This window comes from Coloeus monedula (genome assembly GCF_965178545.1).
Source record: "Coloeus monedula genome assembly, chromosome: 12".
NCBI lineage: Eukaryota > Metazoa > Chordata > Aves > Passeriformes > Corvidae > Coloeus > Coloeus monedula.
In genome coordinates this window covers 12,768,351-12,829,298 of record NC_138792.1, presented here as the reverse complement: position 1 = coordinate 12,829,298, position 60,948 = coordinate 12,768,351, and the positions used below count along the sequence as shown (strand labels likewise).

The window sequence follows — 60,948 nt, the reverse complement described above, 5'->3', positions numbered from 1 at the left end:
ACCTTCCTCAATGCCAGACCAAGTAACTTTAAGGAAAGTTTAAAAAAAATAAACCTCACACGTTCAAAACAAACCAGCCAGAAAACAGAAACAGAGCCAGACAATTAATAGTATCTGGGAGTTGCCTCTTTACACAGCTGCATGACAGCTATTAAAGCCTCCTACATTTACACCTAGCAGGGCTTCACAGCATGTGTGTGTTTCTGGGACTCTGTGAGCAAAGTGGTGTTGCTGCATTTAACACCTGCCTGTTGGTGGTCCCTCTTCTTACATGGGATGGTGAGCACAACAAAACAGATCTTGTGGCATCTTGAAATGGACAATTCTAACCAGGCATCCCTGCTCCTCAGGCCTTTCTGAGTATTTTAACTTGGGAGAACTGTACTGGGGTTTTGGGTTGATGGCAAGCTGAATATGTCAACCATGTCCTGTGGTGCATCAACCCCAGCATCAGCAGCCATTTGAGGGAGGGGATTGTCCTGCTCTGCTCTGTGCTGGTGCAGCCCCACCTCGAGTCCTTTGTGAAGTTTTGATGCTTCTTTGTAAGAAGAACATCAAATTACAGAGCATGTCCAAAGGGGGGCAACAAAGATGGTGAAAAGACTCAAGGGCAAGACTTGGAGGAGCGTCTGAGGCCATTTGGTTTGTTCAGCTTGGAGAAGAGAAGGCTGAGGGGGACCTCACCACAGTCTACAGGTTCTTCAGGGAAGGCAGTGGAAGAGGAGCTGCTGCTCTCTCTCTGGTGACCAGCAAAATATGAGGAAATGGGATGAAGCTGTGTCAGGGGAAGTTCAGATTAGACATTAAGAGAAGGTTCTTCACTGGAAGAGTGGTTGGTCACTGGAAGAGGCTCCACAGTGGGATGTGATCATGGCACCAAGCCTGTCAGAGTTCAAGGAGTGTCTGGAGAACATTCTTGGTCATATGGGATAGCTTTAGATAGTCCTGTGAGGAGCAGGGAGTTGGACCGATCTTTATCGGTTCTTACATTCTATCATTCTATGATTCCTTTAGCTCAGCATGGGCTTGCAACACGGGAGACTTTTAAGTTTTTCTCTGTTCAGGACTTGCTGACAGAGTCAGAGTTTGAAAGAACAAGGAAAAGACATGGCAACCGAAAAGATTTGGCTTAACTTGGCAGGAGGTTACTACAATATTTAAAGCAATTAGCATGTCTTCACAGGGTCTATTGAATAGGTATTGTGAAAGTAGATATAATTAAATGGAACCTAAGCTAATCTGGCAACTTCTATGGGGACCTACTGTGTCCCATTTGGGAAATAAAGGAATTTTATGTAGCCTTTTGGAATCCAGTTTTCCACCTGCTCTACGATTATTCTCTTTGCTTATACAGAAGTCCTGTGATCTGAATGTACTGCAAATAAAAAAGAAAATGCCTGTTACATCTGTTAGGCATCCACCTGACAGATGATGGTGTAGTTTAACAAAGAATTAGAACAAGCCTGACATTTCCTTTGTGGTCTAAATAGTCTAATCCAGAGAAAATATAGTAGGCACAGAAACACTACATTATTTGAATTTTTCAAAACAGAATCTAAGGAATAGAATTGAGTGGAAGAAAATGAAATGCTAATAGAAGGAGATTGATGATAATTTCTCATTTTGAATATATACAAGAATAAAATAATCACATTCTTTTACAAAAGCTGTAAACACCCTTTGACTATTAGCTTAAGCAAACTATGAGTCCATTGTTACCCAACTTCTATCTTACCTTTGAAAACAAGAGGGAAAAGTTTATCTCAAAAGGAAGTTTTCTTCACTGAGACTCTACCTCTGATGGTATCCAAGTGTTTTGTCATAAAAAGAGCCGAAGGGGGACAGGAAGAATAAAATATATAGAAGGGTGTTTTGCCGTGGATTGCTCCACATGATTATTAGGTTGTACTGGCATTTTATCCAGATGCTGACTTTGTTCAATAGACACAGTTAAACTGGTGTACATAGGAGCTTGTTCTACTACTCAAATGTTGCTATTGAACAAACAGCTTTATTTTCAACTGGCTCTGAAATTGCCCCTCAGTAGAGCCAAGAGTCATCGTTCCCAGCACTGAAGGGCTGCCTGTGTGCAGGTGCTGCCTTGGCAGACAGCGCATTCATCAGGCTCCATTGCAAGGTGTTTCAAATTGCCTGTCCAAGAAGGCCCCAGATCATTTCTGGGGTTTGAAAACTTGGCCAAGGAGAAGGAGGAGGAGACTGGTCCTGTCATCAAGAAAACCAGTCCTGTGGGTTTCAGTCCTCTTACCACATCTTGGTTTCTTCAGCAACTGTAAACACGAGTGAGTTGTCATGGAGCTTCTGGAAGAGGAAGAAGTAGGTATTTTTACAAAGAGCTTGGAGGTCATCTGAATGTCTTTGACCAACGTGGCCAACACAGGCTTCAAGGCTCATCTCAACTTTGCTTGTACACAGGCTAAGCTTGGCATCTCATCAGAGGGGTGAGGAATGGAGATAGTGTTAGTAAACAAGTTGTGCTTGCTATCCTTCTTCCACAATCAAGCTTGAACTTTGTCTCTTTCTCACCATCCTGCTGTGAAATTGGAATTTCTGTTGTGATTGCATGTGGCTTAGGTTTTGTGTATGTTGGTTAAAGTGTGTCTGGGTTATATATCAGTTGGTCCAAACTGGAAAAAACAAGCGTAGATGCAAAGGCATTTCTTGAAGAGCAAAGGAAATAGCCAACACATACCTCCCCCACCTTTATCTACTTAATTTGCAAATTCTTCTTCATTCACAACACAAAATAAGTGTGTCCAAAAACCTTATAGCCCAGCAGATTTCAGTAACAGTGAGAAATCAGGTATTGTGACCTGATAAAACAGACTTTGAAATATATTTAAATCCAATGAGGATAGATACAGCCAACTGATGCAGAGAGAGAGAGTTGCAGAAAGACAACTGAAAGGTTTGGATGACATCACAGTGTTATTATTTCATTATTGTAAGGTTTCATTGCAATCACAACATTTGCGTATGTGACAAATCTACCATATTTTTAAAGCATGGGATACACAACAGTCACTCTGGAGCAATAAGAGCTGTGATTTCTTGTTCTAATGCCTGCTCTCAAGTCTTCAGTTTCCCATGTCATCTCAAATGTCATCTTAGCAGAAGAGCTGAGGCGGGGGAAACGCTTCAGGCCTTTACTGGGTTTGAGCTTTTTTCTCAGAAGAAAAGTATCTTCTCTTTTCCTGGCATTAGTCTGGCAATAATTTCTGATTCATGGGGCATGAGGAGATGATCTATGTACTGCTTTCTGCCTGCTGAGCCTGAGAAGTGCCGTAATATATCCAAACTGCATCTCTGGGCTTCAGAAAGATTAGCGACTTTTTTCTGCCTTTTCCTGTTGAATTGCTTCTCTATGACTGCCAAAGACCTGTTTTAATTTTTTTCCATAAATTTAAATGATTTTAGGGTGTTAGAAGCTTTTAGTTATTCTATTTCACTATTTTTTCTTTCCCTCATCTCCAGCAGGCTTTTGATTTGGTATTGACTTTTGGAAGTTTTTCTAAATTTCTCTCTTTCGGGAAATTTCATTTGCATTACTACAGGTTTATTAAAATAGATCTCAGGACTTTAAGCAGAAATGTTTGTTGTGACAATATTAAAACAGGTCACCTCTGATTGCCTCTGTTCACTCTGAGATAAGGATAAGCTACTTCTCCTGGCTATCTTCTGAAGGTAAAAATAGTTTCAGTATAAAGCAAAAACTAACTTCTTGCTTCAGCCTAGATTTCCATCCTTGGTACTTAATTTCATAAAAAAAGGCAGAAACCTGTTCACCTGATAGACAGGAGTCTGGACTAGAGGTACTTTCCTGCCTGAGTTGTTCTGTTTCTAAACCTGTTGTCATATAAATGCTCAGGTTAAGTTGAAAGAAAAAAAAAATAAAGGCAATTACAACAAAATTTAAAAGATATTTTGCAAATAAAATTTTTAAAATTATGTTACAGTATTTTTCCCTTTCAAATTTTTTTTCAATGTCTCAGCTTTTTGTTGAATTTGAGATGAATTAGTTCTTTGGAAATTCAGTTCTACTGAGTTTGCCATTTAAAAAAGACATCTCACCTCCAGTGACTTCCTCCTAGATACTTTTCTCTTTATAAAACAGACTAACGTGATCTAATCCTCTGCAAATATAGTTAAGTTTGTTTTGTTTCCAATGGGAAACTACCTTCAAACAGTAACCAAAGAAACACCTTAATAAATAAATGTATTAAGCTGATAAAGACTTTAGCCTTACTGGTTCTACTTTATCACCCTGCTAGGATCAACAGCTTTCCAAATGGTTTGAGAATGTGCCTCTTCTGTTAGGGTTCTCATGTAAACAGGATGCTTAGGTTGTCTTCAAAGTTTGCATCCTTACCCTCCCTGCTCTTTGTCCCTGCCTGTGGTTACCCATGTTCAAAGGAACTTAATCCAGACTTGAAGATGTGCAGAGAATGGATGTCAGAATGACCAGGGGAACTGAGATGTGACTAGAGGAATTTGGTTTATTTACCTTAGAAATACCAGAGTGAGAAAGATATGACAGGTCTCAATAAAAAAGGGCAAAAGGAAAGACAGGAGGATAGAGAAGGGGGGAAAAGCAAAGGAGGAAAAGAAAGTTAATTAAGCACAAGTTCAGTTGTTAAAGGTACATTTCAGCTTCAGAGGTGTCAGATTGTGGAAATGCTCTATTTGGAGTAGCAGGTGGAAAACTGTAACAGGTTAAATTGTGGTTTGATCCTTTTGAGAGGAATGGAACAATGCTACTGTCCACAGAATATTGGATTGTATAACCTAGATCTACCTGTCTTCTAACTCCTGCTTTGTGCCTTCTGACACCACTGTGACCCTTCCTACTAAAGAAGCCGACAAGGATAAACCCTTTGCAGATCACCAATTCTAAAAATTTTTTGTAGAAATACTTATTTCTTTTTTCCTGACCCTGTAATAGGAATGCTTGATACCTCCTTTTGGTAAAGAAGATCCAGGTGCCAAGTTGGAAAATATCCTTTCTATTTTGGAGCAAAGCTAGCAAGTTAGCCATTTGCAGTCTGTTTTATCATTTGTGACCTGAGTGTGCCTGTGAATCTCCTGACCTTGCTCAGAGTGCCATGTCGTGATCGTATTCTTGTGTTTGCAATAATTCTCTTTCTAAATGAAAGGCCTAAAACAAGTGTCCATGTCATTAAATATTGTGCTTGAAATATTCAAACTAGTGGAGATGTTATCTGGCCTTGATTTAGGCAAATAAGGAAGGACCTGACTTCAATATTCATATAAACAGCCAGCAGTGTAGCAGTAAATCTGTTTGCCAGCGTGGCAGATGGAACTCTTCTCTAGGGTTCAGTTTCCTCTCCACCATCCACATCCACTTCATCAGCCAATGCATGCCCATGGAGAAAGCATATTCATTGTCAAGTGAAAGCCTTAGGAAACAGTCAAGATAAATGTACCAGGATTTCTGATTGAATTCGTATCACCAGTAGTCTTCTAGTCTTTGATGGGAAAATGTTTCTTTTACAGCACCATCAACCTCCTTGTAATCTTGTTGAGGTTAACAAATGAAAACATCTATTTGTTCAGTGTTTCAGATATATACACCCAGAGTAAGTCCCAAGTGCATGTAATTTGAATACAATGGAAAAAAACCCGTGATTGTCTTCTTAGTTAAGCAGGTGAGTAAATGCAGCCCTCTTGTCTGGCTTTATTTTCTACTACAATGTTTCCTCCCCCCCCCCCCCCCCCCGCTTCAACATTCACTTAGCTAGGAAGGACACTAAAAGGAAGGACATAAAGCTGTGTAATTTAGCCTGTAAAACCACACTGTATATGGGCAAAAGCCAAGACGTGGGAAGCATTGAAACACTGGAAAAAGAAAGCAGCCAATATTAACCCCTTGCTGGAAGGACTCGTGTTCATGTGCTGCCCCTTTTACTAATGGTGCCTAATTTAGTATCAGTGTCATCTTAATGCTGCAGACATACCTGGGACCATCCCTCAGTGTCCCAGTAAAGAAGGCAACCATGACTTATACCCTAGAAAGATTCAGATTCAGATTCAGGCAACATTTTTTTCTATTTCCATGCACATGTATCAGAATAGAGGTGACCAAGTTATGTGCTGAACAATTCCTTCTAAATGGAACTATATTCCAACATTAAAATTCACTTTCTAGGGAGCAAATAAAAAAAATAACAACAGCAAAGGAACCTCTCACTCCAAAGTGAAAGCAAATTTTCATGTAACTAACAAAGCCCTGCCTCACACTCTTTTGTAACCACAGAATCTTCCAGAAGCAAGATTGGCATTTCTTCCAAAAACTGGACACTTGCTGGCACCACAAGCACCACTGGAAACAATGCCGTAAATTGACCTTTTGGTTAATATCTACCACCAGAATGTCCTAAATGAAATGCTACCTTGAAACGTCTGTAGAAGGAAGTGATATGTGCTCAGGTAATGAAGTTCTGCGGAGTGATGATCAATAAACATACAATCTTACAGTTTGGACATAAATTATCAATTTTTAAATGAAAATTAACGCTCAAAAATTATTGTTTCAAATTTTCTCCATACTGCAACAGCTCTGGAGTGATTGTACTAAGCCTTGAAATATCAGGACAGAAGTGCATGGGATTGGGTGGAATAATGGAGGGAAGTTTCCTTGGACTTTTTCCAGGTACTGCACCATGCAACTGGAAAATTATCATGTTACATGATGTCAGTAGGACAGGATCTGCTTTGATTAAATCATCTAATCACATTACTTGATTAAATTCTTTAATCAAGACGGGTCCTCTCTACTCAATAACCTGAAAATATAATGTTTTAACTGCATACTTCAGGCTGCTAAAACAGGGCCAATACTCCTATGTGTACTGGCATGGGAGGTATGGCTGCAAAGCATGTATCTGGATATGCAAACAAATACAGTCTCTGTGCACATTTCTTGGGTTTGAAGTAGCTGTTTTCTGTAAAATCTGGGCTTGCTACTATTTTTGAATTCCTACTGGCTAGCACGACTCAGCAATAAATCTGTAGGGCATCTTTATGTGGTCCTAAAAGAAGTTGCATATGCTCTGTGCTGTGTGGAACAGTCCTGGAGACTTCCCATCACAGACAGAAAACCTGGTTCTCTCATTTGACTTTTGCAACTGTTCATAAAAAAACAAAACCAAACCAACAGAGAGAAGGTGAGCTTTTGGGAATAAGAAACTGAGCATTGTACAGCCATCCCACCCAGATTGTCACTATAAACCAGAACATTTCTCAAAGCTAGTCCCCCACGGATCAGTATTTGCTGTCCATCACAGTTTATGTGGTAACTTTCCAGGGACTGCTCAATCCACTGGTTTTAGTAGTCTCTGGCTTGTCCTGGTGTTCCCTGCCAAGTGCATAAATACAGGTTCTTGTGTCTTGCTTCACCTCATGGGAAGGATATCAGCGCACTTCTTTACTTTGCCTTCCTTTACTCCTGTTCAAACTTTACTCCCTTGTTTGCCAGTCAAGGAGAAGTTTGTAATGAGGAGTGCAGGAGATTATAGGATTACCAGACCAAGATTATACAAAGAAACTCATGACTGTATAAAAGTTTGCAAAGCTTCACAATCCAGAGGTGTCTGGATGAGTGCCAAATGTTGATATACCAGATATCAGCCTTTATATAATTGCCTCAGCTTTAAGAAAAAAACATGTCTTCATAATACTTTTTTCACTTGAACATTAAAACCAGCCACAAAAAATGCAGGTCCTTCAAGAATAAAAAAATAACAGTGTAAAACTTCATACACTATTCTTCAGCTTTCAGGAAAGTGGAATGTATTTTTTTTTATCCTCTGGAGGAAAACATTTGTAGAAGTGGGCACCCTTTGCACTACAGAGCAGCTGTGACTTGGTGGAAGCAGGTTGTTGCCATTGGGTATACTAATAATTTTAGCAATTCACCTTCCAGAGGTACATCTGCACTGAGACCTCCCATCAGGACAGTACTCAGTCCTTTACCTTTCTGTACTGAGACTCCCCCAAATAAATTACCAGTCCCAAGTGGCAACTGGGTGGAACACTAATCCAAAACTGTAATCCTAGAAGCTTCATGCTGAGATGCTGCATAACATGTTTAAAATCTATGGGCCCTGAGTTTAGGGACAGGAAGTTAGGCAAAGTCTGGAAAATCTTCAGTGTAGGGAGTTCTGAGTGGCTTGGTTAAAATCAGTGCTTCATTAGAAAATGGCATCTCTTTGGCTGTTGGGCCAGGTGAGAATGTGCTGAGAGGATCCACCTCCGAGCAGGTGTTGCCATGTTGCCTTGCTGACGGCAGGGCCACGGGAAGCAGGGAGTTGCCTTCACATCCCCAGCTGATTCTCTGGGCTTTTGGGCTCAGGTATGGCTGTTCCTGATATTGCAAGAGGAAAGGATGGTCTGAGCTGTGAGAATGGGCTGCTCAGGAGAGCTTGAGCCAGAGGGAGAGAGAGCCTGAGGGCCTGGAAAGGAATGTCAGGGGAGTGACCAGGTTTATGGCAACCAGGGTGAGTGTTGTGGGTAGTAAAATAACTTATGGTGTTTCTTGTTAAAGTTTTTTTTTCAGTTATGGATTATCTTGGGGTGGTCAGCTTTCTTCCCTGCTTGAGGGGAATACAAATGCGCTCCCTGATTTTAGAGGGGAGGAGGTCCTGTGGTGAGCCTAAAGAAATTATGGGGTCTAGTGCTTGTGTCCACTGCAGTCCACATGCTCTCTGCTAAACTTGTGCTATATTAAATACTTGAGCCCTACCTCTGCTATCATCCTTGTGACAAGGTAAAAAGACCAGTTTCTTTTAGAAAGGATTTCTAAGTCTAATGATGAAAAGAGTTGTAGGAGATCTAGATAGTAGAAGGAAGAATGTTAATACCTCTAGTATTTAAATTCTTTTAAATGCCTTTTTTTTTTTTTCCAAATTGTGAAAATGTTCAGCTAAGTAATTGTTCTAGTGTCCCTGCAAATCTTGCTTTTTTGTTTTGGACTCAGAATCGTGTGATTGCAACAGGTGACTTTATGGCATTGTTACTTGATAGGAGGTTGATTTTCTTACGTGAGAAGCCCCACTGACTTGGATGAGCTCTTTCTGAGAGTAATTGCTAACCTACAGAAACAGGTATCACACAAAGGAAAGTGTTGATGGAGGTATTTCCATTACAAAGATATCAGGCAGGACTAACAGCCTGGCTTTTGTCCTTTTGTGAAGGAGGACAATCACAAAGATAATTCTCTTGGCTATCATGTAGCAAGATTGCATGTCAATATGTAAAATTACCTCAAGGAAAGGACTGAGCTGAAAGATCTTCTTTTTGCTGTGTGATAGCCAATGCCTGTATTTCAAAGCCTTACTGTTAGTCAAAAGCTTCTCAAGAATATGCATTTATGTTATCTGCTGTGAAAAGTTTGTTTTTTTTTTTAGCAACTAGCAAGAAAATATAGAACTGGGGATTGGGGAAGAAAAACTACCTAGCAGCATCTCTTGGCGGTGCTGAACTCCAGAAATATTGGTACTTGGTGCTGGGGAAGAATTTAAAAATGAAACTGTTAATGAGATTAATGAACTCAGTACAGCATATTTCAAAATTACTACTGTACTCACTCCTAGGCTTTACTTTACTCAATTTAAAGTGACTCCTTAGTTTCTACTGGCCCCACCTCTGAAATATTTCCTAATAGGAAAGCCATTATATTCTGACACCTATGTGCTCCCTCATCATTGTTTTGGTAACTGCACACTCCCAGTTTTTCATTTTCCCATACTTTATCTCTTCCCTTTTCTTTGTTGTATCTGTTGTTACATCTTCCATCATGTGATACCCAAGGTTTTGCGCTTATAGAGTGTTTCAGTTGCTCAAAGACAAGTTGAACGTGTTTGGAACCTGCCTCTAGGATGGTCAGGGAGGGGGCACGTGGAGTGACACCGGCTTGATGCATCCTGGAAAGGCTTGGATGTTTGTTTGGCACAAGGCTGCATGATTCATGGAAAACTGAGATACTCTGTACCAAAAGTGGAAGTAGAACTGGGGGAATTAGGAGCCCTGGGCCACAGATGCTGTTCGCTGTGCTTTGGTAACTCTAATGCAAGTCTGGATTTCAGCAGAGATTTTCAGATGGTTGTGTGATTTGAACATCTAAGACCTTTTTCAACATTTAGTCCTTTTTGGTTGCTTTTCTCCTTATTCTATATGGAGCTCTGTGTTTGAGAACAACGTTATTTTCCTGTATAGCAACTTCAGTAATATCTGACAAAATGACGAGCTCTCAGGGACTGGAGAGAGACAGTGCTACAAGAAAGACCATCCTGGAAAGAGTTTTGTTCAGAGAGTGAACTGTTTGAGGAGCACATTCCAACTCTTGAATAAAATCAACTAAAGTGGAGATTAATGTACCAAGATACAGAATCTTGCCAAGAGTCATGAAAACACCTTGATTAATTTTGTGGATGGAGACCTGTGGCTTCCTCTTGAGTGGCTGGCACAGCAAAATCTTCCAGGCTCAGTGTAGCAAAAGTGCAGTTCCGCAGAACCTTTCCGTTTTATTGGTATATTTAAATTTATTTCTGCCTTATAAGTTTTTCCTCCATGCATATGTAAACTTCCCATCACTAGCTTGATTAGTGCATATAATATTAAGAATTTGCAGGATGCAACCTGCTGAAAATGCCTGAAGGCAAATTTGCTTTCCATATAGTTTCAAGTCTCCACCCATCCTACGAGCATGACTTTGAAGGCTTAAGCATTTTGCATTTATAGCACTTTTGCAACTGTTCCATTGGGAGGAGATAAATGAATGAGGTTTCAGCTGCTTCTTTTGGATTATGATAGCAGACTGTCCATAGAGGCAAGTAGGAGTGACCTTGCTGCACTTCTCACCTTTGATATGGCCTTAGAGATGAATTCAAAAGTCCTGAAGTTGGGGGAAAATTGGATTAAGCACCAATCATTGAGATTTTGCCAATACAGGTCTTTAATATGATTACATAATTCATAATAGAGTGTATTATTTACTATTATATTAGTGAACCAAACCCATCTTTAAAACTTTCTGAAAAGTTTACTGAATTACTGAAAAGTTTCAATGTTCCTCTTTTTAAGAATCTGAATCAAAATTTTTCAGGATTTCCATTTAATGAAAACAAATTCGTGGGTAGAGATCCATATTGATTAGATATGTGTGTCCTGGTGGCCTGTTGAGCAGCAGCAATGAACATCCCAGTTACGCAGAAAAGCACAAAACTGATAAAGAAAAATAGATCCAGGAAGGCTATATAGTATGTCAACTCCTTTTCCCACGAGCAAAACCTCATCACCCTGAAGGCAGAGTTGAAAGCAAAATTTGCTTCATACCTCGGTTGCACAAACTGTTGGATGGGGGCCATTAGAACCAGGCAAGCCAGTATTGGCAAGAGGCCTTTTCAGTAAGTAATTCCCACACTGTGTTTTGCTATAAACCCTGTCTGCTTCCATAGGTACCTCTCTGAAGACACAGATGGCCATTTCAGAAACTATTGCCTTTGTAATTTGTCTGTGTCCTTGACATCATCGCCTCTCCATTCTGTCTTCTAAGCAGAAGGGCCACTTCTTGACATGCCCCCCTTGTAGATACACTTCCACCTTGCCTTACAGCAGGCTCACAGTGAAATAAGACAGCTCTCACCAGAAGAAGAATGCTGCCTTGCTTTCATGGGTTACTAGACCAATGTCTGATTTTTTTTTTTTTTTTAAGTTAGTGGCAAAGGTTTCATCTAAGTTGCCGGTAGATCAGCTCAACACCAAGGAAATTCTCACTTGTTATCACTTTGTCTTTAAATCAAGGTTGATGCTTTCTTAGGCAGAAAGCATTAACTTAAATGTGAACTGTAGGGCTTGATTCTGTTCACCTGTAGAGGAGAGGATAATTCCTGCAGCTGCAGGAGCCAACATTCTAAGTTTTCTGCTTTGCTTCACCTGTCAGTTTATAGCAGTCCTGTCTGTCTTTCTGATCCTCTCTTCTAAAGAGTGTAACGTTGCTTATGAGTTCTGGATGAGAGTAATTACATGCTGTTGATACGACGATTAAATGATTTAGATCATCTTCCTAAGATCCTGAAGGCCAGCATGGGGTTTTTTTGTGGTGGTTGGTTGGTTGGTTAGTTGGTCTGTGCGTGTTGGTCTGCCAGGATTTAGTGAATTCTAAAGTGATTTGGAAACTGGGTTTTCTGGTCTTTAGCTCATGCCAGTTGGGGAGAGGTAAGTGAGCCCCAGTTTTGTATACTGAATCAGTTTTGGATGTGTGTGCCAGGTGCCAATATTAGTAAGCATTGCTATCACAGAAGATACAGGTTAAGAACAAAATTTACTCATTGTATTCTTAAATAAGCACATCAAACACAATCTGCTGTATCACCAGAGCTGTTTGTGTTAGCTAAGGGCAATACCCAACATCTGATAATAGCACTGGTGCAACCAAATGGAAAACATGGGTATCTTGCTGCTCCTAGGAAATGTCAGAATTGTTTGCTGTATTCTCAGCACATTAATATTATCATTAATTTATTTTTAAATTATTTTTTCTCCTATTGGATTAACAGAAGATACATTAAGTGGAATTGAGAGTAATCCAGGGGTGCTTTCCAAATTAGAAAGATGATGTCAGTTAGGCTGCTGGCCAGGAGATGGGATATCTCATCTATGGTAGAGCTAAACTGGCTCTGGTTTGCTGGCTGATAATTCTGTATTCCTAGCTGAGACATTCCAGGTGTAACTGGCTGGCATGGTGCTTGGTTGGTGGGTAGCTATCCCAGCTGTGAAGAACCAGCCTTCAGGGATCAGCCTGGTGGACTCAGCCCCTAGTGAATGCAAGTGGAGCTGCTGTGCTGTTCAGCTGCATAACTAACAGGAGAAATACAGCCCTGCTTCAGGCACAATCCCCTCTGGAGACACTCATCTCTCCACTGCTCAACCCTGGGTTTATCCCTGTCCTGTGATTTTTCACTTTTCTCCTTTAGATACAGAAAATGCATTTCAAACAAAACTTTCATGTGGTCAGAAACAAAACACATCTGAGAAATGCTACCTCCAGTATAGTTTTACTTTTAGTTATCTTCAGTTACACAGAGAGAATGACACTGGCAGTGACTCTGCAGCATTACCACATTTGCTTAATCCTGGAAGTATGGAAGGAGAGGCTGTGGCTAACAGGTTGTTTTTAATGTAATTTTATTTCTAAACAAGTTGCTAATCAGTTCTGAATCATGAGTTTGGAAGAGAACTTAGAGCTTTTGTTAGGCCCAAAATTGTTTATTGTAAAGTTTCTGTTTCCCCCTGAGCAGATAGTGACCCGCACATATTGAAGTTACCCAGAACTGAAAGTAAAATCAAATTCTCTCATTTTATTTCAAATTCTTAACTCAGATCAGGATTGTCAAAAAGGCTCCTTTAGTTTATGTATAGTTCAGACAGATGGAAGAATAAGGACTAATTTCTCAGTGTGTCCTTGGTCTGAGTTTTGTATTCTTCTATAATCAACCTGAAAGTGTTTGGTGTCGTAGCGTGGCCCCTTTAATGCTGAATTTGCAGGCAGCCTGTAAAGGAGTGTCTTCTTTCATTTTTATTTATTATTTTCTCCCAAAGCCTGTGTCCTGTCAGAACACTGCACCTGTACTTGCTTTTTGCTCCAAAGATAAGAGTATTCTGGCATCTTTCAAGTCTCTAAAATAGAAGTCTCCTAGAGAACCTGCTGCGCAGGGTGATAAAATACAATCTGATTTTACCTTTCCACATTTCACATGCTGTCCCACACAATTCTCACTCCCAGAGTACCTCTTAGTTGTGGCTAGATTGAGACGTGCTGGGTAGCACTTTGCTAAATGAAAAGTCCCACTAATTGAGGATAGAAAGGGTACTTGTCAAGGTGTGGAAAGAGCCATGAAAAAGACCATTTATAAAGGGAGGAGAGCAATTAAGCGACCAGTCAGTCTGTGTCTCCTTATGTCTGTACACGGAGTGTGCTTTGACCGGTATCCTCCTGTGTGACCTTACGGAATGCCTGCGGAAGGTCACTGTGACATCCCTTCCCCTAAAGGGTGGGATGTCACAGCCACGTTGGTGGTTGAAGCAGGGGAGTGCTTTAGAAAAGTCCATAAGTCCTTCTGCTCAAATTCCTCCTCTGGAGATGACTTTGCTTTTATGACCTGCCATTTCTGTGTACCTGAAAGATGTGTTCAGAAGCTGAAATTTCCATGGTGTTTAACCCCCTTGTGCCCTTTGCTTTCCTGCGTCTCTTGAGCCTGGACTCCAGCATGGAGCAGGTTAAGAAAGAATGAGAGTGGAGCAGGTAGGGGTGGAGCAGGGTCTCTGGCCGGTGAACATAGGTGAGGCAGACAGGCAGTGGCTCTGTGGGGAGGCACAGGGAGTAGTGAGGTCAGCTGCTCAGGTGAGGGTCAGTGTTTGATGGGGAGCTGTCAGCCTGGAGATAGAAGACAAGGAGGAGAGTGTGTGGGTAGGTACTGGAAGAGGAGGGAGAGGGGTAGGAGTGGGGCGACATGCTAGAAGGGAAGGCGAGTGACAGAGAGGCGGCCAGGCAGGGATACAACGAGGGCTGAAGAGCCCGGACTGGGGGAGCGAGCCCAGGCGGGTTCGTGGCAGGGGAAGTGGGTCGGGATAAGGCGAGTAGCGAAGGCGTGTGGAGGGCAGGGGGTGTTTAGGAGGGGAAGTGGGCAGGTGGCCGGGCAGGGCTAGGCAGGTAGGTGTTCCCGAGGAAGTGGGCGCGGGGCCGGAGGAGGGTCAGCGGGCGGGGTGCGGTAGGGAAGCGGCTTTGGGGCTGGCGTGGGGCGGGCTGCGAGGGGCTGCGCCGGGGGCGGGAGGCGGCCGCACCCGAGCCGTGGGGCAGCCCAGGGGCCGCGGTTCCCGGCAGGGCGGCGAGGGGCGGGCGGCAGCCGGTCCGATAAAGGACCGGGCGGCGTCCGGCGCGGGCAGAGCGGAGCGGCTGCGGCGGCAGAGATGGGAATGCTCAGCCTGCCCGGCTTTCTGTCCTGCGGGAAGAAGAAGGTGAGGAGGCGGGGGGGAGGCTGGCCAGAGGCACCCGGGCAGGTGTGCGAGAATGTAGGCAAGTGTGGATGCACCTAAGCAGGTGGGTTGTGGAGGTGCCCAGGTGGGCATAGAGGAACTCGGGCAAGCAGGGTGCAGGTACGTCGGCAGCTGTGGGCAGATATGAAGTTGTCTGGGCAGGTGAGATCCAGACAGGTAAAGTGGGATGAGCACCTGGGCATGTGTGAAAGACACTAGGACAGGTGCTTTTTAAAGTGGGCATACAAGTATGTGCTGATGTAAACATCTGAACAAGTATGGGGGCATCTGGGCATGTGCAGGGGCAGAATAGGGGAGTATCCTGGAGCTGCCCCCAGGAGCTGACAGCACAAAGGACTAAGGCAGGAGTAGGGCAAAACTGTCTGTGGAGGTGTTTGGGCTCGCTGGTGGTACCCTCTCTCACAAATCTGTGCTGTCCTGCCAGGGATCAGCTGGACTGGCAGCCCAGCTGGTTATGCCCACCCTGTCCAGCTGCCCAGCCATGTCAAGGTGCGTCTCTGGACAGAGAAATGAGGATAAGACTGCCTTGCTTGCCTGGTGGGTGATCACAAGCCTTCCCTCTTCTCTTCCAAGGACTTCAATTTGACAAATGAGAAAGATGCCCACTCCAGTGACAGCGATGAGAACTCAGAGCGTGGCAACTGGTCAAACAAAGGCGATTACCTGCTGTCCATGGTGGGCTATGCTGTGGGCCTGGGCAACGTCTGGCGCTTTCCCTACCTCACCTACCAGAATGGAGGAGGTACCTGTGCTTGAATGGCAGGGTTGGGTGGGCACACCTTGCTATCCTGAGGAGAGAGGAAGACAAGCTCCAAGGGCCAGCTCTGAGGTTGGGCATGTTCTGTCAAAGCTGGATGAGAGCCCACTCATGGGAAAGGGGAGTAAGAGGCATCTATGTGCTTTTTAGGTACCAACTGAGAGGGGAAATTGTATTTAGTTTTAATTGCAAATTTGTACCTGAGAATTCCAGAACTCTTCTTATTTACTCACAACCAACATGCCAATATCCTCTACTTGTCTAAATAGCTATTCTCCCTCCCCAGTGCTTACCTCCTGGTAAGTTTATATGTCAGGATATGTTTATAGAGAACAGTTGAATACCCTCTGCACTTCTGTTTTTCCATGTAAACAATCTAAGGTGGCATAATTATCCCAGCTTAATAATCACCCAGATCGGATACTTGGGAAGTGTGAGGGAGAGAGCCTCTACCTGCTCACACAATGAACTAGTGGCAAAGCCAAGTGGAGGCACTGGCTTCCCTGGCTTGTATTACAGAGCTTTATCTACTTGCCAGGTTACCACTGGTAATTAAAGAGAGTGTAAATAGTAACTGCAGAGAACATACTTATATGTACCTATTTTCTCTGCCTAGCAGTCTTTGAAGTCAAATTCGGGACTGTAAATGCAGCACAGCCCACACAGCTGCACATGGAACATAAGGAGGCATTCTCAGTACAGAAGTTTTATTGGCGCGAGCTTGACTGGTTTGCATTACTTACAGTTTTGTTGAAGAAAATTGTGAAAACAAATAAGTTGTGGCATCGGCCCTTGGACTAGATCTTTTTTCTTATCTGCTGCAGCAGAAACTTTGCATTTAAAGCACATTTGTGCTGCCCCTTGCCCATGATTGATAAAGACAATTGTTACATCCTTGTTTCGAAACACAGGAGTAATCCAGTTAATTCTCTGGGACAATTTGCTTCCTGAAATTGCATCAGGTATTTGCAGTTCCTTGCAGAACTGGGTCCTTGATTGCTTGAAATTCACTGAACACGATGAGAACAGATTCCTGCAGGGATATTGGGTTGTGTTTATGAAACGTGCTCTTGCTTTCCCTGTCTTCTGTGCACACACAAAAGTGTTAGTCCCTTTCACATAACAGGGCACTCATTGATATCAGGTTAACATGCACTTTTAAATGGACTTGAACAAGAGCCATCCTGAGATGTTGTTTGACACAGGACTTGGCCACCCATAGAAAATAGTTTTCATGCTTTGATGTCCACTAGCTGCTTAACACAGCTAAGTACACAAAGGAATGGTTCTGTTCCTCTTTAAATTAAAAGCTGGAAGATTTAATAGAAAGTGGACAAGGCTGGTGGTACCTACAGCTGAGCAGTGTTCCTGCTTGTATTAGAGCACATCTTCAATAGAATTTGTAAAAATAATTTACTTTCTATAAGAGAAGCCATTCTTTTTAAATCAGCAGTTCTGACAGTCTGTGTCTCTTCCTTACAGGTACTACTTAGTCTTACAGAAAACAGGATTTAGAAACAAATCTCTCTATTTTGAAAAAAAAGTCCCTACAGTGGGGTATTTGATCAGGGGGAAAGGGGGGGTATAAAATGTGATAAAACTGTGGTGAATGCTGAAAGATGCATTGTTTTCTCTGTGTGTGTGATTGTGTTTTTTCCCCCATTTTTTGCCTCCTTCTCTCAGGTGCTTTTCTAATCCCCTACACCCTGATGTTGGCATTAGCTGGCTTACCCTTATTTTTCATGGAATGTTCCCTTGGGCAGTTTGCCAGTCTAGGGCCAGTTTCCATCTGGAGAATACTACCATTGTTTCAAGGTTGGTTTTGTTATGTTTCCTTAGATCTTTTTTATTCCAGTAATAAACTGTTGTGAATTAATAATTTCTTCATGAAGTTACTAATTCTGAGACACTGATAACCATGTAGCAACTGTTCCCAATTTTACAGGGTCACTGTTATGCTCCCAGGTACATACTTCCTCATGATTCAGTTAATAAACAGATGTTGATTAAAGATTTCCCCAGAAAGGTTCTTGGTTATGAAAGGTTTTATCAATGATTCTCCCAGTATTAAGCAGCACATCACCCTCACTCTAGCTGTCCAGGCGGAAGGAAATAACCCTGTTTTGCTGTGTGAGGGGAAAACCTCAGTAAAACAACTGGTGTTCTGTGTGCAACAGATAGAAAATAAATTCTAGAAGTTGACTTTATCACTGTTCCTTTGCTTCACATCCAGTGTAGCTTGCAAGGCAGTTATGTGTTGGATGGACCAATTCTGTATTTGGCTGCCAGTGCTGGCACAGACACACGGGTCTGGGTGTTCAGTGCAATACTGTGCACAATCATCCAGCAGCTGTCTTGGGAGTCATCTGCTGGTGTGATAAAATAGCCTAGACTCTGGCTTTGTAAAGTGAGGTGCCTCTTGAGATAAGAGAAATCGTTGCACTCTGTAGTGGTCGTTTGTCTCTGTGAGGGTTTGCATTTCATAGGGAGATTTGTTTGGAAACAATTAACCATGTGCTTTACTCACTCCTGTACATCCTGGTGCTGTGCCATGGGTGTAAAGGACTATGCAATGGTTTTGTTTGTCTTAATCTACCAGAGGAGTTAGTGTAGGAACAAGGAAGTTTCTTTCTGATGTAACAAGAATTTTGCTTGTCACCTACAGAAACTGGTTGCCCCAACATTTACTCTTTTTGCCAGTCTCTGTTCCGCAGCACAAAAACCTTTCATGAAAGCAGTGTGTTTATTTTTAAAGCAAAAGTCTTTAAGCACAGCATATCTTTTATTTGTCTCTGAAGACAGAAACTTAAATATCATTTCTAAGATGATTGGTACAGTTTGTCAGGCTTTCCCAAACTCACAGAACAAAACTCATTTTAACAAGGGGGAGAACAGTAATACTGGCACAGATTTACTGTAGTTAAAAGCATTAATTACAGTGGAATCTTTAAAATGGCTTGGGCAGTCCTAGTACAGTTTGTTTTATTTTACTAAGTTTCCCTCTGAACTGGGAGATAACAAAATACTGAATTTCTCCTTTAGACTTTGCAAATAGTCCAATTTTTCTATGGGCCTGATTCAAATTCTGTTTCAAAACCATGTTTGAGAGGGTCAGTTTGGATCACATCCGTCATTTAATGGGTTTAAGATTTCACTGTTTGTTTGCTGTTAAAAATATTTTAAAACCAAACAAAAACCAACTTCTTCCCAAGTAGCCTTTTAAAACTCAAGTGAAGGCTATTTGATTTGCTGGGGTTTTTGTTGTTGTTGGGTGGGGTTTTTTTGAGTTTGGGATGGTTAAGACATTGTGTTTTTCTCTTTCCTAGGAGTGGGCATCACAATGGTCATCATCTCAACATTTGTGACTATCTACTACAACGTTATCATTGCTTATGCACTCTACTACTTATTTGCCTCATTTCAAAAAGTGCTGCCATGGTCAGACTGCTTTTCCTGGGCAGATGAATTCTGCAGCAAGACACGAATAGGTACCATATTTACCAGATAGAGTTTAATATAACTGGTTTTGGTAATTGTACTGTTTTCTGGGTGAAGGTTTAGGAGCAAGACAGCTACGTGTGTCTTCAAAAGTCCTTCCTTCAGTTTTGCATCTGAACACACAGGAGTGATGCTTATCCACTTCCCTGCCGGTTCTGGGTGCTTGGGAAATCTACAGAGAATTGGGCTGAAATCACCTTATTGGATCCTTTTTTTTCTCCTTTAAAACCTCAGCTTTTTTCTAGTACATACAGTCCCTGGAAATACTGCATTCCCATTTCATCAGGCTTCGTGGCAAAAAAAATACCTTCCTCCCATGAGACAAGCTACTGCAGTTTTTATCGAGGTTTTTTCATTACCCCTTGCCTTCCCTGTGGCTATGGTAATCCTGAGCACCACTGAGCACTGGTTTCACACTTCATTAACTTTATAACATACCTCCACATTATTGTTGCGTTTGGTGGCAGATGTAAGGCCAACACTTGTTATCTCACCAGTTGCCATATCAGACCAGTTTAAGGCAAAAGGTGAGGTTGGTGAGGTAATTGCCAGTTAGCAGCTGGAAATGTCTTGCCAGGTAACCGGTGATTATTAAAATAACAAGGACAAGATCAGAACGGATTACATTGTTTACAGTATTAATGTAAATGTATCTCAACCATATATCTGAAAATCTCTTCTAAGATGCTTTATGTAACAAAAAGTTGATGATTACTTATTGGCAAAACAAAAAATATTTCAGTCCATAATTTGTAAGTGCTGGAGGAATACAAAACTGGACTGAAGAAGCTGTCCTGAAATAGGCTTCAACAAGATTTTGCAGTAAATGCTGATATGTATGCTGATAAGGTGTTCCTTATTGTATGTTCTAGCCAAAAATTCCCAACCCCTGTTTCCATTCCTCCCACCCTGCTCAAAGGAAAATATTTAAAGCACTCTAATAACCCCTTTGCCACAATAAGATGAATACCAGATACTAGATGATCCATGTGTCACCTTGGTGTGGGACAAAGGTTTTCATAAAGTAACCAAGGCTACAATTTTAACTGTGCTTGGTTCTGATTTTTACAAGTATCCTTGAGGATAAGTAAAACGTGGTGAACACACCAGATTCTTGGTGTTTTGATTTACAGTCAAGTAGTGAAGTCACAGCTGCAAGTGACATTTCAGGTTTGTTTCTAAATATTGTTAGCAGGCAAACTGAAGCTGTAATTGCTTAGGAAACATTTGCTGTAATAGTCTGTGGTTTTTTGGGTTTTTTTTTAATAATAGTCATCCCAGTGTTATTGATTCCTTTTTCTTTATTTCAGTAAGTGACTGCAACGCAACCTTGCGTGGGGAAAGCATTCATGCAAACTACTCGTTCATCACAAGCAACAATCTCACGTGTATAAATGGCACCATAAGCTACAAACCGGTGCAATTTCCCAGTGAGCAATATTGGAAGTAAGTAAATACTTTAAAGGAATTACTAAAAATACCTTTTTATGTATTGTGGTTTTGGATGTACCTTTTATTTTTGTCTTATCTTGCAGTCCAGAAAAAATGTAGTCAAGGGACATGGGCATGCAAATCACTAGAGAGGGGACTTAAACTTTAATTGATAAGTTTGGCCTTTATAAAAGATTATTATGTATAGAAAGAGAAGCAAGTGAGTCAACCTTTAACCAACTGAAAAATACTCCAATTTAAAGAAGTCCTCTTCTCTGGAGTCCTGGCAGGCACTACTTAGCATCTTTACCTATAGCATATACTTTCGTTTTTCTCAGGAGTTACTGTATAAAATATATTCACCTTATTCTGAATCTGGGCCTGTTGTGAAATTGCTGTTTCTTTATAGCCTCATGGTCTCAATTTGCCTCATGCTCCCTGGGTTCCTGGAAACTGATTCTTATGGGCTCTTCTCTTGCTGTCAGAATTTCATGATTAACACATAATATCTGAGGTGGGCCTTATGGGAGATGTATGGAGAGATGAGAGCTGGTAGGCTTCAAAAAGAGGGGAAAAATACAGTTAAATATACAGCTTTTCAATGCCAATCATGCAATTCCAACTGCATACTCTTGGAAGAGGCTGCAGAGTCTTGTAATAGCACCACACACCAGCTCACTTTTTCCTGAGAAGTAGCTGAAGAGGAGGTGTGTGTATGCTGCTGTCACCTTTCCTCATGGGAGCATTGTGTGCTTTCAGCAAAGTGGCTCTTCAGCGCTCGAGTGGGCTGGACGAGACCGGCAGGATTGTGTGGTACCTGGCTCTCTGCCTCCTCTTGTCCTGGATGATTGTTGGAGCTGCACTGTTTAAAGGAATAAAATCCTCGGGAAAGGTATGTTAGGAAGAGCAAGGAGATGATTTTTGGCCTGATTCTGCCCTTCCAACGTTAGTTGGACGCAGAGAAGTTTAGCACAAGGTAGGATGCAGTCCTAACACACCCGCCTCTGCTGGGCTCAGCATTTGGCTTCACTTCTGCTCCTCAGCTTCATAACTGTTACATAAAATAAGAGTAAGGTGCTGATTACAGTCATTATGTAACACCTAGGCCTCAACTCTACCAGGCTGCCCTGTATTTTGGGATTTTGCTGTTGTGCCGGTGATTCCAGCTGAGTTTTGGCAGTTAACCTGGGCTGTGTGATGGAACTGTGCATGTGATGGCACACATGGGCACACGCCCTGGGAACACCTAGTGAGATTATTTTGCACTTCCAGTCTGGTTGAGATGTTTGGACAATACAGGTCAGGTCCTGTGAACAGATGTGTGTGTGCAGGTTCCTGCCAGATTGTGAAATGTTGTTTGTTCCCAAGAGTTGAAACAATTTTTAGGGACAAGGTACTTAGATGCTTGTTTTCAGAATCTGTCTCTGCTGAGCTTCCATTTCCACATGCTGCAGCATGGTTTTCTGGAGTTTTTCTTGGGCTAGGCTGACTTCAGGCAGGCTGAATTTCATCCTTCCTCACCTGAGACCCTTTTCTTGATTTTATTCCTTCCTCCTCATACTCTTTTCTCGCCTTCATGTTGCATCGCCATCATTTAGTTCTTCAGCCTCAGTTGCCTTTGTTCTTTCACCTTTTCTGCACAGATTTTTTCCCCCACCTTTCCTTCTGTCATTGTGCCTTTCTGTGGTTCCTTGCTGCCTGCCTTCCTCTGCTCAGTGTGACGTCTCCTCCTGTTTTGCTTTCTAGTTTGAGCTTTCTGCCCTTGTTTCAGTGCTTTGGGGTGGAGCATCTGTGCTTTCCCAGCCTCAGTTATTTGGCTGTATGGCTCCTCTTAATCTCATGTTCTTTGGGTTCCCGGCAGTTGGCTCTTCCTGTTGTCACTTCATTTCTCGCACAAAGGCAATCCTCTTTGGAGAATAAGGTAAGGCTTGGAAGAATCTAGCTGGGCAGGAACAAGACAGATGAAAAGCAGTGAGAATTGTCTATTCTAGGCATCCAAACATGAAGGAGATCTTCAGAAATGTCAGACTCATCACATGATGGTGCAGTGCTCTGGCTTGGTGGAACCAGCAGTACTGGGTCAATTACCTGTCTGCGTAACACTGAAGCTAAGACTCAAGAAACCAGAGTATTGCTGAACATAGCCAGTGCGACAATAACTCTACCGCTGGCTTCGGTCCTACTGTGCTAGATCAAACAACAACAGACTAGGTCTGTGGTGTTGAGAGAACCTAAAAGTACTTGTTCCCAGTAAAGAAAGCTTCTAGAACAGTGACTTAAAAATTTTTTTTGGTTTTGTTTTGGCTTTTTTTTGCCGGGGCGGGGGGGGGGGGGGGGAAGTAGCAGGAAGCTCACCAGGAAATAATTCCACCCTGGTTACCTAGTTTTTCCTGGCTTTCAGTTTGCAGTTGCTAGAAGCACTAGCTAGGAAGAGAGGAAGAGACATCTGGACCAGCTGAGTGCAGGCCTCGCTACAGCAGTAAATCATGTTAGAAAAATGCATTTCTGAAACTGGTCAAGTGCTATCTGAAATGTGGATATGTCGCTTGGGCTTTTTGCTTCTGCTGGAATGCAGCTCCAGAACTGGCTAAGCCAGATGGTTTGGTGGTTGGCATGTGTTCACTTCCCTGGCTGCCTGTTTTTCCTTTGTTCTGGCAGATCTTAGCCTAAAGCCTGTCCAGTCTTCCTGCATGGAGGTCTATGGATCCCCTCACGCCTAATGTGTGTCCCTGCCCATCTTTCTGCAGGTTGTCTACTTTACTGCACTCTTCCCATATGTCATCCTGCTCATCTTGCTGGTGCGAGGTGCCACCCTGGAAGGTGCTTTGGATGGCATTGAATACTACATTGGGAGACAGTCCAACATCACGAAGCTGATGGAGGCAGAGGTGAGAAGTAGCATCAGCCCAAGAAGTGTGACACACTTCTGTGGTTCTGTGGGCTTGCTTCTTTTTTATTCAGTCAGGTGCTTCATGTCCTGCCCTGTATTTTGCATTAGCAGCTGGTTGTGTAAAAAGTCCAAGCCCCTATTCCAGCTACTCTCAAACTGAAAGATAGTCACCTTCTTCCCTCTCCCTGCCATACCAATGATGACAACTGTGCTATTGCCTCTAAACAGTTCTTGGGGGTCATGCTGGAATTTCATCTTAGCAAGACCTGCTGAGAAAGTTCTTGCTGATAATTTTAAGGGACTTTATCAGAAGGCTGAAGGGATCCCTGAGTTTGAAATTCAGGCTGTGCCTTGCCTGGGAAATTAGCTTGGGTAATTAGGTGGACCAGGAAGGGTACCTTGTGCAAAGAAAGCTGGGACTTATTTTGTTCTGGCTTATGCCAATATTATTTCAGTTTTATCAAAAGCAAGAGTTAGTTGTGATATTTATTTGTGGTACTTATGTGAGTGCTTAGCACTAATTGAGGGGCTGCATCAGAGGCAGAAGTGGTTTGTCTGGGTCACACAAGTGGGAGGGTACGTGGAAATTCTCACTCCTGCAGCCAGCCCTGGTTGTCCTTATTTGTTGTCTCTGTGCCAAGATTCATATCTCAACAACCCACCTATGTGAACAAACTGAATCTCTTCTTCAGGGCTAGCCCAGTAAGATTTAAGTATTCGGCAACATGCTTGGGATGTGACCTTTGCAGATCATGGAGATATTATTTGTGATTGAGACTGCAAGGTCACCAGGATGCTATATTCTATTTTCCCTAAAATTTATATGAAATAAATTAGATATTCAGGCTGAATGAAAAAAAAAATACCCTTGGGCTTTAGTGGAGGGAAGACTTAAATGTTTATGATAAGTACTGCAAGTAATACAGTAATTCTCATGTTCTTATTTTTGGTAGGTTTGGAAAGATGCAGCTACCCAGATATTTTACTCCCTGTCTGTGGCATGGGGCGGGCTTGTTGCTTTGTCTTCATACAACAAGTTCCACAACAACTGCTACTCAGATGCCATTCTAGTTTGTGTAACCAACTGTGTCACCAGCATATTTGCTGGGTTTGCAATATTCTCCATCCTGGGACATATGGCATTTGTGTCTGAGAGACCTGTCTCAGAGGTCGTGGATTCAGGTAGGCTGATGGTCACGCTGTTGGTATTGGGACTTGCATTGACCAAGGCATGACAATAACATCATTCTTTTCACTGCATTTCAGGGTTTGATCTGGCCTTTGTAGCCTACCCAGAGGCTCTCTCCAAGTTACCAGTTTCTCCTCTGTGGTCCTTCTTATTTTTCTTCATGCTTCTGCTCCTGGGCCTTGACTCCCAGTTTGCCACCATAGGTCAGTGGGGTTTTAAGTGACTCATGGCTTTTCAAATGACTATTGCCTTTCTTAACTGTGCTGCTCAAACTCCCTACTTCTTCCTTTGCAGAAACACTTACAACCACCATTCAAGATATATATCCCAAAGTGATGAAAAAATTAAGAATCCCTGTAACCCTGGGTCTGTGTACACTGCTCTTTTTTCTCGGGCTTATCTGTGTTACTCAGGTAAGAAATTAAGATTTTTTGGTAGTGAGTTTAGTTATGCTGCAAGTGATGAACTCAAATCAAAATACCCTTTCCAACTGTTCCTGTCTGTGTGGATCAGTCTTAGAGACTCTTGAATTTTGACAGTGTGCCTGGACACACGAGTAAAAAATTCCCAGGGGGAAGCTTGAAGAACCTAAGATTTTCTGTGATTATTGAACTGAGACATGCTTTTAAATAGAAGGCCTGTACAAAGCCTGTGAACTATCAGACTGATTTATCATTCCTCAGTTCAGCAATTTATTTGTGTAATCACAAGTACATGCATACAACATGTCCGCGGCACAGTGGGTACTGCTAATAAATGCTGATGGGATCTTTTTGTTCAGAACTCGCTACCAAACAGGACAGGAATTGAGAAATGGCCTACTCATGTAATAAAAACAAATAGAAACATTAGCTCATGAGCATCTGTAGATTGCATGGTTACTTCTCCTGTGTGTGTATATATATAAAAATAGTCATACAGAAAAGGAACTTTAAGTATACTGTATAAAATTTCTTGAGGCAATTGCTTTTAAGGCTATAAAGGTTTACTGCAATTACTCCATCTAGAAATGCAGATTTATGTGTGTAATTAGACTGCGAATGTGAAGGAGGTAATTGTGGTGAGTAGTCAGTTGTATGGTCAAGCAAAGTACGTAAGTCATGAAACAGGATGGGGGGGAAGCTTGCAAGGGACTTAGTACACAAGACTGTGAAATGGCTCAGAGATTGTTTCCTGCTCTGTGATCTTGCTATTGCATGCTTGTGTTTAAAGCTGAGCTTAACCCCATGGAGAAGTTGTGCTTGTAGGAGGATAGAAGCATCCCAGAACTGATAACTGGTATAGCTACTGCTGTAGCTCAGTGTAAGGACTTCAGCACCAACTTTATTCCTGTAAGCTCCAAATTTAAATCTTGCTCTCAGCTGTTTATATATGCTCTGCATATACATAGATCTTGGTTTTAGCATCTATAGTATTTTGCTAGATGTGCTTTTCAACTTTACATAGAGGGATTTAAAGAAAATAATATTCACAAATCTTTACTTGACCTGGAGAACTGTGAACTTAAAAACTCAGAGTTGTGATTAGTTAAATTGTCTTGAACAAAGGCATCTTATATTTTTGCATAAGTATGTTACTACTCAAATTTTAACCTTTAATGTTTGTTCTGCAGGCAGGAATTTACTGGGTTAACCTAATAGATCACTTCTGTGCTGGATGGGGAATCCTTATTGCAGCTGTCCTGGAGATAATAGGCATCATCTACATTTATGGTAAATTATTTCCATTGAAAATACATAAATAAACTAAGCAATCCCAGGAACAGTGTATATCACAGAGTTACAGCATGGTTTTGGGTGGAAGGGACTTTAAAGATCATCCCATTCCAACCCCCTGCCAGGGGCACGGACACCTTCCACTAGACCAGGTTTCTCAAAACCCCACCCAGCCTGGCCTTGAGCAGTGCCAGGGATATTAAATACTAATTAGTGCAATAAAGAATTTATAACTTAATTGTCTGAATAATAATATAATAATAAAAGCTTTAATAATTAATGCTGAACTGGAGAAACTTTCCTTGATCATTGCCTTTCTTTGATCACTTTTGAGTATGCCCACATGCAAGGGAGGCACCTGCTTTACAGTGAGCCGCATAATTGTCTTCCAACAGGAGGAAACAGGTTCATTGAAGACATTGAAATGATGATTGGAAAGAAGAGCTGTTTATTCTGGCTGTGGTGGAGAATGTGCTGGTTTTTCATCACTCCTGTGCTGTTAATGGTGAGTGCACATGACTGGATTGTGTTAGTGTGACAGAACTCAGTAATTTAATATTGAAGAGGTTTCCACGTGAAGATTCAGGGTTGACTGCCCAGGCTCTGTGTATAAAAATGGGGCATAGCTGTGCCAGTGAAGTGAACTATGGGCTGTCTCTGCTTTCTGATACATTCCCTCCTCCTTTGATCCTCTCCAGGACAGGCTGGAGCTTGAGATCAGTTACTAGTGAGCTGGGTCTACACTCCCAAGGACTAACATAGAGCAACTAGATCCTCTGTCTTGGCAGTTGGATTATCTTAATTTTAGACAGAGATTGGTTTGAAAACCTTTTGAGGGAAATCCCATTTTTGGGTCAGATGTTCTGCTGTTCTCCTGTCTGAGACCTTTTAATGTCCTGTTGCATGTCTGGTTTTTGTTACTCCTGTACTTACTAATTGTGAGTGTAGATGGTTGGATTATGTTACTGTGACAGAATTTATTAACATCCCCAGTCCAGGAACAGTGGCAAGTCACTCTGGCCAGCACATTACCTGTAATCTCTCCAGACTATAGTTTAGAAAATGCTGCTAAAACTATCAGATTTTCAAAGCAATATTTGCAATTTCTAATCTTAGATTTGTTCCTGTATTCCTGTAAGTAGTGGAACACAGGAACACATAAAACATATAGAGAAAGGTACTGGGCCCAGCCAGCAACATATGTATTATCCAACATAACTTGATCTCTGGGTTCTCTTAAAATCTTATGCTTATACTTAGTGTTAAGGTGCATCTCAGTGTCATTTTTCAGTCCTGCCCTTCAGTCTTGCTGTTCGGTGGTGACTGAACACCAAATCTGCATGACTGTTCTCAGAGTCAGAAAGCAAGATGGAACTGTACAGAACTTGTAGACAGCCCTTCTTTTTATTAAACCAGCTTGGAAACAGTGCAAATTTAACGTTGCTGGAAACCTGCTTTTCTCTCTTATTGTTTTTGCCATTTTTTCCAGACTATTTTGGTCTGGTCTTTGGTCACATTTTCACGTCCCAGTTATGGCTCAGTGTTATACCCAACCTGGGGAACTGCTGTTGGCTGGTGCATGATCATCTTCTGCGTCATCTGGATTCCCATTGTTGCTATTGTAAAAATAGTTAAAGCTGAAGGAAATCTTGTTCAGGTAAGGGCAAAAAACCCACTGTCATAGCCTCAAATATTAATTTCTTTGGTATTATCAGGACCACTTGTGCTTTCTTCTCCAACACATTTACTATTTTGACATGTTTTTCAACTGGATTTTTAGACCAAAACATTATCTTTGGTAGTTGCATCAAAGGTGCATCTACCCTACCATGTTATGATAAGAAGAAAAAGTCTAATCCTCTGGGAGTGCACACACACCATTCAAGAGTGATTTTTTCATCAGTTCTGTGGCTGTTCCAGCTCCTTTAAATTCTCTGAAGAATTTCTATTGCTTTCTATCCCGATATAATTTTCTGGAGTTTTGCCTCACATTGCTCACAGAAACAAGCAAGTGACAGATCTGAGATATTCTGCTCTTGGTGAGCTTCCCCAAACAGTTGTGTTGGTCACAGCTTTTCCTGTTCTTTGACTTCCATGTCCAGAACCCACTGACCCCAAATATATCTGGAATGATTTTAAACAACTTTGGTGATTTGCCATTTGTTGAGCTGCAGTGCATATCTAGAGCTATAATTTTACTGAATTTTAAAAGTAGCTTGGATTAAAGTAAGACATTAAATATGTTTTGGTTTTGCTTTCCAGCGCATTGTCAGCTGCTGCCGGCCTGCAGCAAACTGGGGCCCCTACCTGGAATGTCACCGAGGGGAACGATACAGCCACATTGTGGATCCCAAGAAGAAAAAGGAGCACGAGATTCCCACCGTGTCTGCTGTTGTATACAAGCAACAATGAGATGGCTCTTTGGATGACAGTTTTTTAGCATATTATGTAGGTTTTGTCTTTTAACATTGGAAAGGGACAAGGCAAAAAAAAAAAAAAAAAAAAAAAAAAATCAAATCAACCCTCCTGCCCTTTAAAATCCAGCCCCCAAATGAAAGCAAGTCATATTATTTATTTTTAGTGCTTTAGTCTTTGGGGAGGAACATGTCCATTAGGCACTGAGATCTCACCAGATATCTAGGTTGAGAGGGCAGGATAATACATTGCAGGATCCCCAGGCTGCTGGACTGGGTATGCTTAACCCCATCCAACTGGTATCCAGCTGGACTGCAGTTACTGGTGTGGAGGAGAGTAAAGACACATTCTGTTGCTCCCCGGCTGGAGCCCAAAGGTGCTGTGTGTGTGTGTGTGCCCTGAGGTGCAGTTGCTGCCTTCTGCTGTGCTCTGCCACCCCAGTGGCGTGCAGTCAGGAGGGAGCAATGAGTGTGCTGCTGCCTGGCACTGCGGCTCAGGGAACATGAATAGTTCTTCTCTGTCTAAGCCTTGCTCAGTGTGCTGTGAGGCTGCTCAGGATTTGATGTTGAGTATGCTCTGTGTGTGTGTGTGTTGTCTAAATAAACATAAATATTGAGTGGCAAAAAATTGCCATCACAGGAAATGAGGCTTAAACATGGTGAAAAGCAGTCTCCTTTCTATTTCTCATTATTCCCCTTGGGATCCCTAAAGATCTATCTTCTCTGTCATGCGCTCTGCTCAGTGCTCATCTGTCTTTAATTCAAAAAACCTCATGTTTCCATATTCTGTCATTAGGCTCTGCAGAATGAAAGCGTAACCATTGAATTCTGGTTTTTCTGCTCTCCTACTCTCATCAATGCTTTACCTAATCAGGTTGTTTTCTGCTTTTTTCACTCAGATTTGGGTTTTTCCTTCCAAAGGAGACCCAAAGTGCTTTTTTTTTTTTTAAAGATTCAAACAGTGTTATGGTAGGGCCAAAAGAAGCAGAAGTTTACTTAAAGTGAAGGTTACAACTACGTTGTAGTGCTGTTATTCCAAAATTTGCTGAAATCATGAGATTAATGAAAAGTTAGGAAGTTTGTAATGCAGTTGGGAACACAGACTTGAGCACCTACATAGGAGGGGGCTGGGTGAAAAGAACCTGACTTCACTTGTAATACAAATGAATCCTGATAAACAGGGGGAAAAAGGACTATGGAGAAAATGAATACATTTGGTGTGCAGAGGAATGTCTCTCACTGTGATAATGGTTCCTTGGGAACAATGTAGCAGGGTGTTCAGTTGTCACTTCTTCTCAGGGCTTTGTCACTTTTTCTGGACATGAAGGAGCGTGGATACTGGCTTTCGTGCCCAAGCTGCGTACCTTGGTCTATGTTTTTATACTGTTTTGTTTTGGGGTTTTTTTGGTGACAAATCAACACTTTGTGGCAAACAAAATGTGATTTTTTTTTTTTTCTGTTTTTAATGATTTTGGAACTGGCAAATAAAATGTGATTTTCTGTTTTCAATGGGTTTGGATCTGGAAACTTTTAATGTTGTGTGTGGAGTTGGTGACCACAAATGTTTCTATGATCCTAAGCCTTTGCGAGCTTGAATGGGAAAGATTCAACCTCCAGGAAGTCTTGTCTTATAAAGTGCTATAGTGCTGTTTTGGAGTGGGCTCAGAAAGTACAGAAAGTAATTAAATGGGAATTTATAAAAAGGACTGTGGGATTTGAGCCTGTACTAGAAGCTGGTAAAGAGGACCCTTTTCCTGCACTCCAGCTGCTCTAGAATCATGCTTTAGCCAGAAAAGAGTGCTGTCAGTAGCCTGGAGAGGCTGGGAGCAGGAGGGAGGCTGAATTGCAAAGCTGTGGTGCTCCATCCACTGGAGCTGACAGCAGTTCACACGTGGGAAGGGACAGACTTGGGGAAGGAGGGGGAAGTTAGTGAAGTAAGGAGTGAGAGTACTGAGATGGTAGGGAAGGAGATAGGACAAACCAGCTTCAGAAAGAATTCAGGAAACTTTTTGCAAAGGAGATGCTGAAGGCTCATATCAGCCATGTACTGCCCTGTACACAGGGCTCACTTGATGCTGCTTCTGCTCTGGACTTGTCTTATGGGCTTCTAGGAGTTGTTTTCATAATGCTGCCCTACCAAAGCCCCCCCGAATGACAAATGGAGTGGGAAATGGCAGCTTTAACTGGGCTGACTCTGCTTGGTCAAAGTTAGGCTGACTGATAGCAATCACAGCTACTATAAAAGGTTTTTTCTTCCTCAATGAAACAATCTCAAGAAGGCTTGAGATAAATTTCTTGAACTAATTTATCAGTGTGTGACAACTCAGCCCATTATGAAAGAGTAAAACTGCATCTCAGAGAAGCATGGAGTCAGTGTGGAGGTGAAGTGTATGTGTGCATCTTGAATGTGATGTGCAGCAGACAAAGCACCAAAAGATGGCCTGAGTGTTAGAATATGCTCTGCTCAACAAGCAAATAAAAGGAGCCAGACTTTTGCTTAGCAAAAATCAACGCTGAAGAGCAGAGACAATCCTTGGAAATAATAAGTCATGATGAAAGGGACCAAGGGATGGCTATTCACTATTTCTAGCAATTTTAGAACCAGATAAATGATGGGAACTTAACTAGGTGTTAGCTTTGAAGTCACAGGAAGAATATTTTGCCCAATGCTCAGTCCAACTGTAGAGCTACTTCTCAAAAGGTTTTGGTTGCATGGCTTCAAAACCATTCAGAAAAAACTAATTAAAAAGACCAGCTTTCAACAAGATACTACTCCTGCTTCAGGAGACTTTGAGAATGTTATGCAAATGGTTCTGTAATGCTTCTATGGGTCTTATGCTCTTCCCTGGTGTCTAATCCAGGTTGGTGTCAGGGACAGGATACTGGCCTGCCCTGGACCTGTGGTTTAATCTCATATAACTGTCCTGGACAGTAAACTTCAAGCTATAAGATTCATATTTGCAAACTTTAACTTGTTTACAAGAAAATGAGGATTGTTGCCAAGAGAAATGCACTGAAATTTCTCTCGTGTGTCCTCTGCCAGACACAAACAGATTCACATTCAGTAGAGTTTGGATACAGTTTCATCTGGACATCTCCCTGTATTGCACAATCTCCTGAATTCCAGACTTGCATTATTTTCCTTCAAGCAATCAGTAAAGCAGAACTTCTGTGCAGACTTTCTTACTATAATTTTAAAAAGTATGGAAACCCATGACTGGCTTTGCTATGGCAGCCTGAGTTCCACTGGGTGAAACCAGCAGCAAGCGCCAATGATGCCAGCTTCCTTCTGCAGGAGGGATAATTGTTCTCTAACAGTGTAAATAAAAGTAAGGTAAAGAAAGACAATTGCCTTTAAAAGATGAATTGTGGAGTTTTCAAGAAAGCAGAGAGCTCATGTTCACCACTACCACCTAAGCTGGATGCCTGCAAGGCAGCTTGTAGCCACATATATGTTAGTAAAATACTACCAGCATGAAGACATATAGAATTTCCCCAGCTGTTATGTGGCCAGAATGATTAAACTCGAAAAAATGACCACCAGGAATTTTGGTCCTTAGTTTTACTTTGCTGAGTATTGTTCAAGTACTTCAAAAGCAGAACAGGAAACTCCAGGTAAGAGCCCAAAGAAGAAAACACACGTTATGTGCCCAGGACAAACTGGGAAGACAGACGGCAATGTGGGAAGGAATAACAGAGTGGTGCAAGATGCAGCTGTTGATCAGAGAAAGGAGAATGCTTCAGGGAAAATCTAGAAATACGTAGATTACTGTGAATTAATGGTGGTTGTTTGACAAATACTAAAATAATGAGAGGAATCTGCCATATTCCATCTGCTCAGATAGAGCTACAGGGCTATGAGATCAAATTAAGGTGTCAGGCAAAAAGGCTGTAATGAGTGACTTTGATTGCTGAGACATTAACCAGACTCTGGAGATGGTGACCTGGGAAAAACTAGTGTGAGGGTGAGTCACTGGAGGGATCCTGGGTTCAGCTGGAGGGTCTGAGGTTAGGCAGCCCTGAGTGCACTGCTTCTTGATCTTGGAAAGGATCATTTGGGATGTTTCCATGAAAATCAGTTTGGAAGGACTATTTTGAAAATATTCATCTAGGAAACTAGGTAGCAGTTAGATACAAAATTAATTTTGGCTTGCTTTTTCAACAAAACCATTAAAAATGTTCCCATGAGCATTTTTGTATAGCTCAAAAGGTTTCTGGCAAGCTTTGGCTAGCTTGTCTTCCTTAGGTGGGGATACAAGAGCCTGGATGTCAGTGTGGAGCTATGGGGCAGAAAACATCCAGCCTTGTTTTCATCACCTGCCTTCTAGGCTGGACAAAGCTTGTGGCTGTGCTATGCCTGTAGCCAACTCCAGGCTTTGTCTAGGTGAGAGCTGACCATGCTGCTGTGGGAGACCTGAAATCCAGACTCTGTGGTTGCTAGTAGACCCTTGCCCTGAGTTGCCAGAGAGTCTGTTTGTTGTCATCAAGCTGTCTGCTTGTGCTGGGATGATCTGGGATGGTGCTCCAGCCATTAGGATGTTGTGAAACTGTACACTCAATTTTGGAGATGCAGACTTTGATTAAATCTGGGATTTACAAAATAAAATCAAAAGGAATGGGAGTTAAGGGGGAAAGGGCACAAGCAAGAAGAGATGTCAGTAAACTGGGAACTAGCAGAGTTGGACTTTCCAGCCCCTGTCTTGGAGTTTCAGCAGGGCTAACTTCAATAAAAGAACAAAAAGGCACAGGCATTGGTGTAGAAGCACCTCCACCTGCTTTAAAAGCTGTGCTATTCTGAAGCTCTGAAATGCTACCAGATATATGCTGGGATCTGCACTTTCACCAGTCACAGCACTTTCTGAGAATGTGGGCTGGCCAATGGCATTGTCTCACTGAGGGAGGTTTAATAGAGGCTCCTTCTGCACCCCAAACCCTTACAGAACTGGCTAGTGCTATACTTTGTCTACTAGATGTATTTTTCCAGCTTTAAAGCTTATACTTTTATGAAATATGAATGTACATATGTTCATTTGCTCCTTCATTTCACCTTCCTGAGGGCCACTGATGGTGCTTCAACCATGCCTCCCCTGTATGTGTGCGTATGATGGATTTTTGCCAATGTGGCTGAAAGAGGCAAACCAGCCTGTTCTCTGTGCTTTCTGTAACAGTCTGGACTGCAGACATCCAGCGCCCCAAATCCCTGCCTGGTGCATGAGTGTGCAAATGGCTGCAGGAGCACGGGTTGCTCTGCTCTTGCTGAATCCCTCTGCTGACTCTCACAGTATTCCTGTTCTCCTGGCATTAGGAATTTTTTTCTTTGATTGGTTTTAATTTTATAAAGAATATACAAACTATTTTCTTCTTTTGGGTCTAGACACTGTCTCCAGTGTAGAGAATCAAGAAATTTCTACATTTAAACTCTGTTGCAGCAACATGGTCATACTGATTCCAGTTAACAACAGCAGCATGGCTTAATGGCTTGAGTCCAGGCACGGACTTTGGAGCTGGTTGCAACAACAGAGTCACCTTTTCATCCTGGAAGTGATGAATGGCTTAGGCATACTGGACAGGAAAATAAAACCTGTCACTGGAAGACAGATGAGGGCAGTATTTCCCTGTAATGTCAGGACATGTGTGTTCCTCTCTGAATAGGTTTTCATCTTATGTTGGGTGTTAGTGTCTAAGCTCCTTCCAGAGGAGCCTTGCCAAATGTTCTGGTTCTTCATACAAAATTTGGGATCCACGTTGCTGGTGACACATGCAGAAAGTATAGGAAAAGCAGAGATTGTCTTCACAACTCTGAGAACTCGTTTATGTTAAGGAGGTTTGCTCTCCTTATCTGGTATTTTCTTTAGCACTGTTTTTGTTTGTGTTTTGGGATTTTTTGGGGTGGGTTTTTTTAATAATTATCTACAGTGAATGGTGTATTTCCTGTTTCCCTGATTTTTAGGAGGAATAGCTACAGTAGGCAACAGGGAACTCTGTTAAAGAAATGACAGCGCCACCGAAGTGGACAAAGGTCCTACCTTTGTGTGTTGATGCTGTTGCCTCTATCTCTGTAGTTACCTTGTATCATGACCAGGCTGAGGATGGTATTTAACAGCTGGGGCAGGGAAGGGACTGTCAGGACTGATACTATTGGTCCTGAAAGGCTTTTCCCAAAGATCTGGCTCTGGTCTTTGCACATATCACCAGTGTATACAGACCCTCTATTATTCTTGGGATGTTCAGAGTTTGTTCCTCTGAGCCAGATAATAGCATTCCCACAGCCAAGGTGACTGTAAGACCAAGCCAGGCATGGTTAAAATCTCTCCCTCCTCTCACTGCAGTGCTGCAATGGATGAGTTCATATTTTATCTCTTGGGCTTTCAGCTGACAGTTGGATCCCCCGGTCCTGTTCTGCATGTGGCAGATGCTTGTCCAAGCACAAAGATTCATTAGCCTGTATTTATCAGCTCTTGCCAGGGAAATGGTGAATAATGAGGCCTGGTTCAGGTAATGAAATGATCTTCTCACATCTGATTACATTGCTGCTTATTATTTCCTCGATGTGTAATTTTGCTTCTCTGGAAACTTGTTTTGTAAACACTAATGACTGTGCAGTTGTGGCCCGAAGTTGAACCAGCATTGTAGGAGCCTGGAGAGCTTTGTGGCCTGGCTATTGGCTTTACTGGCTGTGCTTCATCAGCTAATGGGAGGGTGGAGACAGCTCCTGCCCCAGTGCTGGAAGGTACAAGGAGCCCCACCAGAAAAGGTGCAGCCCTTGGTGTCCATCAGGAGCAGCTTATTCCCTTTGTTCAGGTACCAGTGCTGTGATTCAGCCTGACTGCCCTTCTTCTCTGGCACTGAGTTTCTCAGAGAGACATCTACCATGATGCCTCTCCATCAATAGAAAAAGACATATTTCTCTAATTTCTTCCTTTATTTCTTTTCTTCTTGAGTAACTCTCTTAAACAAGCGGAGCACTACAGGCTATTCCAGATGTTTTATATGAGAATACTGAAACTGTTTTCTCTCTATTGGAATGATTTTTCTTGTACATCTTAGAATTGCATCTGCTTTTTCCACGGCAGCATCCATTTGGCAGCTTGGCATCGCCCTGAGTTCATCAAATGCAAGTTACAAATCCTCATCCTTAGACCCGAAGACTTGACTTTGTCCTGTTTATACAACATAAAGGGGTCTTCCAGTTTTCCTAGGCAGTCTTCTCACTGACCTCTGTGTGAGCTTGGTGACACCACCCCCACTTTAGCTACTTCTCCAAATTGTCTTTGTTTGTGGAACCCCCAGTTCCCCAAGGATGGTATTTGTACCAGTGAGAGATGTTTTTTTGAAGGTTAAGCAAATGAGACATGCCAATCTAATGTGGGTAGCACACTGGAAACATCTCATATATCAATGATCATATATCATACATCTCATAATCAACTCTATTCTTGAGTAAATCCCTCCTTCAGTAAAACAGCTCTTTGCCATGGGTTGTGTATGTGTTTCCATGATGTGCATAGTCCAAAAAATGCAGGACAGTTTTGAGTTACTGTTGAAGAAGTGAAGTCCTGTTTATGTAGGATGTAATTTATTTTTAAGCAGGTCCTGGCCCCCTGTAGTCATTATTCCTCTCCTCAAGATGAGTCTCTCATTTCCCTCCTCCTCATTTTTGCTTTGCCAGACTACATGGGAGCAGCAGGAGCTGCCTGGGATTCCCTTGTGCCAGGTGCTGCACGAGCAAGGAGCAAAGGAGTCACCAGCAAGAGTGAAGTCATCCCTGAGCATGCAGGCAGACACAGCCAGTGGTTTAACAAGGCAACAAGACAACACTCCTTCATCAAAGTCCCCAGGCCACAATGCAGAGACTTGTGTGAGAGACTTTCACTCTCCTGCCCTCCATGCTCACTTGGGTGGCCATACATCTCTTAGGAGATCTGTTTCCCCGATGTCACTTTGGACACATAAAAGTTGCTGGACGCAAACCTACATGTAGGTTGTGTTTCACCCAGGAGCATTTTATGGTCTCTTTAGGAGGATTGTCAAGAAACAGTTCATATGTTTGTTACGGTTGCTGTGTTGTTCATTGCTGGTGCAAATTACGCCCACAGCAGTGCCTCCCACTGTGTTACCAGATACATTTGCTCCTGTATTGATTACATACCTGTTGAGCCAGTCACTGAAAGAGAAATTTAACCCCACAATGGAGGGGGTCCTTGTGATATCAGCCAATTTATTTGCCTCACTGACAGTATATGACTTCTCTGCAGGAGCAGAAAAAAAATTAAGTCATCCTTGTATTAATACAAGTGCAGGGAAAAGAAATTTCCACACAGAATGGTTCAATCCTTTTAAATTAGAAGGTTTTTTCCCCTCAATTATTGACTAATGGACCGAAAAATTCCTAAATGCATCTGTTTTTGAAGACAATGCCATTTTTCTTAGGAAAGAAAATCATTAAGTGACAAGGGAACAGCAAGTCTGTCCTTGTCAACGTGTTTCTCTGGATCAGCTGGGGAAACAGGTGTGGAAAATGTTTAAATTAAACAGTTCTCCAAACTCTGAGTCAAAATGTGAACTGTTAAGACTCTGATGGTTTTGTTTTCTTCACGGTTTCACACATTTTTGCTCCACAGTCCAATTGTGCATCATTCCAGAAATCAGTGACCTGGTACAAAGCTCATTAGTGCATTATTTTCCCTAGTAATAAAAGCTGTGATTGCATCACAATACCCCAGATATTTTGGATGATTTTCCATGGGTCCTGCGATCTTTGCTGGTCACATTTAGCTGCTCCCTCATGATGAAGCTGCGCTTGGGGCTACCCCATGTTTCAGCACATCCATAGGCAGATGCTGTACATGTCAAGTTGCCCTGTGCTGGACCAGCACGTTTGTATGAGGTACTGGTTTGGCCAAATTTAGAAATATATCCTCTGAGAGAAAGCAGGTTACCACCCCTCCCCCACCAGGTTTGGGGAAAATAAATTTTCCTCAAAGGGAAGTGAAAGAGATAAAAACTATTTATTTAACAAACACACGGGAAAAGGAAAATAATGCTAAATAATAAAATCTTTCCCTGTGGAGAAAAACCCTGGGAAAGTGTTAGAGTTCTCCCCTTGGTCTCCTTGGAGCTGGGGCTTGGCCCAGGGCCAGGCCCTCTGTGCCCGGTGGAAAGTCCTCCCGATGTGTTCTGATATGGAAGCAGTCCAGTGGAAAAGGGGAAAATCTGGAATTCCAGGGAAAGGAAAAAAATTCAACTCTCAGTTTCTCTCCGGAGAAAAAGAAGCTAAACCACTGGCCAAAAAACTGACGCGGGAAACAGAAAGCCGGGTGCTTCCTCCCTCCCCTGCCGCAGCTATCTCTGTGTGACCTTGAACAAGCTGCTAACTGCTTTGAAAATGTTTTGCTCAGTTTTTCCTTCCCCCTCTCAGGGTCAGTTTAGAGGCATAGAAAGGCACAAAGTCAATTTCTGGGCACAGGGCAGCAACATGGGATACACATCACAAAGTCACCCAGGACATATGATCATCCCAAACCCTAGGAAAGGTCAGACTGGGGCTTTGCCAGAGTAATGACTAATTTTTCTTTTGCTGCCATGAGCTTTGTCCTTCTGACATGAGCTGTTATAAACCCTGCACTTTGTACCCAGGACACTTCAGACCCATCCCAGGTTCCTTTACAGTGTTTGCTTGCAGAGATTAGTGACTCCAGCTGCAACTCACAAGCTCTGCTGAATTTGTCTCCTGTTAAGACAATTCTCCACTGCATTCCTGTGTCCAACAAATATTCTATTGAACCTTATCTAAAAACACAGAACAGATGGAAGGAAACAAAGCAAGTGCGGCTTACGGGTCCTCTTGTCTTACCTTTCCCTCTTAAGAGACTCATGTCAAAAGGCTCATATGGTGTGAATTAGGCAAGATTTACCAGAGACAGTGGAGTTTGGGCTTGGTTTTGTTTGTTTATTTATTTAAATATTATGGTTTAGTATCTTATTTATGGTTTCTAGGCAAGATTTTTCAAATGGTAGTGGTATTATAAAATTAGGAGGAATAGGGACAACACTGGCAGAAAATGCAGGATCTCTCAGTAACTGGACAGAGGATTTTTTTTTTTTTTTTTTTTTTAAAGCAAAGCTGAAGTTTAACACACAAAAAGGGTAAGAACTCCTTCATTGTTTTGTTTCATTGACAACACTCAAGATTATAAAAAATATGAATCCAAATATCCAGAGTTGATTAAAGCCTCATGCTGGCGCTTGTGTAAAGAACTCTTTACAAATCCTCAAATTTTGGTTTAGTTGTAAGATGATGTAACTATTCCTTTGATTCGACTTGGCCATGGTGAAGAACAGTTAAGGCATTTTTAGTTCTTGGGACTTGCATTTGAGTTTCCTTAGGGTAGATTATTCCCTGATATGGGGAGGAGATGACTCATCTGGAGAGAACTGAAGCCCAGAGAGTGCTGCTCCCTGGGGACCCTGGAGAGGAGGGACAGCCCTTGGGCTGAGAGTCTGCAGGTGAATGAGACATTTCAAAGCAATTAGTTTCTCTGGTTGTGTTAAACTGCTGCTGGAGAACATCCAGTTGCATGGAAAAACATTTCCTGACTCACTTAGAATTTCATGAGCCACAAGCCCATCCACGATTGCTGTTTATCTTGTCTATGAACCAAGACAGAGCTCTGCTTCGTATTTAATTAGATGGAGGAAGGCAAAGAATTTTAAGATAAGAGTATCTTCTGTTCCCCATCACAGCGCTCATGTAAGAAGTTTTCATGGCATGCAAACCAGAGTCTGATGGTAAGCCATTTGTTTTTGAGGACACTGAAAACAGCCTTGCAGAGTAATACTTTTTTTGTTTGAATACTCATATGAATTCTTTTCTGTATCTGAGTAAAAAGATTAGTTATGTATTATTATGAAAACGAACAAGGAGGTGTAAAGAGATGTGTGGGAACCTGGGGCTCCTGGAGGAATAAACACATTCATTCCTATGGCTGTTGAAAGCAGCAGAAGAAAGACAAGTGAAGAGAACCTGAATCCAAGTTTCTTATTGCTGCAATAATTCTGACAATAATCAGAATTAAGGCACTGGGAATAACAGTATGAAGTCAGCCAAAAGCCAGAGCAATGGAGTTTTACAAACAACAATTGAGTTTATATTGTGGTCTCTCAGTTCCAGTTCTGCAAAGGCTTTTAAGCATGTTTAGGGACTGGCTGCTAGTCCTTGCTGTGGAGGCAGCTGAAATAGCAGAGTTTGAGGTGGCAGAAGGGGTGTGAAGACGATGCAGAACCAGGTTGGAATCCTGTGAGGTTTTCTGTTTAGTTTAAATCTTCAGTGTTGACACCAGTGTGCAACAAGTGTTGCAGCCACATACCACTCTCACACAGAAACCAGAAATGTCACGAGTCTGCACCACCACAGCTGCAGACCATCCTCTGCTCTGTCTGAGCTAGTCTGATCCTTTGTGACTCAAAACCCTTCAGATCAGTGCTCTCCCCTTGCAGTGAGGTCAGACGAAGCCTGGGCAATGTCTGTAGAGCTTGTCAGTGTTTACTGTACTGTCCAGGGCTTGCTCATGAGTTGGGGTCCTGCTCTTCTCCCAGCAGAAGGATGTGGAAGACAGAGGAGATGGTGCTTTGGACTCAGTTTTGCTAATCCTGTATCGGTGAACAAGTTGTTACTCCTATTCAATAAACTCCCTACCGGTGATCTTAATGCCTATGAAATACTGGCTGCACTTTGGTAATGAGTCACGGATGGGTATCAAGTGATGGCTTGGTATGGGGAGTGACATCCTGGGGATGTGTTGTAACCTGGGCAGAGGGGATGTGCATGCACTGGGATAGGCACAAAACGTCCCTAAGGAGAACTAAGGTCATCAGGCTGCACACAAATCTACCTTGGTCCAAGCGCATTCTGCATCTCTCTGCTGTTCAGAAAAGGATCCAAGTTGCTCTGGGCCAAAGGGAGATCCACAGTGCTCAAGGGAAAGCTGGAATTCCTAACACAGAGGTGTCTATAGCTTTCCTGCACACCAGTAAAACAGCTCATCATTAAGCATTCATGGTGCCAGACAAACAAGTAAAATTCAGGAACAAGTAACTGCCTTTGTGGCTTTGTGAGGATGTCTGTGTCTTTGCACTTCCAAATGCTGGCATAATAAATCCTGAAGTGCCTTTTGCTCCCAGCCGACATGATTAGTACAGCTGTTAGCTGGTGTGTCTGCTAGAGGAAACAATTGGCAACCCCTAGGTGGATAAGCACCAGAGGCCTGCAACCCCCATGATTTTCTCCCCTTTTGAGAAACTAAGACATAAAATAAAAATGTTCTTTTTTTCCTCTTCAAATCCATAACCAGACATGATGTAAAGACAGTCACTTCTGCAATAGTATTTCGGAGAGTGCCTGTTAAAGTGAAGATGCTTTAATGTTCTGCACAGCTGGAGCCCCTATGGGGTCAGGCAGGTCCAAGTGTGACACAAGCACCAAGGCAGCACACCCCATCCACTGCCCACAGCCCCTCCTGCCTACCTGGCTTGGGGATCGAGGGATGTCCAGATGTACAATGCCTCTTTTCCACTCAGCAGCTCTTCTACAAGGTGAGAAGGGGAGTTGTGGGAATGCTCAGGGGGGCTGACCATAAACTTCAGGCTATAATTGCATCTTTCCTCATACCCATTTTCCCACAGGGAAATCCTGAGCAGGAGACAAATATCCTCTCTGATTTTACCAGCTTTCTCTTCTGCTTTTTTCAACATAATCACATCCACTGATTTCTGCTTGTTTGCAGGTCTTGTTTGCAGCTGGAAGCTCAAAAACATTATTTATTTTCTGTATGGATTCCTAATCTGGAAATGGATCTAATTTGTTTTACCAAATTACAAGTGAATTAAGATGAACACATTGTGTTACATCCGGATACATCATGGTGCTTTCATGACAGAGGAAAAACCACGTTTGTCACTGCTGTTATTTTCTTCTTTCCTCAGTATCATTAACTCCATGGTTTTTCTTGGGGCAGGAGCTGAGGAGCCAGAGCTGCATCTGTTCCACATCTTTCATCGTTTCAGCCCTTTAAGAATATCCCTGCCAACACTGGAAGTGCTCTTCCCTTGCAGTCCCTCTCCTTGCTCTTAGACACACTTTGATTATCTGCAATATTGCAATTGATAGTGTTACTAAATAGTTCTGAAAATTTTCCTTTCGGCAACTTCTTCCCTTTTGAATGGAATTTTTTTCCCTACCTGTAAATCAGCTTTAGGGCCTTGTATGACTAAGGAGAGTAAATACCCCACAGTTCCAAATGAGACAAGTATTTTGCCTTTCCATTTCCTCACCCATCAGGAAGAATTTTGTGCAAAATGCAGGAGAAATGTCAAAGTGATAAAATAGCATTTGTTGTGGTTCAGTCTCTGGTTAGATCAGCTGGTGTTATGGAAAACATTCAGCACTATCCTGACTTTGTGGAGGGCAAATATTTTATAGGTACCACTACTTTAATGACAATTTTACTGACTGACAAGTACTACATCAGCTGAGGTTTTTGTTATAGTTTCTTAGTTTACTGTTTTGAAGCATATCTGAAGTATATTTCTTTGCTAGGAAAGTTTGCAGTCTGGATGTGAGATGGACTCCCCATACTGCATTTATAGGTACAGACATCAACTTTAGTTTCTTGCCGCCAAACCACATTTATTCTGAGATGCAGTAAACACTGCTCCTTTTCAGAAAATTTGTTTAAAGCAACTGATTTGCAAGATTATTTTGTGAGAATAATTAAGATCTCAGCTTAACCAGCTGTGACGAGTTAAATTTATCACCCGTGTTTACCAAAATGACACACCTTGGGAGTTGGGTAGGCAGAAATCACCACTGTGGCAGCTCACACCCAGCCCAGACTCTGCCCCAGGCTCACTAGCACTCACTAAGCCTGTCTTTGGAGAAATACAGCACACTGTCTTATTTTAGTTCTTCCATGATAAGGACTGAGAAAATAATGTGAATAATCATTTATTTACATGCTCTCCTGAGCAGCTCCTTGGGATGGGGAGCCTGGGGCAGAGTCTGGGCTGGGTGTGAGCTGCCACAGTGGTGATTTCTGCCCGCCCAACTCCCAAGGTGTGTCATTTTGGTAAACACGGGTGATAAATTTAACTCGTCATCATGACGTAAGCAAAACCTGTTGTCAGTCAAGGTGGAAGTGTATGCTACTCCCTTCTTACAGGAAGGGCTATTTTTACTTTAATAACTCATAGAGCAGCCTCCTGGGCTCCTGCCCAGGCTGATGGGGCAGTGGTGGTCCAGGGTAGGATGCTGGGGAAGCTGCTTGGGCATGCCTTGCACTGTGGCAGCAGGTGGCTCGGCTGGTCCTGCGCCCTGCCAGAGCTGCTGTCAGCAAGGCAAAGGATGCCCAGGACATGGCTTTGCAGATAGCTGACCCAGGTGGGTAGAAAGCCTTTGGTCACTGTTTCGTGCTGCAGCATGGAGGGAAAGGGTATTTGCAGGAAAGGGTGAGAAAATGACCCTCATTCTCATCGTGGCTGAGCTACTGTGGTGCTTTATCTCCTGGGGCTACAAATGTTCCTGGGACAGGGAACACACCCAGAGCTCTCACCAGCACAGTGCACAGCGGTAAAGTTTTTTTTGTGTTATATGGTTGTCCTCCTATGGCAGCAAATACCAACGGATACTTCATGTCAGGGAATATGTCAATAAAAACAAATAAATGTTCCTCCTCTTACCCAGCTGCCAGGTCCAATGCTGACCATTGCATGTCCCTGCATGTGCAGGGCTGGTGCAAGCGAAGGACTTACTCCCCTCACTCCCTTCTCTGCTCCTTGCCAGGTTACAGCTACAGTTGTGTGTGCTTGATTCAGGCAGTGCCCTGGATTACAAGGCAGGGAGCAGGCATGGGCTGCTCCCAGATGGACAGGCTTCCTGGTATTGACACAGTTTCTCATCTTAACCTGCACAACCTGGTTGTGCCTTTGAAGACCCCTCACCCTAAGAAAGTTGGGCTACATGAGCCTGCCTGTGCTCCTATGGGATGGCTGGGGGTCTCCAGTATGGGGCTGTGCCATTGCCTTCCTTGGGATGGAGCCTGTGCTTTTTGCAATCCAGTGTACTGCTTGCTGTAGATTTGATTCTGGCACTTGCTGATGTAGCTCTCCTGGTCTCACTGCACTTTGTGAGAGAAATAGGAGAAAAAAGAGACTAAATTTACCTGGGCCAAGATTTACAACTGGGATTTATCAGCCATTCACAAGTCCTGGCATGCATGAGCAGGTCTGGGGCCAAGGCACTTACTGTAATTTCACCATCTCAACATAGGCAGGAGGAGATGTTCCCCATGCCCTGTTCTGCAGCAGCAGTGATTTCCTTCCAGGTGAGTAACAGCAATGCAGCAACAGGCAGGGAGTACAGGATGCTGAGAGTGGGGACATCTTCATGTCCGTCTCTTCCTGCCTGTCCTGGTCACCACTGGACATTTCTCAACCCAAGTCCCACATTTGCAAGCACAGGGCACTGTAGTGTGACTTCTTGGGTGCATGTTGGGGTTTTAGGAGTTCTCCCTCCATTTTCTTTTTCTCTTAAAGAATTTTCCCTATATATCTGTCCCAGGGGGACAAATTACTGGGTGCTTAAAAAAAACAAAAGACCTGGCCATGGAGAGAGGGGTCCAACTGGCTACTCTCACCTGGGGTTTTCTTGTGTAGGGTGCAGGGATGCTGCAAGATTTGAACTGGGAAAAAGAGTTGGGTACAGCCCCTGGTGGGCGGGTTTTTCTCAGCGTTCGGAGGGAGAGGAGGGTGGCCACAGTTGTGGAGGGAGTTTGTCGCTGCTGCAGGCTTCTGCTTTCGGCTGCCTTCCTTCTACCATGAGTGGAGCTTGCTCACTGGAGCGACTGTTACACTGGGATGCTAACACCCTACCTCACTAAAAGAGGGACCTTTTCGCCATCTGCTCAGGTGCCTCAGGGAAAACCCTGGGATTCCCAAGCTCGCCTTTCCCTGCCCCACTGGGACCCAGGCTGCGGCCACCCTGCCCCCACCATTGCTTTGAGTCTTTGCTACTCTGTAGCCCCGCACACCTGGCCTGCCAAGACCTCCCGGGGTTCCCGTCACAGGTCCAGAGTTTGATACATCTTATCCACCACCCAGGATTTGTGCTCGTCCCTGCTGTTCCAGCCTGCTGTTCCCGAGGGTCCGGCCAGACACTGGGATGGGCTACCCAGGGGGTTTGTGAAGCTTTTGTTCCATCCCTTCCCTGGATCCCAGGCCGCCAGTGCCGCGTGCTCCCCGAGCTCGCTCCAGAGCGCCCCCTGCAGCCGCGGGGGAACCATCGCACCTGCCCTGCTCACCGGGAGCCGCCAGCGCCCCTGCCGGCTGCGAGCGGAACTGCACCTGAGGGGAAAGGGCCGGACAGCCGAGAAGGCTGGGACTGGGTTTGTGATTGTTTGCTGTTACTGCCATAGTTATTGTTGTTTGTTTGCCTGTTTATCCATATATATATATATTAGTAAAAATCTGTTGTTCCTATTCCTCGTATCTTTGCCTGAAAGCCCCTTAATTTCAAAATTATAATAATTCAGAAGGAAGGGGGTTGCATTTTCCATTTCAAGAGAGATTCCTGCCTTCCTTAGCAGATACTTGTCTTTCAAACCAAGGCAACCTTTCAAACCTCCCTGGGTGTAAGTACTGGGTGAGTAGTCTCAGCTACCTTGCAAAGGCCACTTGTAACAGGCATGCACTGCAAAAGCCAGTGTTTGAGCTAGCCATCGCTTACCTTGTTTTTCAGGGTGTCTCTGCCACTGTCCTTGTTGTTGTCTGTTATTGGGCTTGTTTCCATCAAGAGGAGCCAGAGTCCTTTTCGCATTGTGCTGTTGGTGACAGCATGCAAATGGCATCACCATGGTAGCATGATGGGGTGTAATGTATCATCATTAGAGTGCAGTAATGTGGTACCCAGCTTGCATGAGAACAACTGCCAGTCTCTCACCAGGCTGCATTTTAGCAGACCTCATCTCTCCATCAGTGATTTTAAGAGAAGCTGTTGAGGAGTTAGCTACTTGTGCTGCTGGCAGTTTGCTTAACTCACTAGTTGGGCCATTTAAAAGCAAGATGCTCACAGGGTAAGAGGATGCTGTGGGCATGGGGACTTCAGCCCCACATCATTTACCCCCTTAATCAGGAAGTTTAGAAGAGATTTTTAGTTTAAAACCTACCAAAATCAAAGAAAAAAAAAGTCAAATTAAATAAGCTGCAAGTGTAACAAAGCAGCTCACACCAGCTGCTGAGTCTTTTTGACGTTAGAAAGCACATTTGGCTCTCACAGAAGAGTGTAATTTTGAACTTCCAGTCCTTTTCCCTCTGTAACAACAGCTCTTTTCCCTTCTTGAAACTTAGCTCACTGCTTTTTACAAAATCTCTTGCAGGTAAGGAAGCTTTCAGGAATGAAAGAAGGCCTACAGATTTTGATTAAAAGGTCCTGGTATGGTCAGGATGCTTTAAAAAGGAGGACATTCCCAGGCACATATCGTAAGTGGATCTGTCAGAATGATTCCTTTGGCTGCGAACACACAGATTGAGACCCCAGTCTACATCACCCAGAACTGAACTCATGTGGTGGAGGTTAGTGCTTCCCCATGCTGGTGTCCAAAAATAACTGTAAATAATTGTAACATTGCTAGCCTGAGCTCCGCAGTTTCTGTGCCAGAGCGTGAGGTGCTGTGATCTTCCAAGAGTGTCTCGTTAGCAAAGCTGCTCAGCAGGATCAGCCGCACACTCACACACGCGTGCACACACAAACGCATGGGTAGCTTCAGTAATATGGGTTGATGGCAAAGAGCCAGGAAGGATCGTTGCATAGAGTTCCACAGGTGGAGGTTTATTGCATCCACACCAAGAAGGAGTCCAGAGGCAAAGACAGAGAACAATGCAGAGTCCAGGTTTATGTACAAGAGTGGGGTGAGCACCAGAGACCAATGATCTGAGGGCACGGGGGCGGTACAAAGGTGGGACTAGGAAATGGGAGCCAATGGGGAAGCTCTGGGGGAGTGGCGAGGGGCAAGGGCCAATGGGGGGAACCTGGAGTGGAGAACTTTCTAGGACATGAAACGTATAAGGTAGCAAGAGGGTGGAGTGGCCAACGGCCAACCAGGAATGCTGAACTGGGGTATATTACCGTAACAAAATAAAGCCTTCTGGGAGAGGCTTCTCTTCTCACCCTAACCTAGACTGAAGTCTCTGGTACTAGTGATACCATGATGATGTTTTTGCCTTTTCTTTTATACCCCTTTTATGCCTTTTTGCAACTTCTATATTCTTAGCGCTTTTTGCCTACATTCTTGGACTTGTTTGTCAAGCTAGGAGACTAAACATTTTAGAAGCTTCGTAATTAGGGATCAGTGTGCCCCAGACCCCAAGGTTCTCTCCAGAACACATTCTGTAAACTAAGATAGAACCATCCAGAGGAAGAGTGCTTGGGGAGGGGGGCTCATTCAAGCCGCTCACTGGGGAATTTTTGATAGATATAATTAGTACGACCTATAATGTTAGACCAGGTCTTTTGGGGGTGTGCACTGTGCTGTGCACTGAGGTGTATTTGACCTGGACGTGTGCACCTAAGGATCCTTAAAATAAATAAAAAGGTAAAATCCCTTTTTCCCTTCTAACCATGTTTGCCTCTTGATTTTAAGACCAGGAAAAGGCATCACTAGGGACTGTCTTACCCGAGAACTCTCTTTGTCCCTTGTACCACAGGCTAACCGGTCACCACAGTAACTCTTGTAACTTTTTGTCATTCCCTGTGAAGTAAACTGGATTAGCTTAATTTAGTTATCATAAATTTCAGACTAAGCTGAAATGTCTTTTGCAAGTCAAGCGGTTTCGTAACTCAGAAGCCACCATGGTAAGATATCATTTACTCTCAGTTTTCACATGCTTTGATAGGTTTTATTGATTAGTGATTAATAATGCTGCATAAATTTTAATAAGAAGTTGGGGCTATATATAGCTGTGGTGACAGACGTGCAATGAGTTCCTCCTGTATGGGTTGTGGTTTCACCTCCTTGTAGAGATATTTCATTAAAAGATTGTCACTTAAATTTGGAGCCCTAATGCTTCTGACTTGTGACATCCTGGGTCTTCTCCAGCCGTCCTTCCCCTTGCATGGCTGGATATGATTTCATGGATGGCTCACTGTCATGCTGCAGTTTCTTGCAAACACGAATTGTTGGTTATATGCCAGGAGTTACTCATGAAAGGTGGTGGAGATTTTCCAGTGATGGATGGGGCTGTTCAGCTGCTTGGGAAGAAATCTCCTGGATGGTGCGGTTGTATGCTCTGACCCAGTCAGCCTCCCACCACAGGCAGATGCGCATGGGGCTGGTGCCGACTGCCTGGCAGAGGCTGTGCTGTGGTGGGCTTTTAATTCCCTGAGGGTGGCATTGCCTGGTCCTGGTGGCACAGTCCCAGTGTCTCCTAGGGCTGCACAGCGCCCCAAGGTCTGCCCTGCAGCACCCAAATGTCAGTCCTTCATTATTACAATGGAAAGACTTTCCTGTCCCTGTCATTTTACAGGCATTCACTCTCACACGAATAAAAGAATACAGGAGAGCAGGATTTTTTAATCCTGTTATTACTGATGACTTTTGGGAGTAGCAATACCCCACCTAAATATTTTCCCCACAGGCTAATTCTTTCAGTCCTCTAAGCAGCTGCGGAAAGAGAAGGCTGAACTCCATTGTACATTGACAGGAAGTTGCTGTAAGACTTGAGCATTCATTACCCTTCTCCCCATGATCCATTTCATACATGCTGCTGCAGAATGGAAACCCTGCTCTGTCCTCCACAGGTCTGAGGTCATCGACACCGCAAGGAACATTGTCAGGATAAAGGTTTGCTACATCATGATTGCACTGACTGTGCTGGGTTGTGTGACCATGATCATCACAGGCAAAGAAGTGAGTATTTTTTCTGAGGGAACTGGTTCACCTAATGTATGGTCTATGTATGTTCTTTGGAAATAAGCATGTGGGTGACAGGTGTATGTATGCACAGGATCTGTATCACCCCTTCTCCAGAGGAGACATTGGCATTGGGAAGCACAACCTACTGATTAATGTGCTCCTTCTGACCCACTCTGCCATAAACCTGTGCAGTGCTCTATATGATGGTGTCTCAACAAGAGGTTGGGCCAAAGGTGATGGAGTAGCTCAGACAGTGTCAATGGCACCTGGTTCTGTCTGGCATCTGTCAGTCATGAGGTTCCTGTGGTCCTGCCTGCCTAGCCTGGATGCCACCATGGTTACCAAGAGCTGTGACCCTTCTCCCTATCCCATCCCACTGCTGGGTCTCCAGTTTGACTTGCAAGTCCCAGTGCACCTGTAAACAATTTACAGTGCAATTCTCCTGCTAATCAGAGCTGCAAATGCTGAAAATGTGGGATAACAAGGAAACAGATTAACTTCTATCACTGCAAAATATCAAAAAGGACAGTGAGGTGTCAAAGGAAGTGGTGCAAATGTGGGGAAATTTAGTGGTGGCAACTGTGCGCACGCAATGATTTCCACCAAACTGTTTCCAGGCTGTGAAGAAGGATCAGATGCTGCTAAGGGTGAACACAGAAAAGAAGGCCAAATGGAGGGCTGAAGTGGAGAAAGATCAGGAGGCAGCTGTCAGGAAGTCACAATGACTTGGAACAGATTAATTTTAACAGAAGGAGACAAATGATTTGCACATGTGGCATATGGACTTTGTTTAACTCTATAGAGCTTTTTCACTGGCACTCTCTCAGAGCAAAGACTCCACTGCTTAAAAACTGCTCCATGTGAACTGGGAACCCCCTGTGGAAACTCCAACTGCTTTCTGTGGCTTCTGGTCTTTGGCACCAGGTTCATCTGATGTACAAAAATCTCTCTAAACTGGAAAATGTGGGAAGGACAAAGGCAGGACTCCCCAGCTCAGGATCAGCTTTTCAGGGTGCTGCTGGTACTCAGGTCTCCTCACAGTCAGGAAGGACATGGCCCCACATCAGGGAGGATCACATTCTGTGCAATGCCTCCAGGGCAAACAGCCTTGGCCAAAGTGACCTAGAGCAGTGGGAAAAGCAGTCTGAAATATGTTTTGCAACCACAAAGACATCAATTATCTCTCTGTCTCAATTGTTTTTAAGCCTGCTGCCATCACTGTCCCCTCTCCCTTCCACCAGCACCTCGTGGGATGCTGTGGCAAGGGGAGAGGGGTGCCATGAGCATGAAGAGGGTCTGGGAAGATGGAAGAATGTGAACAGACCCTGATGACTGATTTGGGCCAAAAGGGGCTTTAGGCCAGAGGAGATGGTGGTGGTGTGAAGTGCTTCCTGTGGGGCAGCCCAGGGAATCCATGCCTGATGCAGGGAGCCTGGTCTGGAGACATCTCTTGTCCTATAGCACCTCACTGTCTTTCCCTTTCATCTTCTGCTTCCAGTCATTATCATGAAAGTTGTCTAGCACTTGCTTAGCTGTGATTTTAGTCCAGAGTAATTGTTAATACATGGTTTGCTAAAACTGAATTCTTTTAAATCGTCATAGTTCATTAACTCATAATAAAACAGCTGTCCAATTACATCTAAACAAACACATCTCTTCACAGCTTCATTTAGAGTGTCGCCAAACTCTCTGGGATGATGCTTAACAGATGAGAAAAATCCTAATGAAATATTCAAAATTACATTTTCATGGAGTGACTTAACTTCAAGACAGGCCCCAGTTCATGCCTATGGGTGCTGATGCTCTGATTCCCCAAGTGTCACCTGTAACCCTTCAAGACCTGTAATGCTGGCTGGTGGAGCTGGATGTGCTGCATGGAGTACCAAGGGACACAGCGTGGCAAAACCCAGCCAGTCTTACCCCAGCTGCTACAGGAGATGCTGTAGCCGTGCTCAGCCTTAGTGCAATGTCCTGAGCATCACACTGGTGCTTGGCCCTTCCAAGGTTTATTACTTGGAGCAGTTGCACTCCAGGGGAGTCTGGAAGCTCCTGCTCAGGTCTCTGAGGTTTATTGTGTCAAAAATCCTGTCAATTTATTGCTGAAGTGTCACTGCAGAAACAAGCTGCTGGCAAAGTTGGGCTGGGGCACTGGCAGGTGGTCAGCAGTTGTTGGGCTCTGGGACTCCATCTTCTGTGCCTGTGGGCATTTTTTTTCCCTCTGGTGCTCCTTAGGTGTCGCTGTTATCCCCAGAGAGATGGCAAAAATCACGACATAAGTCCAGGTCAGATGATATGGCCGAAGCAGAGCTAAGACCATGTTTAATGGAAAGCTTTATGGAAAGTTTTATAGTGTCGTTTGCAATAAAGAAATTACATGATTGGCCTATTCACCCACCACCTCTCAAGGTGATAGGTTGAGCAGTATAATGCCCATCTGTAAATATTGTTTTTCCATGTACCCAAAACAATATGCAGTTCTCATAACAATTATGCAGCTGCCAAGAGTTTACTTTTCTCTAACTGCTTTCTCATGAGAGACTGTGTGAGAATGAAAGCTTCTCACAGGAAAGCTGTGAGAAGCTTGTGAGAAGCTACAAGAAGCTCTCTACTAGCTTTTAGTATCCATACTTAGGAGCACTTCTCTCCATGCTGCACACTTGTTTAGGGTGGGGCAGATGTCACAGCTTGCAGTCCTTGTTTCTGACTCACAGCCCCATGCCGTACAGTTCACCAAAAGTGATGTCTGGTCCCTGTAGTGTTCCTCACAAAGCACGTCTCAGGGAAGTGAAATAGTGGTCTAGGACAAGTACAGAGTGAACAAGTCTCTGCTGAGAAAGCACTTTTGCTTCACAGGTAATACGGGCTATTTCATTTTATATGACCTGGTTTCCTTGGTTAGTGCAATAAACTGCAAGAATTACCTCAAAGTTAGTGTTCATTTGGAGATAAACTGGAAGAGCTTTCTCAGTCTCTTAGATGTTATTTTTTTTTAATTCTAAAATGACTTTCATGTGCCCTTTTCAGAAGGTACATGTAACAATTAAAAGAACCATTTTCATACTTGTAAACAAATCCACATCCATGTTCTGAGCTTCCCTGCCTTAAGCAGGAATGGAGATGACCATAGCAATATCTAAACAACAAGAAAATTAATTGTGACTTGTTCCACTCTCTGCTCTGCACTCCCTTCTGCCTAGGAAAAAAACCTGCTTCAGTTGTGAGCTATTATCAGATCCTCCTAAACAGCTGTGGTCTCTGCCTACAGTGCATAAAGCTGCCACATTACACACAGTCATTAAGAAAAAATCAATTCCTCCTCCATGAGCCACTGGTAACGCATCATCTGAGTGACCAGATGACCCAGGTGCTTTTGGGCTCTTATAAAGAGCTGTGTAGGGAAAGACCCTTTACCAATGCCTACATGATTATTCATTTTAATATCATAATACTCCCCAAAAAATCAATTGGATTGATCTCTGGCTTGCACTTGGTCGGCGGTGAGTGGATGCCGGTGTAGCATAGCCTCAGCTGGAGTCTCCCCTGTATGAACAGGACATGTCTCTCCAACACTGGGACTTATCACTGCTTGTTAAAATCTGTTTCCATCTGTGTCTGCAAAGTCCTTTGACTCTTCTCTTGAAAAGCCTCTAATTAACATAGACTCCTGAATGTATAATTGGCTGATCCTCAGCACCTTACAATTGTGGGTTTCTTTATTTCCCCTCCCATCTGTACTGCTTCAGTCTCACACCTGATCGTCCAGGCATTTAAAAAGGGGATGGGAGGTGTTATTGGGTAGGAGCTATTCTTCCCTTTTTAATAAGGTGCCTTGTGTTTTGCCAGCCTGGCCCTGAGGAGAGGGGCTGGCTCCTTTCTGAGGCAGGGGATAGAGCTGAGAATGTGCTGGTTTGCTATGGTGCTCAGAGAGACCAAGTGTGAATACTTTCAACTCTCATGCCTTGTTTACTGCTCTATTGGGGGAAAGGATGCTTCTTCCCTTGCAGAATTTTTTCTCTTTTAATGAACTCTTATATGGCAATGGTTCACAACATACTGGTAGTTGGTGCCACAGAGATTTGCATTACAGTAACAATTATTGAGAAAGCTTTTCTGTAGTAGCTGGAGATCTAATTCTACTTCCATTAAAACCAGTGCTGCAGTTCCTCCTGGCTGTGGATTAAGGTTATCATCCATGACTTTTTGAAGTTTCAGTGATTTCCAGAGACTCAGCTTCCCCAGGGAGTCAGGCTGCTGCAGGGCAGAGCTGGGTGCGCTGAGCTTTCTTCCTCCAATGTGGTGAGATCAAATTTTTATGAGAGGCTCTGCATCATGAGCATCCCAGTATGCCAGAGGAAAAAAGTCTGAGCTCAGGAGATCTCAGTCCCTTCTTTATTCATTTTACCTCTTGTTTTGACCTTCTCAGGGTGTTTCTAGTGACACTTCATTTATTTCCATCTGCTGTGGGCATGTCTTCTCCAGACTGGTATGTTCCTCCACTTGAGAAGAATTTTTTTCCATTTTTTCTTGCCATTCAGAAAAACCTACTTTTAAAGACTGCCCTGTTCTTTCAGTGCTTAGTCTCCCACTAAGCTGAGAAGCTGCTGCTTGTTTTAAGTCTAAATGCACCCAGCTTCAGCTTCCAGGCATTGAATGTTGTCTTCAACATGGAGTATAAAGCTTTCAACCCAACTCTTCCCTGTGTGTTACCAGTCACCCCTCAGCTGTTGTTTGCAGTTGTATGGCTGCTATGTTCAAAACACCTGGAGTTTCTAACCATTGCCTGGTGGGTATCATTGGCTTACTGGCCATTTAAGTGATTGACACTATAGTGAATTTATTCCTGTATCAAGTGATTTACTACATTAGCAGCCTCTTCATAAACAATCCAACTGGATTGCTTTTGTTGGCTTTAGCACAGAATCAATAATCTAGTACTCTTTGCAGAAAGAAAGGATGTAAAAGCTTTCTAGACTTTACTGACTGCCCTGGAAAATTAAAAAACACAATGGCTATGCATCAGACAGTGGTTCTCCTCTGCCTGTGCCCAAGGCATCAGCATCTGCGTGAGCAGCATGGCCAGATATGCCTGCAAATCTGCTTTTATTTCTGGGACTGCCAAGGATCAGTTCAAAACAGCTTCAAGGCTAAAGGTCTCCTCTGGGTGAGATGCAGTGATAGTTTGGATCTGTACAGGGACCTGCTCCCTCTTTGTCTTGAGGTGACTTTATGATGTTGTATCCCCTATTGCCGCTCTATGCCTAGACATGATTCCTGTGCCTCTTTGTGTCTTTAAAAGTGGGTGTGAGAGAAAGGGAAAAAAAAAAGCCAGATGAACTTTGCAAAGCAGTTTTGTGTTCAAGGACAAAACTGGCTGCTGGAGAGCAGAGGAAGCATCCTTTTGCTGCTTTTCAGCCAGCTTTCAGCTTGGTTTTCTCCAGAGAGAGAGACGGAGATTTAAATAACTTTTTTTCCTGGGACTTCAGTTTCTTCTTCTCTTCTGGAACTGTTGAGAACACCGGAACTCACTGGGAGAGCTTTCCACCAAGGCCTGGAGGGGCCTACATTGAACCCAGCTCCAGGGAAAAGAGAAAGAGAGACCACACCCACAGAAAGGACTGAAATCTTCCCAGGTTTCTCTTCACAGCAAGAGGTTTTATTTTTTAGCATTATTCTGTTCCAGTGTGTTTGTTAAATAAATAGGTTTTTTTTCCCCTTCACTTTCCTCTGAGGAAAATTTTTTTTCTTGAACCTGGTGGGGGAGGGATGGTTGTAACCTGCCTTTTATCAGAGGACATTTTCCTCCAAATTTGTCTCAAACTGCCACACAAAGAGCTTTCCAGCTTGGAGCAGCCTCCTGCTTTCTCCCTTGCTCAGCATCTTTGCAGCAAGTTAAGTGATGGCTGTTGCCACCACTGGCACTGGAATCCTCATGACTACCATGATGTCAGAGCTGGCTTAAACACCACTATCCTGCTTGGATTTGGTATGAAGTCGTTCCAGCCCAGCAGGAAAGCAAGGCCAGGGTTCAATAATTTGAACTAATTAATGAATCATTCATTAATGCATTGAGATAACATTAAAGCAATTTTCCATGGTTTAAGTAGCTTGATGATCGTTAGTGCTGTGTGATGTATTGCAAAACCTCTCTTGTTGCCTTTTTCCCAACCTGGAAATGAAACTTGAGATAATTTTAGTAAGGACATAATATAAAAGTAGATCTTTATTTGGAGACCTCCAGAGGCAGTTATGGAGAAGGTCCACAAAAGCCCATCCACATGGGGTAAATGCAGTTTTTATAGGTTTTAGGAAATTAGCATAAATTGATAAAAAGCACCAATTAGAGGACAAGTGGTGGTGCTATTCCCCCCCAGGTCAAGCCCCTTCTCTGGAGTCCCCCTTTTGGTGCTAGCTGTACTTTTTATCTCGAAGAGTTGGTCTCAACCTTGGTAGCCAGGAAGAACCAAGATAGTGAAGTAAAGAAATTCAGCCAAATTAAATTTAATAAAGAAATAGATTTTATTCCGCGGCCGAAAGATCGGTCACACAGAAAGCCACGATCGGAAAAAGGTCAGCCCCAAGCCCAGGATCGGTGCTGGGTGAACACAGATCTGACCTCTATCATGTCAGATCCCCAAGTTCACGAATGTCGATTCAGCTGGTTCCTTCTTATACAGTTCTTGGGCAGAGTCCAAATTAATTCTATTCTTCTCGCAATTTAGCATATTCATGATGTTTTCTTGTCCCGAAGTTGGACTGCACAAAGCATTTCCTGGGTCTGATGAACTGTCCATCTTGGATGACAAATGGTCCGTCTCCAAGTCCTGGAGCAGTTATTCTTAGTTCCCGGAATGGGATACTCCTTTAACGACTCCGAGATGTTAATCAGTTTCATCATCATCCAGATCATCACCCAGGTGTGGTGTTAATGGCTCCTTCGTATGCTGATTAGTTCCTGGCCATATTGTCTTCTCTGCTGCTGCCAAGGCTTGCAAAATTTTCTCCTCCCCGGCCTGGGGTTTGGGCTTAGGTGTTTTTATTTGTACAATTAATATATACATTTATGTACACAAGCACAAATTACCAATTTCATTTATAGCAATAGGATAGGGGCCTTGTACCCCCTGGGGCTTGAAGCTCTGGAATTTGTTTTGTCTTTCTGCCTAGGGAAAGGTCATGGAAAATCACTGGGAAAACTAGCCAGTAATAAAATAAACTACAAATATATGTGTAAAGAATACAGACAATATATAAGGAAAAAAAGGCGAAAACCAAAACAGCATTACTGTGACAGTCATATAATGAGTAAGTAGCCCCTGAAGGGCTCTGAAAGGACCTGAGTATTTAATTTCTGTGCCCTGTATAGGATCCAGACACAACTTTCACCATTGCATTAGTTGAGCTGGCTCCGCACCTTCTCTGTGCATGCAAGAGCTTTCTACCTGGAAACCTAAACCTGGCACTTCACTCTTCCTCTGCAGCAGTGTTCCTCAGTGAAGGACCCAAACCTTGAGCTATTTGGGCAGGAACTGCTGTTTCCTGAGTGTGTGTGGGGGCTCACCATAGGAAGGAGGTCAGTTTGGAACAGGGTTTCATAGTGTTATAAATCAAGTATGTAATTCGTGCTATTATGTATAAAAGTGAAATGTAGTAAGACCATGCAGAGACAGAGTTTCAAAATCCCTCCACCAGCCCGGCTGAGAGAAAAATTTCACAACACTAAAAGAAGTTCTCTCACAGATGTAATCAATAAGTGAGGATTCCACCCAGGTGGGGTTGGATTTTTCCACCAGGACATTTGCACCATGACGACTTGATTACCACCTTCTGATATCTACATCTCATCTGATAAGGAATCGGACATTCCGGGAACTAAAAATATCTGTTCCAGGAACCAGAGATGGCCCATTCATCATCAGAGATGGCCCATTCATCACCCAGGATGGACAATTCATCAGACCCAGGAAAGGCTTTGTGCAGCCCAACTTCGGGACAAGAAAACATCCCGAATATGCTAAATTGTGAGAAAAATAGAATTAATTTGGACTCTGCCCAAGAACTGTATAAGAAGGAACCAGCCGAAGCAGCATTCGTGAACTTGGGAGGTCTGATGCGATAGAGGTCAGATCTATGCGTGTTCACCCAGCTCCAACGCCAGGCTCGGGGCTGCTTTTCTCGATCGTGGCTTTTGAGACTGATATTTCGGCCGCAGAATAAATGTTATTTCTTTATAAATTTTGATTGGGCAATTCTATTTATCTTAATAGGAAAGAGCTGGGCTCACTCATGGCTTGTGTATGTTCTGCAGCATGAGCAATTATCAGAAACTGCTGGTGAAACCACCAAAACATGGAGGGATTTTCATGCTGGTCTGTAATACACATCTCAGAGATGACATGTGGTCCTGCAACTTTTTCTAAATGAAATTGGAACCAAAATAGCCTAATGAATGACAATTATTCCTAATGGTTCATTTTTCTCTGTATGAAGAATATGTGAACACAAGCACAGCTCACACGAAGCTCTATGAACTGCACCCCTTTGCACTCAACTCCTTGTCCCCCACAAGGAGTCCTGCAACAAATTTCTACCAGCAAGGCTATAATCAGTACCAAGGACATCCGCTAGGACTGTAAAGACGTCATTAAAGCAATGGTGCTGCAGGGGGAATGGAACAATCTCCAGAATGGTCCCAAGTTGTGCTAAGAAGCAGAAGACCGTGAAAGGCAGGCAGTTAAATATCCCAATATTTCAGGACTCTAGGCCCCAGGAGAGGGCAGTTTTACTTGACAAGCATTAATGCAAAGCAAAAATACAGCTGTTGTATGTTGTTCTTTCCCACTAATTTCTTTTTTTCTTCTCCTGGGAGCCCTTGTGCAGGTGGCACAGGGGATGCTGTGTGCTGGGGACTGCTGGGCACCCACTCCTGTGGTGTGAGTGCATACATATCGAGTGGGATGCTGTGGGGCTGCCAAGGATTGCACAGTGAAACTCTGCAAAAATGGGCAGAGAGCTGTAGTATCCCATGTACCAACTCCCACAGTGTTGGGGGTTAGGACTTTTCCTTTTGTTTCTTTCTCTCAGGGAATTTTTTCCCATTTGTTGCTAAGAGACAATAATGACGGGTACTTAAGAGAGACAAAAAATACAGCTAAGGAGAAAGGGGAAGCGTGCAGCTGGCTGCACTATCCTAGCTGAGGGAGTATTCTCTCGGGAAGGGCAGATACCACGAGATTTGGGCTGAGGGGAAAGGGGTGGGGTGCAGCTCCTCTCTATCTCTTGCTCTCAACATCGGAGAGGAGACAGGCTGCAATCACTGTGGGGAGAATTCACCACTCCTGCAAGGCTCCGTCTCCTGCTGTCTTCTACCATGAGTGAAGCTCTGCTCATAAGAGCGGTCGTTGCACTGGGACCTTATTAACACCCTACCTCACTAGAAAGGACCCATGTACTCGAGTGCTTCAGGGAAAACCTGGAAGCCCGAGCCCCTCTGAAAGAGCCTCTCCCTGGCGTGTTTGGGAGCTGGGCTGCTGCTGCCCAGCCCCATTGCTTCTCTGCCGCTGCTCTGGGTTATTCGCTACACTGTAACCCCACAGCCCCTGCCTGCTGGGACACCTCGCGGTTCCAGCTACAGCTGCGGAGTTTCTGATACATTTCCTTTGCTACTCCGGAGTCTGCTTGTCCCTGGCGTCCCAGCTGCTGCTCCGAGGTTCCTGCTGCAGCCCATTTCACCATCCAGCCTGCCCGCCATTACCACGTGAGGGAGGTGTAGCCGAGTTCACGCCACAGCGCCCCCTGCAGGCGCGGGGGAACCATCGCAGCCGCCCTGCCCGGCCGGGAGCCGCCAGCGCCCCTGCCGGCTGCGAGCGGAACTGCACCCGAGGGGAAAGGGCCTGACAGCCGAGAGAGGCTGGGACTGGGTTCTGGCTCTGTTTGTTGTTGCTGCCGGTGTTGTTGTTTGTTTGCCTTGTTATACATGTACATACTGTCCCATATCTTTGCCTGAAAGCCCCATAATTTTGGAGTTATAATAATTTGGATGGAAGGGGGTCATATGTTTTCCATTCCAAGGAAGGTTCCCACCTTCCTTGGCAGATACCTGTCTTTCAAACCAAGACACACAACCTCTGGTATCTCATGGTTAGGTTTTGTGGACTTTTTAATCTACTTTCCTCTCATTTCCTTTGCTGAACGCAGCAGGGAGAGATTTTGAGCTTATTGCAGGTGAAGTCAAGGTGTCTGTAGACTTCTATGCATGACAGCTGGATATCTCCTGCTGCTGGGAGGACACAGATGTCCTGTCAACATACAGCTCCCCAAAAGCAGCTGATTCGCTTCCAGTGCCCTTTGCTCTGGGCCGTATTCTGGCCTGGTACCTGGGTGCTCTGCAGCAGATGGTGTCATTCTCCGAGAAGCCAGGCTGTGAGGGCCCAACTGCGCTGGGGCTCCCAGCGCAGCAGCAGCACAGCCACCACACATGAGAGTTGCAGTCCCAGTTGCTTCCACCTGCCCATGGGGTGACAGGGCTGGGAACAGAGCTGGCTGTGGGGTCAGTGGAATGTCACATCCTTCCTCTGCCCAACCCACCAGCACAGGCAGTCACTGTGGTTCATCACCCTCCAGACTTCCCACAACACATGGACTCTGCAGTGTTCATCAGGTGGGACACTGGCCTTCTTTTTGAGAAGTTCTTAATGTACATTCCTAGGGATGCTCTTCTTTTGGAAGAACTAGGACAGAGTGTTCAGCAGAGCAGCTTGAGTCCAAATATTTTGTTTTGCTATAATTAGAGAGAAAAAATAATAACAATGCCTTCCTCAGCAGCTTCCAAAGTGCATCACAAAGGTAGTCAGTGCCATGCCATACCTTTTCAAGGTGGGGAAATTGTATCCCTGGGAGCAGCGTTGCTCTGAGAGGGCGTAAGGGCAAGTGTGGACTGGCATAAGCATCACCCCTTTATGTGCTGTAAAAAGACCTGAAGACTTAGAATGAATGAGGTTTAAGGCCTGAGGTTTGAGATGCTGGGAAGGGGTCCCCCATCACCCAGACACCTGGAGATGCTGCTGAACTCTGCCTAAGACTCTGCTGTAGTGGCCAGCCCCTGTAGGGCTCCCCTGGGAGTGTACCAGAAAGGGTATCACTAATGAAAGGTGATATTTACTGTAGAAAGCAGCTAAGTGCAGAAATATTCACAAACCTGGAAAGGAGACAGATGAAACAGCCCAAGTGTGGCACAGAGAAGGGATGGCCTTGCCTCCTCTTCATCTGACTCCCTTTTCCCTGTTAAGAATGTTTTCATCAAGAAGGAGATGTGTTTTGAGTTGCTTTTACACATCAGCCAGGGATCTGAGATTTGAGGCAGCTTGCCTTACGCACTTACCAGTCTTCTCACTGAGGCTGGATTGGCGTCTGGATGCTCTCACACAGCAGCTTGTGCAAGCTCAGTGCTTCCCTGCTCATGTGCTACCTTGCTGCTCAGAATGCAGGCATACTTCTATAAACAGCAATAAAGCCATGTACTTAACCAATAAAACAGACATAGGAGCTCTGATACCCAGACATCACAGCTGAGATAATGGCTCTCCTGGAATTTAACCTCTGCATAGCCTGAGCTGTTATGATTTCTTGCTCCACAGCTATTATCCTCCATTATCCTGCCCGCCATCCCACTGCTCTCTGTAGTGTGTGCTGTGTCATACAGCAGCTCCCAGGCTGTGATTGGCGTCCCTGAGTCCCCAGCACCGATCCCCTGCATGTTACGGGGTTGGGGCAATGTTGGTGCTAGCCAGCTTGTGGTGTTTGCTGAGCGATGCTGTTCTTCACTCAGGTTTCATTGAGCACAGGATGAGCTGTGTTTGCAGCCAGGTAAACCCAGTTCTTTCAGAAAAGGGCACAGCACTGTGTGTGCTGTTTGTCACACACGTTGTGTGTCCTGACTAACAATATCCTTGCACATTTTACCTACTCACTTGCATACTAGTTGGGAAGTTGTGTTGCTGACCAGTG

At 43.6% G+C, this 60,948-nt stretch overlaps 1 protein-coding gene and 1 pseudogene across 2 annotated transcripts; both read left to right on the top strand.

Moving 5' to 3' along the window:
* Positions 1 to 15,003: 15,003 nt before the first annotated feature.
* On the top strand, positions 15,004 to 28,982 carry SLC6A14 (solute carrier family 6 member 14; the record flags this gene model as incomplete). The annotated part of the gene is made up of 14 exons (XM_082289310.1): positions 15,004 to 15,051; positions 15,664 to 15,832; positions 17,531 to 17,662; positions 19,174 to 19,335; positions 20,656 to 20,791; positions 21,536 to 21,668; positions 23,524 to 23,664; positions 24,620 to 24,848; positions 24,933 to 25,058; positions 25,150 to 25,268; positions 26,468 to 26,567; positions 26,966 to 27,075; positions 28,060 to 28,227; positions 28,833 to 28,982. 14 exons carry the CDS (start codon positions 15,004 to 15,006, stop codon positions 28,980 to 28,982), a joined length of 1,923 nt encoding a protein of 640 aa, XP_082145436.1.
* A 14,304-nt stretch (positions 28,983 to 43,286) lies between these two features.
* LOC309577253 (protein FAM162B-like) lies at positions 43,287 to 49,670 on the top strand (annotated as a pseudogene). The gene is made up of 4 exons: positions 43,287 to 43,418; positions 46,411 to 46,513; positions 48,831 to 48,939; positions 49,563 to 49,670. The product of its transcript is annotated as a protein FAM162B-like (transcript).
* Positions 49,671 to 60,948: the final 11,278 nt, after the last annotated feature.